Raw genomic sequence first — 54,033 nt, 5'->3', positions numbered from 1 at the left:
AGGAAATCATCCTGGAGGTCCTGGAGCCAAGCTCCCTGGAGGAGAGAAGGGAAATGCAAATAAAGACAAGATTTAGGGGGGGAATCACCCTCAGGGAGCTCATCCACACCTGGGCATTGGGAAGGGATTCCTCCCTTGAGGGGGTAAAACACTGGCACAGGTTTTAAAAGCTTTATCCAAAAAAAACCACCCCCAAAATTGCCAAGACTTTGCCCAAATTTCTGAAAAATTTCATCTAACTAGAAACTTCCAAGGGATCCTCTCTAATTCCCAAATTTTTTTTTTTCAGGAAAACGGCTTACAAACAGTAGAAGACAAAAACAAAACCAAGAAAAAAACAAACACCAAAAAATTCCAACCCCCCCCCCCAAAAAAACCCCATTGACAAATATTTACAGGAGTGCCATCCTTCTGTCAGAAATATTTACCAAAACCCACAAATCGCTGTCAATTTAATTGCAATTACTGGCAGCAACTTAAGAGATAATGACAAAACCAGGGAAGAAACTAAACCTGGAGTATCCAGATGGCATTTTCCAGGCTACAACCAGTTCTAATTGTGATTTTACCCCTTTCAAATGTACTTTTACCCCTTCTATTGTGTTTTCACCCCTCCTATTGTGTTTTTACTTCTCTAATTGTACTTTTACCCCTCCTCTTGTGTTTTTACCCCTTCTAATTGTACTTTTACCCCTCCTATTGTGTTTTTACCCCTTCTAATTGTACTTTTACCCCTTCTATTGTGTTTTTACTTCTCTAATTGTGCTTTTACCCCTCCTATTGTGTTTTTACCCCTTCTAATTGTGCTTTTACTCCTCTAATTGTGCTTTTACCCCTTCTAATTGTGCTTTTACCCCTCCTATTGTGTTTTTACCCCTTCTAATTGTGCTTTTACCCCTCCTATTGTGTTTTTACCCCTTCTAATTGTGCTTTTACCCCTCCTATTGTGTTTTTACCCCTTCTAATTGTGCTTTTACCCCTCCTATTGTGTTTTTACCCCTTCTAATTGTGCTTTTACCCCTTCTAATTGTGCTTTTACCCCTTCTAATTGTGCTTTTACCCCTTCTAATTGTGCTTTTACCCCTCCTATTGTGCTTTATCCCAACACCCAGCGTGACTCTCCTGCAGACTCATCCCAATGCTGTGACACCAATTTTTAAGAGTCCATTTGATTTGCAAAGTCCCTTTGCCCCAACTTCCTTCTCACTCCGGGGGTTTGGAGAAGAAAATCCCCAATTCCCAAGGTGTCCGTGGTGCTTTGGGCACCCCTGAGCCCCGTGGCACAGGGCAGTGTCCCCCAGAGGGTGGCACTGCCACAGCTCAGGGTGAAACCCTGGGCACAGCCTTGGCTGCTCCCCCAGGGCAGTGGGAAGGGTGAGAATTCCCAAGGAACACAAATCCCAGCCCCAGGGACTGAGGGATTGAGGGTCCTCACCTGGGCACAGGCCAGCTGGGCAAAGCTGAGGCTGCACGGGGACCTTCGGCCTCGGGCCACCTCCAGCAGCTGCTCCTGGCTGGCACTGGGGGGACAGGGACAGCACAGGGATGTGGGAATCAGGAAACTGGGAATGAGGAACTGGGAATGGGAATGGGAATCTGGGACAGCACAGGGACGTGGGAATGGGGACTGGGAATGGGAAACTGGGATGGGAATGGGGAACTGGGAATGGGAGAACTGGGACAGCACAGGGATGTGGGAATGGGGACTGGGAATGGGGAACTGGGAATGGGGAACTGGGAATGGGAGAACTGGGAATGGGAGAACTGGGACAGTACAGGGACGTGGGAATGGGGACTGGGAATGAGGAACTGGGAATGGGAATGGGAGAACTGGGACAGCACAGGGACGTGGGAATGGGGACTGGGAATGGGAATCAGGAAACTGGGAATGAGGAACTGGGAATGGGAATGGGAGAACTGGGACAGCACTGGGAATGGGGAACTGGGAATGGGAGAACTGGGACAGCACAGGGATGTGGGAATGGGGACTGGGAATGGGGAACTGGGAATGGGAATCAGGAAACTGGGAATGAGGAACTGGGATGGGAATGAGGGAACTGGGACAGCACTGGGAATGAGGCACTGGGAATGGGGAACTGGGATGGGAATGGGAAACTGGGACAGCACTGGGAATGGGGCACTGGGAATGGGGAACTGGAATGGGAATGGGAAACTGGGACAGCACTGGGATGTGGGAATGGGGACTGGGAATGGGAATCAGGAAACTGGGAATGAGGAACTGGGACAGGATGGACTGGGAATGTGGAAACTGGGAGAGGAGGGGATGGGAATGGGAGAAACTGATGGGAACTGGGAGAGGATGGGCTGGGAACAACTGGGTGGGGACAGAACTGGTGAGGCACTGGGCAGAACTGGGTGGGGAGATGAGAGCAGGAGTGGCTGGGGACAGACCCAGATGTGAGGTGTCACCCCTCAGCAGCCCAGAGCACAGCTGGGCACAGCACCCAAAGTGCCCTGAGCAGGGTTTGGCTCCTGGCTGTGCCCCCAGCAAGGATCCAGCCCTCCCAAACGAGCAGGAGCAGAGCTCAGGCACACAGGGACACAGGGACAGGGCAGGACGAGGCTGCTGGCACAGGGACAGGCAGGGGTGCACTGCTGACCCTCAGCCACCATGCAGGTTGAGTGAGCTCAGAGTGGGGCTGGTTGAGCCCCACTGGAGCCAAGATAAGCTCAGCACCAGTGCCAAGGCCCTTGGCTGCTCCCCAGAGCCCGGCCCTGCCTTTCTTTGTCTTCCCAGCCACAAACCCCAGCAGGGCACCTTCCCTTCACTGTTTGAACAAGTGCAACCAGAGCCCTCCCTGCCCACAGGCAACCCTGGGGAAAATCCCAAAATCTGGGCTCACAGGGATGTGGTCACCCCAAGAAAAGCAGAATCCCTCCCAAGGAAGTGCCCCAGCCCCTGGGGATGGCTCACCTACCTCTGCACCGAGGCACACACGGCTGATTCTGAGCCCAGGACAAAAAAAGAGAGACAAAGGTAAGGAATTGTAGGAGGGTTTGGCACACAGAGCCCTCTCTGAGTTTTGTGATAAATATTTGGAAAGGAACTCACCATTGATGGGGGAGCTGGAGCACTGCACCAGGAGGAGGAGGAGAAAAGAGACAGGGTTAAAATGCAGCTCTGACATTGTTTGGGATCACTGCACACAGACTGGGGGAGCCCTTTGGAATGGGATGGGACCTGAGCACACTGAAACCCCAAACCCCGAGCACACTGAAACCCCAAAACCCCAAACCCTGAGCACACTGAAACCCCAAACCCCGAGCACACTGAAACCCCAAAACCCCAAACCCTGAGCACACTCACTGAAACCCCAAACCCTGAGCACACTCACTGAAACCCCAAACCCTGAGCCCACTGAAACCCCAAACCCTGAGCACACTCACTGAAACCCCAAACCCCGAGCACACTCACTCAAATCCCAAATTCTGAGCACACTCACTCAAATCCCCAAACCCAAACCCTGAGCACACTGAAACCCCAAATCCTGAGCACACTCAAACCCCAAATCCTGAGCAAACTCACTGAAACCCCAAACCCCGAGCCCCAGGACAGTTCCTGGCTCTGCACCTCAATCCGTTGGGCACTTCCATCCCATCCCACCCCACAAGGGGAGGGAAAGTTCCCCTGGTGGTTCCAGTGGGGTCCCAGAGGAAGGGGGGCTGCCATGGCTGCCCCCTCAGCCCAAACCACCCAGGAATGTTTTCACCACACAAATTTCAACTTTTGGGTTGAATCTGCCTTACCAGTTCTGTCCCAGCAGCAGCAGCAGCTCCCTGGCACCCTGCAAGACAAGGGGATTTGGGAGCAGAGCCAGCACAGAGCTCCTGCCCAGCCCAGCCCAGCCCAGCTCCCTGAAGGATTTCAGAGCTCATTTTCTGCTGGATTCTGGTTTTTTCTAACTCAGAGGTGTTTTAAAAATTTTATTCTATTTTTAGTCTCATGTGAAGGGTGAGATAATACAAGGATTATAATTTAGGTTATTATAGAATATATTATATTAATATATATTAATATATATAATGCAATGTAATGTAATATAGAATATACTATATTTAATATTAGTATATATTAATCTAGTATATATTATAATAGTACATAATATATCAATACATTATATAATATAGAAATATATTATTGATATATATCAGTACATTAATATATTATATACTATATTATATATAGTATAATAATAACATATAATGATATAATATAGTATAAATATATTACGTAATTTATAAATATATTATAATATACTTATATATTATATTATATTTTATACCAGTGGGATGAGGGCAGGGACAGGGAGGGGACACAGAGAGGGCCCTGCAGCTCTCAGGTCTGATGGAGGAGTGACTTCCCTGCTGTGGATGAGTTCACAATCCCAAAAACTGCATAAGGAAGGGGGTCCTAAAGCAGCTTGGATGAGCACTTGATTAGCACAACATCTTCATTGCCTTCTTCACTTCATTAGCACAACACCTTCCTTAATTACCTCATTTTTAATCATTTAATTAATGCAGAACTCTCACTAATTAACAGCCTAAGTAACCTTCCCCTAATGGGGTGCAGGATTTGGACCAGGGCCCAGGGAATGGCTGGGTGGGATATTGGGAATATGGGAATTGGGAATATGGGAATTGGGAATGTGCCCTCCGACCCCGAGGGCAGGGCTGGGTGGGATGTTGGGAATTGGGAATTGTTCCCTGGCAGGCAGGGCAGGCCCTGGAATGGATTTCCCATCCCTGGAAATGTCCCTGCACAGGGCTTGGAGCAGCCTGGGATGGTGGGAGGGGTCCCTGCCCATGGAGTGGAGGGGATTTAAGGTCCCTCCCAACCCAAACTGTGCTGGGATTTATAATTCAATGAATAGAGAGGTAATCAATTTAATTATGATTATTCCTTAAGTGCTTTCCCCAGCAGAGGAACAGGGAGCACACAGACAGGGGGAGAATCAGCCCCAGTGGGACCTTCCACCCTAAAAACTGAAATATTTCACTCACAAATCCAACAACGAACAGGACAATGAAAGGCTGGGGAGTTAGAGCAACCACCAAAGTCACATTCAGTGCTCTGGCAGCACAATTTCCCCTTTGAGGGCGATCCCAGGTATGGAAAACCCTCCTGGGCCAGCCCACAGCAGAACTCACCCAGCAGCAGCAGGAGGAACCCCAGCCCTGGCAGCAGAGGAGACATTTCTGGACAGCTCTTCAGGAACCACCTCAGCTCTGCCAGGAAAAACCAAACAGGAATAAATAAATAAAAACCAAAGCAACACGGGTCTTCAGGAGAGCCACAGGAATCAGTTCAGAAAGGAAAAACCAAAGAGGAATAAATAAATAAAAACCAAAGCAGCACAGGTCTTCAGGAGAGCCACAGGAACCAGTTCAGAAAGGAAAAACCAAAGAGGAATAAATAAATAAAAACCAAAGCAGCACAGGTCTTCAGGAGAGCCACAGGAACCAGTTCAGAAAGGAAAAACCAAAGAGAAATAAATGAATACCAACCTCAAACCCAGAGGAGGAAAGGTAAAGGTCAGGTGGAAATCTGGACACCCCAACACCCTTCACAAACCCCAAAATTAGCCCCAAAAAATGGGGACAACTCCTGGGGTGGGGGGTCCAGGAAAACACAGGGAGAATTTGGAGTTAATGAAGGCACCACGCCCTCAGCTGGGTCTGGGGTGGCAGAGAAAGAGGAAATGACCCAGGGGGGCGGCAGAGGGACAGGAGGTGGCAGAGAAAGGGGAAATGACCCAGGGGGGCGGCAGAGGGACAGGAGGTGGCAGAGAAAGGGGAAATGACCCAGGGGGGCGGCAGAGGGACAGGAGGTGGCAGAGAAAGGGGAAATGACCCAGGGGGTGGCCCAGGGCCAGGGGGTGGCCGTGCCCGCCCAGAGGGGCCCCTGTGGCGCTCACCTGTGCCCGTGCCGGTCCCTGGCACGCCCGGGCACCGCGGGCTCCTTTTGACGGGCGAGCCGGGGCGTGGCCCGGGCTGCTGCATCCCGGGATGGAGCGGGACACGCCCTGGGGCTGGAACGGGCCCGGGCACTCCCTGAGCTCCGGGAGCACCGAGGGGCTGGAACGGGGACCGGGCACTCCCTGAGCTCCGGGAGCACCGAGGGGATGGAGCGGGGACCGGGCACTCCCTGAGCTCCGGGAGCACCGAGGGGATGGAGCGGGAGCCGGGCACTCCCTGGGGATGGAGCTGGAGCCGGGCACTCCCCGGGCATGGAGCGGGAGCCGGGCATTCCTGAGCTCCGGGAGCACCGAGAGCATGGAGCGGGGACCGGGCATTCCTGGGCTCCGGGAGCACCGAGGGGATGGTGCGGGAGCCGGGCACTCCCTGGGGATGGAGCTGGAGCCGGGCACTCCCCGGGCATGGAGCGGGAGCCGGGCATTCCTGGGCTCCGGGAGCACCGAGGGGATGGAGCGGGGACCGGGAACTCCCCGGGCACGGAGAAGGGACCGGGCACTCCCTGGGGATGGAGCCGGGCACTCTCGGGCTCCGAGAGCTCACAGGGGATGGAGCCGGGCATGGTGCGGGAACCGGGCAATCCTGGGCTCCGGGAGCACCGAGGGGAGAGAGAGGGAACCGGGCATTCCCTGGGCATGGAGCGGGAGCCGGGCACTCCTGGGTTCCGGGACCACAAAGGGGATGGAACGGGGACCGGGCACTCCCTGGGCATGGAGCGGGAACCGGGCACTCTCCGGCTCCAGAAGCACAGAGGGGATGGAGAGGGAGCCGGGCACTCCCGGGGGATGGAGCAGGAGCCGGGCACTCCCTGAGCTCCGGGAGCACAGAGGGGATGGAGAGGGAGCCGGGCACTCCCGGGGGATGGAGCAGGAGCCGGGCACTGCCGGGCTCCAGGAGCACAGAGGGGATGGAACCGGGCACTGCCGGGCTCCAGGAGCACAGAGGGGATGGAACCGGGCACTGCCTGGGTCCAGGAGCACAGAGGGGATGGAGCCGGGCACTCCCTGGCTCCAGGAGCACAGAGGGGATGGAGCCGGGCACTGCCGGGCTCCAGGAGCACAGAGGGGATGGAGCCGGGCACTGCCGGGCTCCAGGAGCACAGAGGGGATGGAGCCGGGCACTGCCGGGCTCCAGGAGCACAGAGGGGATGGAACCGGGCACTGCCGGGCTCCAGGAGCACAGAGGGGATGGAACCGGGCACTGCCTGGCTCCAGGAGCACAGAGGGGCTGCGGGACAAAGCCGGGGCTCTTGGGCAGGGCCGGGACCCGCCGCCAGCCGGGTCTGTCCGTCCCTGCCCGGATTGACCCAGCCCGGCTGGGCAGCGCTCCCCGCAAGCCCCGGGAGGGTTCGGCACCAGGGATGGATCAGGGATGGATCCGTTCTGTGCCCGGAGCTGCCGGGAAATGTCTGGGTGTGCCCGGCAGCCCCAGCTGGGAGAGGTTTGGGCAGGCAGGATGGGCATGGAGCTGTGCCAGGATGGGTTTGGGGAAAGGTTCATCCCCAGGGGGGGCTGGCAGCGAACAGAGCTCCAGGAGAGTTTGGACAGCGCTCCAGGGATGGGATTTATTGGGATACAGCCCCTGTGAGCCCTCCCCACCCAGGATATTCCATGGTTCCATGTGGATGTCAGGCTGGGAGCTCGGTGCCTTTGGGTTCATCTCCGGGTAATTTTGCATCCTCAGATTTGGGGGAAAAAAAAACAAACCACAAAACAAAAAACCACTAAAACAAAACAAAAACCACCAAAAAACAAAAGAAAAAACCAACAAAAACAACAACAACAAAAAAAACCAAGACAAACCCCCCCACAAAAAAAAACAACCAAAAAAACCCCAAGACAAACAAAAAAAAAAACCCACCAAAAAATAAAACCCCAACAAAACAAAAAAACGAACAAAAAAACCCACAAAAACAAAACAAAAAAACACCAAAACAAAACAACCCAAAAAACCAAAGAAAAAAACAACAAAAAAACCAAAAAAACAAAACAAACCCCCCCCCAAAAAAAAACCCAACCAAAAAAAAAACCAACCAAAAAACCCCAAGACAAACAAAAAAAAAAACCACCAAAAAATAAAACCCCAACAAAACAAAAAAACCAAACATAAAAAAAACCAACCAAAAACCACCAAAACCAAACAAACAAAAACACCAAAAAAAACCCCCAACCCACCAACCAACAAAGAAAAAAAAACCACCAAGAAAACCCCAAACAAAACCAAAAAAAACCAACCAAATTTTAAAAATCGTTATTTGTGACTTTCTCGGCGCTTCTCCAGACAGGTTTTTTGCCAAGCCCAGCTCCAGGCCGGGCCTGGGCTTGCCCGTTCCCAGCCATCAATAATTGGCGTCGCTGTCCCCTCCCAGTGCCACCACACCCCCGCCGTTCCCGGCCCTCTCCAGGTCCTTGTCCCCCCTCGGGAATTCCTGGAGTCACGAACAAACCCGGCTGCTCTGACTCAGAGGCTCCCCCGGGCCCCATCCCAAAGCACCAACCCCGCAGGGGTCACCAGCACACGGGAATTAGCGCAATTAGTCATAGTCATTAATTAGTCACAGGGCTGGAGCTCAAGGCGAGAGGGCTCTGGGGACCCTCCGGCCGGGTTTCAGAGACCAAAGCTCTGGGGTTTGGTGTTTTGGGGATTTTTGGCATTTTTTGGGGATTTTTTGGCATTTTAGGGGGATTTTTTGGCATTTTTAGGGGGATTTTTTTGGCATTTTTGGGGGGATTTTTTGGCATTTTTGGGGGGGATTTTTTGGCACTTTTGGGGGGGATTTTTTGGCATTTTTGGGGAGATTTTTGGCACTTTTTGGGGGGGATTTTTTGGCACTTTTGGGGGGGATTTTTTTGGCACTTTTGGGGGGGGATTTTTTTGGCACTTTTGGGGGGGGATTTTTTTGGCACTTTTGGGGGGGGATTTTTTTGGCACTTTTGGGGGGGGATTTTTTTGGCACTTTTGGGGGGGATTTTTTTGCATTTTGGGGGGGATTTTTTGGCACTTTTGGGGGGATTTTTTGGCACTTTTTGGGGGGATTTCGGGGCTCAGCTGGAATAAAAGAAAAATCCCCTTTAATTCACCCCATGACACACCAGCCCTGCAGAGCCTGTGAGGGGCATTTAGAGCTCACCTGGTATAAAAAAATCCCCTTAATTCACCCCATAATCCTGCAGGGGCTGTGAGGGTCTCACCTGGAATAAAAAAAAATCCCCTTTAACTCTACCTCATGACACAGCACCCCTAAAGGGCTCTGTGAAGGGCTTTTGGGGCTCACCTGGAATAAAAAATCCCCTTTAATTCATACCATGACCCTGCAGGGTCTGTGAGGAGCATTTGGAGCTGGAATAAAAAAATCCCCTTTAATTCACTCACCCCATGACCTTGCAGGGTCTGTGAGAGGGATTTGGGGCTCACCTGGAATAAAGAATCCCCTTTAATTCACTCACCCCATGACACACCAGCCCTGCCTCTGCCTCCAAGATGCTTTTTCCCCAAAAATCTTCTCCCAGTTCTGCACCAGGGCCCCCCTGGCTGGGAGGAGAAGGGTGGGACACCCCAAAATGGGGGGAACAGCCCCAAATGAGCCCGAGCCTGCCCAGGTGGGCCGGGCTGGGCTCAGCCAGGTGTGACAGGGACAATAAACCCTGCCCAGCCGGGACAATGGGGCTTTGTGCTGGCCCAGCTAAGCCGGGGCTGGCTAAGCCTGTCTCAGGGTGAGCAACGAGGCTCAATTTCAACTTTTTAAAGGCTGAGTAAGAGATAAAATCCAGCAAACTGCCAAAAGCACAGCAATAGCTATAACAAATTTCCTTATGTATTGTTTGATTGCACTATTTAAGGGCATATTCATAGACATTTTCTATTATATATTCATATATTATAAATATATTATGTAGAAATTATAATTTATAATATTATGATTTTTATATAATTATATAAAACATATAATTTTATATATTTTATATAAAATATATATTTATATATTTTTATATATTTATAATTTTACAGAAAAATATATAAATATAAATATTTTATATTTATATATTTTCTGTAAAAGATACAATTATATTCCAATTTATATTATATAATTAAAGATATTTTATTATATAAACATAATTATAATATATATTAGATATTATCATATATATTTATATCATATATTATATATATTATTTATATTATATAGATATATATTTGAGTATTTATATATATGTGTGTTATATATAATATATTACATATTATTTCTATTATATATAGAAATATTTGAGGGTTTTCTTTAATATATCCTGGCAATTCTTTAGCTTTGTTTCACCTCTGACTCCTTTGATTTTTGGGACTTGTGGATGCCATTTCCTCACCAAGTGGATGCTGATTTTTCACACCAACAATCAGTTCATTCTGGGAGTTCCCTGCATTTCACATTCCAACACCTCATCCTGGGTTTTCCTCCTGAAAAAACTGGATTTTTTCTCCTCGGAGGGGAGAGCTGCAGCAGGGCTGGGGGACAGGGCTGGGGGACAGGGATGGGGGACAGGGGCGTCCCCAGGGCTGCTCCAGTGCCACCCTTGTGCAGGAGCTTTCATGGCAGCTTTTTGAGAAGAACATCCACGTGGAAAGAATTTCCTACCAAGGTCATTGACAGAGAAACCAAGAAAGAAAGAAAGGAGAAATAAGAAAAACCTGGGGCTCACTTGGAATAAAATTCTCTATTCCAACAAATCTGCAATTCCCTATTGCAATGAACACTTTGTTTGTCTTTTCTGACCAATGAATAAAGTTAAATTTATGAGTTTTATAAGAATGTATAAAAAGCATGCATGCTGCAATAGGTTAAACAGCTTAAACCCAGTTTAAACCTCTGGAAATGGAGTTTGTTCCTTTGCATTTTCTCTGTTTTAGCCACAAAAATTTCCAGTGCCAAACCTGGCATGGAGCTGAGGGGAGGATGAGGAGGATGAGGAGGAGGAAGGAAGAGGAGCTCACCCCAGCCCGTGCCCCCAGGGTGACACAGCCTCCGCAAATGTCACCAGCAGGGAGATCCCAGTGCCACAAACAGGACAATATTTGCCTCCCCAAGGAGTTTGTGTCACTCTGTTTGCTCAGGGCTGCAGTTCCCAGCGGGGAATTCAAGAACAGAAACAAATTTTGGCTCCAAGGAGCTGCAGAGCCCACGCCCAGAAATGCCAGAGGGGTCAGCCCGGGGTGGGGGTTTGGGTGTCACAGCTCAGGCACCCCGGGAGCAGGGACAGGACAGCAGGAAATGGCCTCCAGGTGCACCAGGGGAGGTTTAATTTGGAGATTAATAAAGAATTTCCTCCCCCAGAGGGGGGAGCAGCCCTGGCACAGCTGCCCAGGGCGGTGCTGGGGTCATTGCAGGGATTTCAGAGCTGGGGACAGGTTCTAGGGGTGGCCCTGGCAGTGCTGGGGTTTTAAAGGTCTTTTGAAACCCCAGTGATTCTGTGATCCCATCCTCAGCCCCTCACCTGAGGGGGATTTTCAGCAACAAAGAAGGAGAGAGGGAAGGCAGGGGTGTCAGAGATGTTTTCCTACCACCAAACCCTCTAATCCTGATTTATCCCCTGCCCTGGGACCCACAGAACAAAAATACAAACACTGCCACCCCTCTAACCCAAATCCTGACTCATCCCCTGCTCTGGGAACTGCAGAAAAATCCCACAAACACTCCAGACCCCCTAAAGCCAGCCCTGATTTAACCCCTGCTCTGGGAACTGCAAAACAAACTCACAAACACCCTGAAATCAATTCTAATTTTTCCCCTGCCCTGGGACCTGCAGGGCAAAAATACAAACACTCCCACCCCTGTAACCCAAATCCTGATTTTCCCCCTGCTCTGGGACCTGCAGAGCAATCCCACAAACATCCCAAATCCCAACTTTTTCCCTGCTCGGGGAATTGCAGACCAATCCCACAGACATCCCAACCCCTCTAAACTCAATCCTGATTGACCCCCTGCTCTGGGAACTGCAGAAAACTTCCACAAACACCCCAAATCCCAATCCTGATTTATCCCCTGCTCTGGGACCTGTAGAAAAAACCCAGAAACACCCCAAGCCCTCTAACCCCAGCCCTGATTGATCCCTTGGATTGATCCCTTGCCCTGGAGCCCTCCTGCAGCCCCTCCTGTGTCCCAGGGGCAATGGGGACACCCCCAGAAGGCCCAGCAGCACCCACCATCCCTTTGTAGCTGGAATCCAACCCCACTGCTCCTCCCTGCAGGTTTGCACAAGAGCTTTCCTTGGCTCTGTGCTGTTTGCATTGCACAAGGCCCAAACCACGCTCAGGGAAGGCTCCGAGCCCTGCAGAGCAAACAAAGGAGAGGGGAAAAGGGAAAAGGGACTGCTGGGACATGTGCTGTGCCTCTGTGCCACGTTTGGGGAGCAGCAGAAATGGGCCCAGCAGTGCCCCAGCCCCTCCTGCTCAGGATCCCATGGATCCCATCCCATCCCATGGGCCTTGGGGACACTCTGGGGACACTCCTGGCACAGCAGAGAGAGGTGTGACGGGTTTTAGGGTCACTGGGAAAGTGGCTTGCAGCAGGAGGAAGCTCAGGGGTGACCAAGGCTGCCCAGGAGCCCCATGGATCCTATTCCATGGATATCACCCCATGGATCCCACCCTATCCTATTCCATCCCATCCCATGGATCCCACTCCATCCCATCCTATTCAATTCCATCCCATGGATCCCATCCCATCCTATTCCATCCCATCCCATGGATCCTACCCCATCCCATCCTATTCAATTCCATCCCATGGATCCCATCCCATCCTATTCCATCCCATGGATCCCTTCCCATCCTACTCCATTGCATCCCATGGATCCCATTCCATGGAACCCACCCCATCCCCATCTCATGGATCCCATCCCATCCTATTCCATCCCATGGATCCCATCCCATCCTACTCCATTCCATCCCATGGATCCCTTCCCATCCTACTCCATTCCATCCCATGGATCAGATTCCATAGAACCAACCCCATCCCCATCTCATGGATCCCATCCCATCCCACCCCATGGATCTCCTGCCAGGCTCCCCAGAGCCCCCAGCCCAGCAGTTGGGATTTGTCCCCACAGGGAGAGGTGCTGGGAGCACCCCAAATGCTGCAGCTCCTGCTGGGGACCCTCTTTTGGCTGGAATTGCCTCATTCCTCACTCCCAGCACAAGGAAATCCAGGAAAAGGAGCGCGGGGTGTGCCCAGCTTGGGAGGGCAAAGCTGGCACCTGGGGGTGGGCAGGGCAGCTTAACCTGCTGGGGGAGAAATAGAAATAGAGAGGGAAATGTAAATAAATATCAATATAAACATGAAATATATGAATAGAAACTTAAAATATAAACATAGCTATATGCATAAATATAAAAAGATATAAATATAAAAAGTGTGTGCACAGAGTCACCTGCAGTGGGTGCCAGGTCCTGCACAGCCCAGTCCCAAAGATCAGAACAAACCTCAGCTACTCCCTGCCTCCCACTCTGCCAAAACCCCAAATGTTCCCCACCCTAAATGTGCTCCTTAAGCACCCTCTGAGCACCTGGCTGGGCCCAGCAGCTGCAGGGAATTCCCCTCATTTTGTACCTTTTTTTTTTTTTTTTAATTTAATTTTCAGATCCCCTTGAGGCAGGAGATTCTCAACACCCCCCAGCGCCTGAAAGAAGAGGAATTACACCAAATTTTCCTAGCGCTGACACTTTTTTATTTGCTTATAACGCCAAAAGACCTTTTACAGTATCAGTTTATTCCAAAAAGTTGATATTTACAGAGCAAAAATAAAAAACATATTGTGATTGCGAGCGCTTTTACAACAGTGAGTGCCGCTGTTCACTTTGCAGCGGTGTGGCAGTCCCGTGTCACGATGTGGCTGCTCGCTTGGCGGCGGTGCTGTAGTCCTGTGTCACGACACGCGGTTTGCCTTGTGACGGTGCTGTAGTCCCGTGTCATGACACGCAGCTTGCCTTGCAGTGGTGCTGTAGTCCCGTGTCACGACATGCGGCTCGCTTTGCGCCAGTGTGGCCATCCCTTGTCACGACACGTGGCTTGCTTTGCACTGGTGCTGTAGTCCCATGTCACAACACACAGCTCGCTTTGCGGCGGTGCTGTAGTCCCACGTCACGACACACGGCTCGGTTGGCGGCGGTGCTGTAGTCCCGTGTCACAACACACAGCTCGCCTTGCAGTGGTGCTGTAGTCCCATGTCACGACACACAGCTCGCTTTCCGGCGGTGCTGTAGTCCCGTGTCACGACACACGGCTCGCTTTCTGGCCGTGCTGTAGTCCCATGTCACGACACACGGGTCGCTTTCCGGCCGTGCTGTAGTCCCGTGTCACGACACACAGGTCGCTTTCCGGCAGTGTGGCAGTCCCGTGTCACGACACACAGCTCGCTTTCCAGCGGTGCTGCAGTCCCGTGTCACGACACACGCCTCGCTTTCCGGCGGTGCTGTAGTCCCGTGTCACGACACACAGCTTGCTTTCTGGCGGTGTGGCAGTCCCGTGTCACGACACACGGCTCGCTTTCCGGCGGTGCTGTAGTCCCGTGTCACGACACACGGCTCGCTTTCCGGCGGTGTGGCAGTCCCGTGTCACGACACACGGCTCGCTTTCCGGCGGTGTGGCAGTCCCGTGTCACGACACACGGCTCGCTTTGCGGCAGCCATGGCGGCGCGCTTCAGCGGGGTGCTGCAGCTGACGGATCTGGACGATTTCATCGCCCCCTCGCAGGTGACAGCGCCGGGGACCCGCGGGGACTCCCGGGGTGGGCCCTGAGGGGAGGCGGCGGTGCCACCTCAGCCTCTGCCCCTCGGTGTCGCCGCACGGGGCCGTGCCCGGCCATCAAACCCCTCCCGCTGCTGGGCGGAAATGAGGGCTGGGAGTTGATCCAGCCACAGGGCCGGGGCAGGGCTCGGGGACACCGCGGGGACACTGTGGGACACCGTGGGGTCACTGGGACACTGGGAGTCACTGTGGGGTCACACCCGAGATGTCAGTCCTGGATTTGTATCCAGATTCTTACCCAGGATTTGTATCCAAATTCACATCCAGGATTCATATCCAGATTTATATCCAGAATTCGTACCCAGGATTTATATCCAGGATTCATATCCAGGATTTCTATCCTGGATTCATATCCAGATTATGTCCAGGATTCATACCCAGGATTTAGATCCAGATTCATACCCAGGATCCATACCCAGATTCATATCCAGATTCATATCCAGGATTTATATCCAGGTTATATCCAGATTCATATCCAGGATTTATATCCAGATTTCTGTCCTGTGTTTGCTGAGAAGCACGGCTGAAGAACCGAGCTGGGACTATGGGCAGGGCAATAGCAAACCCCAAAACGGTGAATTTTCCCTGGGTTTGGGTTTGTAAGGGAATTCCTCCGGGAAAAACCAGCCCTGCCTTTGTTCTGAGTGAAGGATCTGAGTGAGGGGTTCCTGCCGGGGGATTCGTTTAGGGGAGCCTCAAAGGAGAAGCAGGACACGGAGTCAGGGGTAAATCAGGATAAAATCAGGATAAAATCAGGATAAAATCCAGAAACCCCCTGGGACTCGTGCTGGGGCACCAGGGCAGGGTGGCACTGAGCCCTTTCTGTCCCCAAAGGCAGCTGGGCTGGGCACGGGCACCTCCCTGCAGCTGAGCTGGGACCTGGGCAGCAGCAGGAGGAGGAGGAGGAGGAGGAGGAGGAGGAAGGGGTGGCTGTTCCTGCCACAGCTCCAGAGCTGCTGAGGAGCAGCAGAGCTGGGCTGGGCTGGGATGATGCTGGAGAATTGTTCCTCCTGTTCCCAGGGGGTGAGCAGGACACAGCCTCTGCCCCACATCCCTCTGGCAGGGCTGAGAGAAACTCGGGGAAATTCCAGCCTGGATTGAGGGGCAGGATCCAGAGCTACTCTTTGATCCCTTGAGTTCTTTATTTTTTATTCAATCCCCTAGATTTATTTTTCATTGAATCCCCTATTTTTTTAATTTAATTCCCAATTTTTTTAATCCCCTCTATTTATTTTTTATCCAATCTCCTATATTTATTTTTTTATTGAATCCCCTATTTTTTAAAATTTAACTCCTAATATTTATTTTTTATTGAATCCCCTATATTTTTATTCAATCCCTATATTTATTTTTTATTCAATCCCTATATTTATTTTTATTCAATCCCCTATATTTATTTTTATTCCGTCCCCAATATTTTTTTATCCAATCCCCAATATTGATTTTTATTGAATCCCCTATATTTATTTATCAATCCCCAATATTTATTTTTTATCCAATCCCCTATATTTATTTTTTATCCAATCCCCAATATTTATTTTTTATCCAATCCCCTATATTTATTTTTTTATCCAATTCCCTAATATTTATTTTTTATTCAATCCCCCATATTTAGTTTTCATCCAATCCTCAATGTTGATTTTTTATCAATCCCCTCTGCCTTGCTCAGCTCCTCACCTCCAGGTTCTGCTGCTCTTTCAGGAATGCATCAAGCCTGTCAAAGTGGACAAAAAGCCTGGAAAAGCAGCAGCCAAGATCAGAATTGAAGCTGATGGAAGCTATTTCCAGGTCAATCAGGTACGTGGGGTCTTTGTTCACTGGAAAAAACCCAGAAAAATCAGTGTACTTTAAGTAATTTAATTATCTACATCCATTTAATGCCTCAAAGAGGTGCTGTCAGCATTCCTGTTTTTTTTTTCTTTTTAATTTGTAATCAATAATTCCAATTTTGTGCCACTTTTATGCTCTGAAACGCTGGCATTAATTACTGATTATTAATATAAGAGCAGATAAGCTGAGATTGTATTAAACTTCAATTTATCAGCATTTTAATTTATAAATTATTTTCTAAGCAGTCATTTTATAATCAGTAATTCCAATTTATTCCAGTTTTTTATACTCAGAAACACTGCTATTAATTGCTATTAATTGGTGATGGTTTTCATAAGAGAACAGATAAGATGAAAAGTTTATTTATTTTATCAATATTTAAGGATTGGCAGTTCCAGGTTGGTTGTAACAATGTCCTTGTGCTCACTCAGAGATTTAATCAAGATATTTTTAATAAATTGTATTTGATTTTAAAAAAAAATTTCAAATTATTTCTTTAAAAGCTTGAGGCATTCAGAAGCTTCCAGAATTCAGGCTGAATTTTTCCTATTTTCACCAAAAGAAGTTGGCACTTCTCAGTTAACCAGGCTGGGAATCCCTCTGGGAATGGAACTTGGAACTTGAGGCAGATTTTGATTTAAAAAAAGGAGGGCACAGCACTTCCAAAGGAGCCTGGTTCCTTATTTTAAAATGTTAATAGTGCCTCATTTCCTGGTCTATTCCTGGCTTTACTGAGGAGTGATGATTAGAGGAGAATCTCTTGGGAAATTCAAATTATTCAGGGCAGATAGAAGGGAAATATTTCCTTCCAGAGTCTGGGATGAAATCCCCTTTGCTGTGCCAAATAATCTCATTAAAAGCAGCCAAATTCAGGTGGCTTTGTCCTCATCTCATTAAAATAAAGATGTAAAAATCAAAAGAACAACATCTTCATTATTTGTAACAAAGTGGGGAAGCTCCTCCTTAATTTCTGGGGTCAGAACTCAGCCTGCTCTGGGTTTTTTGGTTTTTTGTTGTTTTTTTTTGTAGGATGGGGAAGCCCAAAAGCTGGAGAAGGCCAAGATCACCCTGAATGATTGCCTGGCCTGCAGTGGCTGCATCACCTCAGCTGAGAGTGTCCTGGTGAGCCAGCAGAGCCACGGGGAGCTCTGCAAGGTGCTGGCCCTCAACAAGGTGGGTCCCACTCACCCTGCAGGAAAAGGGGGAAAATCCACAGGAAAAGGGAATTCCTGAGCCCTCAGACCCCACTGCACTCCTGGGGCTGCTTCTCATTTTTAAAGTTGTGAAGGTGAGCCTGAGGAGCTCTGTGGTGCTGCCAGCTCTGCCACTTTGGGGTTGTTTCTCATATTTCAAGGGTTTGGTGCAGGTTCCTGCCTCAGGGTGAGCTCTGTGGTGCTGCCAGCTCTGCCTGTGCCACACTTTGGGGTTGTTTCTCATTTTTCAAGGATTTAGTGCAGGTTCCTGCCTCAGGGTGAGCTCTGTGGTGCTGCCAGCTCTGCCAGCTCTGCCACTTTGGGGTTTTTTCTCATTTTTCAAGGGTTTGGTGTCAATTCCTGCCTCAGGGTGAGCCTGAGGAGCTCTGTGGTGCTGCCAGCTCTGCCACTTTGGGGTTTATTCTCATTTTTCAAGGATTTTGTGCAGGTTCCTGCCTCAGGGTGAGCCTGGGGAGCTCTGTGGTGCTGCCAGCTCTGCCACTTTGGGGTTTATTCTCATATTTCAAGGGTTTGGTGCAGGTTCCTGCCTCAGGGTGAGCTCTGTTGTGCTGCCAGCTCTGCCACTTTGGGGTTGTTTGCTGTTTTCCAGGCTGCTGCTGCCCACGAGCAGAAGCTGGTGGTGGTTTCTGTGTCCCCCCAGTCCAGAGCCTCCCTGGCTGCAAGGTGCAAACTGGGGCTGCTGGAGACAGCCCAGAAGCTGACCACCTTCCTCAAGGGCTTAGGCAAGTGTGGGCTTTGCTGCTCTCTGGGCTGAGCACAGGTTAAAGGGATTTAACCCCCACAGGGATTCCAGGCTGGCCAAAATTTCAGTCCCACGATGAGCTTGGAGAGAGGGGAGGAAAGCTTGGGAAAAGGAGGGGCAGGGATTTTTTTGTAAGGGTAGGAGGGCAAGGGAAGGGATTTAAACTGCCAGAGGGCAGGGACAGATGCCATGTTGGGAAGGAATTCCTGGCTGGAAGGGTGGGCAGGCCCTGGCACAGATTCCCAGAGAAGCTGAGGCTGCTCCTGGATCCCTGGAAGTGTCCAGGGCCAGCTTGGATCACCCTGGGATAGTGGGAGATGCCCCTGCCTGTGGAACTGGCTGAGCCTTGAGGCTCTTTCCACCCCAAACCATTCCACAGTCCATAAAACCTATAAAGAACCACTGAAAACAATTTAACATTTTACATTTCCACCTCTCCTGTCACCTTTCCTCCTCTTCCCCTGCTGAAAAATGTCCCCTGCCAACTGCAGGGCCCTGCATCTGAGCTTGCCCCTGGTTGAAGTGGGAGGTTTTTTGCTGTATTTTGCTGTATGCTGAGGTTTTTAACCCAGCTGCTGTCCTGCCCAGGTGTGCACCACGTGTTTGACACAACCTTCTCCAGGAACTTCAGCCTCCTGGAGAGCCAGCAGGAGTTTGTGAGGCGCTTCCAGAGACAAGCAGAGGACAAAAAGGCCCTGCCCATGCTGGCCTCTGCCTGCCCAGGTATGCCTGCAGCTCCAGCTGCAATCCCCAATCCAGCAGCTGCTCAGAAAGCTGCAGATGGATGTTCTTACCTGCAGCATGATTCTCCTCACAGCACAGATTTTGGTGCTAAAGCAGTGGTGAGACACCTTAAGATCAATCTGGGCTGACACTTGCTTTGCTTTCTGTGCTGAGCTGAGGCTGAGAATGGCACTAAACCCGGGGTTTGGGGAGAATGGGCAGAGTGAAGGCCTGTTCTTGTTTTTTAATTGTATTTCTGGGTGATGTTCCTTGCAGGCTGGATCTGCTATGCAGAGAAAACCCACGGCAGCTTCATCATCCCCCACATCAGCACCACCAAATCCCCCCAGCAGGTCATGGGCTCCCTGGTCAAGGGCTACTTTGCAGAGCAGCAGGTACAGCTCTAAAAATGCTCTTCTCACTGCAGAACTCCTCCAATTCAACACTTCAGGCTGATTATTTATAAATTTGCTGTGTAATGCACATTTAAGGGTCAGTATTGCCTTGCAGAAGGCACAAATCTTCCTCACTTCTGCCTTAGCTAATGAGTAGTAATTAGGGTAGAACACTGAGCATGGGCTAATTAAATTAAAGCCTCTGAATTATTTGGGAGAGCTGAGGAACCTTATTTTCAGTGTCTTTGTGCCATTGTTGTTTAAATTTGGTGAATAATTTCAAAGAAGTGACCCAAGCCAAGGCTGCAGTGGGGGCTTAGGTGCAGATCCAAAATGATCCCTCATTCCCAGCCTCATGTTCTGCTGCTGTCCTCAGCCTGGAACCCCTGGAATCTTCCCAGGTGGGAGCTGGAGATCCCCACAGCCAGCAAGGGGCTGCAGCACCCCCTGGGATTTCTTGAGGGGATTACTGCCTGGGACACTTGCATGAGGCAGCTGCAGATTTGGGACAAAATTTGGCAATTTCTGGGAATGTTTGGCACAAGAGACTGAAAGAATGGCCCAGGGTCAGTGACCTGATTGCTCAGCCTGTGTTCATTGCTTGGATGATCCTAAGGTTCTGTGGGATTCCAGATCAAGCCCCCAGGGGCTGAGCTTTGGGAGCAGGGAGGAAGTTTATTCCCTAATGCCTTAATTAGGGATTATTGGCTTCTCTGCCTGACCTTGGATCATTGCACCAGAGTGAGGGAAACTTCCAGCAGCTGAAGGGAGCCTCAGGAGGGATGGAAAGAGATTATTCCCAAAGGCCTGGGCTGCCAGGACACGGGGTTGGATGGTGTTGGGAAGGAATTCCTGCCTGGGAGGGTGGGGAAGGGCTGGGATGGAATTCCCAGAGCAGCTGGGGCTGCCCCTGGATCCCTGGAATGTCCAAGGCCAGGCTGGGCAGGGCCTGGAGCAGCCTGGGACAGTGGGAGGTGTTGGGGTTTAAGGTCCTTCCCAACCCAAACCATTCCAGGATTCCCTGAAACCTCTGAAGGTCCCTGACTGCTGACACTGCCTGCAGCTAAAATTGGCTTTAGGAGAGAAATCATTTCATTGACTCACAAATATTTAAATATTTAAACACACAAATACTCATTCATAGTAGGCACAGTGGCATCATTTCCCCCACTCCTTTGCTCCTGGAATGCACTCCCTGGGGCCAGGGGGATTTGGGCTGCCCCAGCCTTGTCTCCCTTGCAGCACCTGCCCCCTGACAGGATCTACCACGTCACTGTCATGCCCTGCTATGACAAAAAGCTGGAGGCCTCCAGGCCAGACTTCTTCAACCAGGAATACCAGACCAGGGATGTGGATTGTGTCATCACCACAGGTAAGAGAGCCACAGGAGATTCCCAATTCCAGCAAATCTGGGAGCCTTGCAGTGTTCCCTGGCTTCACTAACCCTTTGTCTGTGACAGAGGTTGGGTATTGATCTATATTTACATTTATGGTAAAATGCAGGTGCAGTTTAGGGACTACTCTGTGGGGTTTGTTTGCCAAAAATAAGAACTCTTTGTGCCTGGTTCTGCCCTAGGGGAAGTGCTGAAGCTGCTGGAGCAAGAAGGAGTGTCCCTGTCAGATGTAGATCCTTCTCCCCTGGACACCATGTAAGAGCAAAATCCCATTTCAATCGTGTTCTCTTTCCTCCAGGATTTAGGGAGTTCAGAATTCCCCTTTTTGTGTTCCTTTTCCTCCAGGATTTAGGGAGTTCAGAATTCTCTTTCCTCCTGGATTCAGAGAGTTCAGAATTCCCTTTCCTCCAGGATTCAGAGAGTTCAGAATTCCCCTTTTCCTGCTGTTTTACACAAGGGTGTTTGCCCTTGATTTGGTTTCTTGTGTCACTTGAACCAGAACAATTGGGAGTTAAAACATTTTTTGTACAGAATATGGTGAATTTCCACTGGACAATCACTCCAGCTCCTTTCATCCCACAAAAAGCTGCTGCAGGCTTTGGGAAGGACAAGAATCTGTCCCAGTGCTAAAAATTTCCTGAAGCAGAAGCTGTTGCTCCTCCTTAGCAGAGCCACTGCAAAGATCCCAGAATGAAAGCAGAAATAACAAATATTTAGGTCACCCAGTTAATCTGCAGGAGGCTGTTGGTGAAAAATGACATTTAGGACGTGTCAGATGGGACTGGGGTGGTTGAGCTGAGGAGGAACTTCTGCTCCAGGGCCAGCTGCACATTTTGGGGTCTGGGGTGACAGCAGGGCTGGCTCTGCACTGAGCACCCAGAGCTGCCTGTGCTCAGGGCAAGGGAATATCCCAGAGCTCCTGGCACTGGAACACCAGAGAGGTTCAGCAGCAGCCCCTCCCTGAGTTACCCATCAGTTAATGAGGATTAATTAATTAGAGGATCCTGGAATGGCTTGGGTGGGAAGGACTTGAAAACCATCAAACCCCAACCCCTTCTGTAAGAAAACCAAATTACCAAAACACCCAGTGCAAACAACAACCTTCCACTGTCCCAGGCTGCTCCAGGCTGCTCCTCCCTGAGTTATCCATCCATTAATGATGATTATTTAGAGAATATGGAATGGTTTGGGTGGGAAGGACTTGGAAACCATCCAACCCCAACCCCTTCTGTAAGAAAACCAAATTACCAAAACACCCAGTGCAAACAACAACCTTCCACTGTCCCAGGCTGCTCCTCCCTGAGTTATCCATCCATTAATGATGATTATTTAGAGAATATGGAATGGCTTGAGTGGGAAGGATTTGAAAACCATCCAACCCCAACCCCAACCCCTTCCACCATCCCAGCCTGCTCCAGGCCGCTCCTCCCTGAGTTATCCATCCATTAATGAGGATTAATTCGAGAATCCTGGAATCCTGGAATGGTTTGGGTGGGAAGGACTTGAACACCATCCAACCCCAACCCCTTCCACCATCCCAGGCTGCTCCCAGCCCTGTCCTGCCTGTCCTGTGACACTTGCAGGGCTCCAGGAGCAGCCACATCCCTGGCACACCCCATGGCACCATTCATTGCCCGGAGCAGGGCAGAGGCTGGAGCTCGGGGGCAGCTGCAGTTTGGCTCCCTGGGGCCCCCTGGGGCTGTGTGTGTGCCCCCAGGCTCTGAGGTGCTGCTGCTGCTGTGCCCCCAGGCTCGGCAGGGCTGCAGAGGAGCTGAGCTCACACCGCGGCGGGGGCTCAGGGGGGTTCCTGGAGCACATCTTCACCCACGCTGCCCGCCAGCTCTTCGGCATCCACGGGGCCTCCATCCACTACAGACCTCTCAAGTAAGGAGCTGCAATCCCACTGAGAACTCTGGGTTTTTCTCAACAGTTCTCTCCTTGTTGATGGGCTGAGTTTTTGGGGTTTTTTTTTTCCGATGGTAAAGTTCGCGTCCAGGCTGAGATCGGCTGCTCAGCAATAATCAGCCAATGTTAAATAAATCAGCCAATTCCAGGGAGAATGCCAGCCCCTTCTCCAGCCACACCCTGGAGTTTGGCCTGGTGGATTCTCCCACTGATAACTTTTAGAATAATTATAAAGTTTTAGAGTAATTGAAAAGGCAGAGCTGTCGTGGAGCTGGGATCCCTCACCTTGGATCAGGCCAATCAGGAACATTGGTCACTGATTATTGATCCCAAAAAACCTTGTGGGAGGGCTTTGGGGCTCTGTTTAACTGTAGTGAAACACAGAATTAATCACTGAGTTTGAGCATTGAGGCTCATCCACCTGAGATTCCTTCTGGCTTCCCAGTTCTAATTTAATGTGTCCTTTGGATTTAATTATATCCATCATGAGCAATTTTTTTGTAGGATTCCCTGGTTTAAGAAGCAGAAAAAACGGTCTCAAAAACTTGATAAAAATCAAATTACTTACTTTGTTATCAGGACCAGGTATTCCCACTAACCTGAGAAATCTGGAATCCTCAGTCAGGGTTTGTTCCCATGTTTTATGATCCAGAGAAGTCAAAAATCCCCAGTTGATGTTGGCTGAAGGATCTCAGGTCTGTCAGGGAGGGGCTCCCTGTGCTGAGCTTTTCAGGCTTCATCCAGCACAGGTGTCCTCCAGCAAACTCTGCTCAGGTGGCTCCAGCAATCCTGGAAGGCTCTGGAAGGAATTCCTTCCTGTTTTCCTTGGATGGCCCAGAACTGGGACAGCCCTTCAGTGAGACTCACAAAGAATTTGGGTTTTGCCCCTTGAAGATTAAAATAGAAACTGATTTGGAGAAGCCACTTGCTGTGCTCTGCTCCCTCAGGAACAAGGACTTCCAGGAGGTGACCCTGGAGAGGGATGGGCAGGTCCTGCTCCACTTTGCTCTGGCCTATGGGTTCAGGAACATCCAGAACCTGGTGCAGAAGCTCAAGAGAGGGAAGTGCCCCTATCACTACGTGGAGGTCATGGCCTGTCCCTCAGGTGAGGCTGCCCCAACTCCAGCCTGGGGGAGCTCCAGGGCATTCCAGACAGGAGAAAAGGGAGAATCCTCACCCCCTTGGGCTGTGACAGCCACACCAGCACAGCTTGGGGAGGGGGGGATATATCCCAATAATTCCTCAGGATTTAAAGAATTGCAGTTGAATTCCAGCACACAACATTTTCATAATTAATTAATTAACTGCTTTTAAGGAGAATTTCCTGAGCTCTGGTACCTGAGGGGATTTTCCCCCTGAAATTGCCCCAACCTGCCATCACACTTACAGAAAATGCTGCTGTGGCTGGTGGAGGAATATTCAATATTTGCTTCCCTTTTCCTTGTGCTGCTGCTGGCTCCCTTGGGAGCAGGGCCAGCCTGAGCCCCCTGAGGGGCCCCTCCCTGCTGCCTCTGGGAGCTGCTCCTTCCCAAGGGCCCTCCCAGCCCCCAGAACTCATCCCAGGCACTTCTCCCTTTCCTGCAGCTCAGCCTGCAAGGCTGGGCTCACCTGGGCTGGGCTCAGGCTCCCTCCTGGGGCAGCAGATAAGAGATAAGAGCAGGCAGAGCCCCAGCTGGAGCCAGCCCCCATCTCCCTGCCCTGTGGCCCTGCTGCTGGCAGATAACTGGGAGGGCACCTCCATCTCTGGGTGTTTTCATCCCTGCAGCTGTTTGCAGGAGCAGGATAAATGACCTGGAATTTCTGAGGATGTTTTCCCAGCTGAAGTTCTTCATTTCTGGTTTTTCTTTTCCCCCCAGGCTGTCTGAATGGAGGAGGGCAGATCAAACTGGAGGGGGAATCCAGCAAGGAGGAGCTGCAGCAGGTGGAGAGGTTGTATGAATCCCTGAGGGCAGAGGTGCCAGAGGAAAACCAGGCTGTGAGGGAGCTCTATGAGCACTGGCTGGGGGGCTGGGGCTCAGAGAGGGCCCTGCAGGTGCTGCACACGCAGTACCACGCTGTGGAGAGAGCCAGCTCTGCCCTCAGCATCAAATGGTGAGAGCTGCCCTGCCAGGGGAGCCTCAGTGCCTTCTGAACTGACCCTCCAGGGACTCTGGGCAGCTCCTGCCTCTGGCAAAGTGCCTGGCACTGCTCATTCCTCCAGCTGGAGGGGATGGGATGGGAATAAACCCCAAATCTGCCTCTGGGAAAGGCACTGTGCTCATTCCTCCAGCTGGAGGGGATGGGAATAAGCCCCAAATCTGAGGTGATGGAATAAGCCCCAAATCTGAGGTGATGGAATAAGCCCCAAATCTGAGGTGATGGAATAAGCCCCAGAGTGTGACAGGGACACAGCAAGAGAGGCAGAAACACGTCCCAGGCTGGTGGAACAGCCCCGGTGCTGCCAGAGCTGAGGAGCTCAAGGATTGAGAGCTCAGCTCCAGGCTGAGCTTTGTGTCTCAGCCCAGTATTCCTCCCCCAGGCCTTGCTGGGTTGTCACAGCACTCAGGCCCGTGCCTGCCCCTGCTGGAACAGCCTCATCCCATTGGAAAAGGTCCCCTGAGGCCTGGAGCTCTCCCTCTCACTGCCCTGCAGTGCCCTCAGAGAGGGGATCCAAGCCTGGGATCATCCCTGGGGCTGCAGAGGGACTGGAGTGAATGCTGAACAAAACCCCTGTGATTCCTTTTCCTTAAATTATAATAATTTCTACCAAGGGCAGTTCCTTCTCTGTGTTTTCTTCCTAAGAAGCACTCAGCAGGGAGTGACAGAATTGTCACATTTACCCACCCTCAGCAGCCACTTCCTGAGGGATAATATCCCTAAATCCAGACAAAACAGGCACTTACAGCTGGATAACATCCTGAAATTACCACAGAATAATCCCTGGCCTTGGGCTGCCAGGAACCAGAGCCTCCTCTGCACTTTGTTCCAATGAATCCACAGAGCAAATGGTGAATTTTCATGTTTTTAATTAAAAGCTTTCCATTTTTCAGCTGTTGCTGATCATTCATGACCTCACAGTGTTCTAAGGCATCAATGTCCCCCTGCTGCCCCCTCCCTTCCTTCCTGAGGAGCAAAGTGGTGCTTCCAGAGAATTCCCTGTGCCATGCAGGGATTTGGCTGAAGCAGGGAATGGCCAGGGAGGGGCTCCAGGCTGGACTCAGCACATCCAGCCCAGAAATGCACAAAATGCAGTGAGGCTGAATGAGCTGAGGAATGAAATGCCCAGGGATCTGCCCTTGGGGTCACTTGCCCAGTTCCCAGGTCACCAACACACCCAGAGGGGCACCCTGGGCTCCCTGGCTGGCACCAGAGGAGCTGGGATCTGCCCCAGCTTTGGTTCACACCCACAGGGGCATCCCTGCTCCCAGGGGAAACAGAATCCCAAAGGGGACATCCACAATCCAGCATTTCATGGGAACTGGGGAATGCAGGCCCTGGTACCAAGGGAGCTTTTGCAGCTGGATAAATCCTTCCCCTTCCATGCCAAGTAAATACAAACTATAACTTAATAAAAGGAAAAAAAAAAACAAAAAACCAAAATACAACTTGGTTTGTAGCACAGGAAAAAGCCCCAAACCAGACTCCAGTGGCAACAAAGAAAGTCACAGTCCACACATGAAAATCCCTGAAATCAGCTCTGTCCCAGTGCTGGGAGCTGCCATCAAACACTCATTTTCTTCACAAAAAAAAAAAAAAAAATGGAATGACTTCAGTGGTGTGAAGTGCTTCCCCACAGCTGCAAATAAAACTCTGCTCCTTTCTCAGACAAAAATAAATAAAACACAGCCCTGATTTTGCACAAAGTGGAGGCTGTGGAGCCCCAGCTGCTCCCTGGCTCTTGACAAGGCAAAGTCCATGGAGTTGGCACCGAGTGTTTCCCAGTTTTTGTCTTGGAAAAAGCAAAAAGCAGAAAGGGATGCCTGGCAGCACTTTGGTCTTGGCTGCCTGAACTCTGCCCCCCTTGGGAAATCCCTGCTGGGTCTGACCCTGCTCCACCTGGACACCCCAAGGGCTCCCCAGGGCAGCCACTGGGCCACAAATCCCTGTGGGACCTACTGGAAAATAGGGAAAAAAGAGAGGGAAAACCCACCCAAACTGCTGTGATGGGGGATTTGTCAGCACAGGGCTGGAGCTGGGTGGGTTCTGGTGACACCAGTGACGTCCCAGTGTCCATCAGGCAGGACACTGGGCCAGAGGGGCTGGAGCAGGACAGGCAGGGCCAGGAGGGGTCCCAGGAGTCCCCAAAGCCACATCACAGCAGCCCTGGATGGGGATGCAGGGCAGGCAGGGGCTCCATGGGCACAGCACCACAGTCCTGAGCAGCCCTGGCTCCTTCCATGGCAGCTCCCCAAAACTGGCACTGCCCCCTGCTCCAAGCCTGACCCTCTGCCAGCACCCCAGCCCCAAGGGGGGGGTCCCACAGCCTGGGATCCCCCCAAAGGGATCCAGGAGCTGCACAGGAACCCCAGGAGCCAGGGGGGAGCAGAGCAGAGCAGAGCAGCCTCACACAAGCAGCTGAAAGAGAAAATCCAGCCCCAAAATCCAGCTGGGAGCCAAGCTGAGCTGGGCCCAGCCAGGAGGGAGCCCTGGCACCTCGGGGCTGTCACTTCTTCTCCAGGAAGGGCCCAAAGAGCCCCCAGTGAAAGGCCAGCATGGCCTGGGGGTTGGGCCTCTCCTTGGGCTTCTTGAAGTTGTCCCTGTGGGAGCGCAGAGCCCTCAGCACCTCCACGGGGTCTGTCCTGCCCGTGAACCTCTGCACGGCCTCCTCCCTGCAGGGGGACAGCCCTGTGAGCCCTGGGGACACCGGGGACACGCCTGGCCTGGCATGGGCAATGGGGCACACGGACAGTGGGCACTGCCACCCTGTGCTGGGATGGACAATGGGGCACATGGACAGTGGGCACTGCCACCCTGTGCTGGGATGGGCAATGGGGCACACGGACAGTGGGCACTGCCACCCTGTGCTAGGATGGACAGTGGGCACATGGACAGTGGGCACTGCCACCCTGTGCTGGGATGGACAATGGGGCACATGGACAGTGGGCACTGCCACCCTGTGCTAGGATGGACAGCAGGACAGTGGGCACTGCCACCCTGTGCTGGGATGGACAGTGGGCACACGGACAGTGGGCACTGCCACCCTGTGCTAGGATGGACACATGGACAGTGGGCACTGCCACCCTGTGCTGGGATGGGCAATGGGACACATGGACACTGGGCACTGCCACCCTGTGCTGGCTCTGCTGGGGCACACGGGGGCTCTGGGGTGACCCCGTGTCCGGGCAGCCTCCCCTGTCCCCGGGCTGGGATTTCCCAGCAGGGTTTTGGGAGGGGATGGTTCAAGGAGGGTTTTGGGAGCAGATTTGAGGCAGGAGGGTTTTGGGAGCAGGGATGGTGCAGGAGGGGAAGGGGAGCAGGTTTGGGGCAGAGCCCGCAGTGCTTACGTGACCCGCAGGAAGGGGTTGTACAGGAACTCCTCCTGCAGCGTGGAGGGCACCGTGGGCAGGTCCTCATCATCCCTCTGCTGCCAGGGGAACAAAGGTGTCCAAAGGTGTCCCACTGCCATCCCACACCCCAGCCCCCCTGGCACAGGGGGCACCGTCACTTACTTTGGCCCACGCCAGCTTCTCCTTCACCACTTCATTCTCTGGCTCCACCTTCAAGGCGAATTTGAGGTTTCTGACGGTGCATTCGTGGCCACAGAAAATTTTCTGCAGGAGGCAGCGGGCATCAGACCTTCTCCAAGGGCAGGTCCCAGCCCCAGATCCCTGCCCCGAGCCCCAGATCCCTGTCCCAGCCCCAGATCCCTGTCCTCAGCCCCAGATCCCTGTCCCAGCCTGGGATCCCTGCCCTGATCCCAGGATCCCTGCCCCAAGCCCCAGATCCATGTCCTGAGCCCAGGATCCCTGTCCTGAGCCCCAGATCCCTGTCCCAGCCCCACATCCCTGCCCTGAGCCCCAGATCCCTGTCCCAGCCCAGATCCCTGCTCTGAGCCCCCTCCCAGCCCCAGGAGCCCCCCCAGGCTGGGAGGGGACACTCACCGTGTCCTTGGGCAGGGTGCCCAGGATCTGGGTGAGGTTGGTGTGCATCTGCTCCGCTGTGCCCTCGAAGAACTGCCCGCAGCCCCCCACGAACAGGGTGTCACCTGTGGGACAGGGGTGGGCACCGAGGGGCCCCAAGGCTGGGAATGGGGGTGCCTGGGTCACCCCAGCAGTGCTGAGTGTGGGGACAGGCAGCACACAGGGAGTGTGTCCCCAAAAGCCACGGGGGGCACGTGGGCAGGGGGGTACCTGAGAACAGAGCGGGAGCATCCGGGGAATTGTCCTCCCACATGAAGTAGCACATGTGGCCCGAGGTGTGGCACGGCGTGAAGAGACACCTCACCCTGATGGTCCCAAACTGGGGGGACAGAGGGTCAGGGTCCTCCTGAGGGGGACAAACAGAGCCCCCAGACCTCCCCACGCCTGCCTGGGGCCCAGCAGGCCCCAGATCTGAGGGGGCTTTGGGTGGGTCCAGCTGTGTCTGCTCTGATGGCATTTGGGACCCAGCCCCAGGAGAGGGTGAGAGCCTGCAGCACAACCCCAAACAGGCTGGGATTGGGATGAGGTTCCTGGAATCTGTGGGGCCACATCTGCACCCACCCCAGGACACCAAGTGCTGAGCATGGCCCAGCAGCACCAACCCCACTGGGGACCACTGGGGACAGTGCAACAACCCCACTGGGGACAGTGTGACCACCCCATTCTCTTCCCCACTGGGGACAGTGTGACCACCCCACTCTGCTCCCCACTGGCCCCCAGCAAGGACCACCCCACCACCCCATGCAGCAGCAGGAGCCGTGTGTGGGTCCATGCCCGGTGTCCCCAGCCCTGCAGGCCCTCACCGAGAGCTCCTGGCCATGGCTGACCCTGTGTGTGAGGGCCCCGATGCGCTCGTCAGCCCCGAACACCTGCAGGCCTGGCAGCAGCTGGGCCAGCTCCTCATTGCCCCTGGCGTGGTCCCTAGGGCAGAGCAGGGACTGGGATTGGGAATGGAAATGGGTTTGGGACTGGGACTGGGCACCGTCCCCATGGGGACACGGCCACCCCGAGCGGGTCACACCTACCAGTGGTGGTGGGTGGTGAGGATGGCCCTGAGCACCACGTCCTCCTTCCTGATGATCTCCAGCAGCTGAAAGGGACCCAGAGCAGCGGTGAGAGGGCAGGGGAGGTGACACACACCCACACCCACACAGTGACCTGTCCCCTGTGCCACCAGGCAGGGCGATCCCCCAAAAGCGCCCCCTGAGGAGCCACCGGCTGAGGGTGGGACAAAGGCGTGACCCTGCCTGGAGCAGGGGCATGGCACCGCGGCCATGGGGGCATTTTCGGCCGGTGCTTTCTTAGGGAAGGCACAGAGGACAGCACAGTGCCACCGCCGCGGCAGGGACACGGCGGCCGTGCCACCCACCCTGGCCGAGGGCACTGCCAGCCCCGCTCGGCAGCCAGGAGGCTCCGATGCCAGCTCAACACCCAGGGCCGGGAGCTGCTCCGGCTCCGGGAGGAAGGAAATGCCCGAGTCAGCACGGAACGCTGAAAACCCGCGACAGCGGAGGGCTGGCACCGGGGACAGCGGGCACAGCGGCACGGGGGGCACGGCGGCCCTGGAAAGGGGGGGTGCCCATAGGGTCACCCTGCCCGGGGCTGGCTCTGGGGGGATCCCGCTCGCTGCGGGCGCGGCACGGCCCGGGGACCCCGCGGAGCCCGGACAGGGCAGGGCAAGGCAGGGCAGGGGTCCCAGCCACAGCCAGGGCACGGGGGCTCTGCCCTGCCCGGGGATGTCCCACGGATACCCGGCCATGGAGCCACCGCCACTCCCCGGACCCGCTCACCCGCTTGGGGACCGCGGCGTCCACGGCCAGGGCGTGCCGGGTGCTCTCCTCGATCACCAGGTACATGTAGTTGTCCTCCAGCACGGAGATCACCTTCACCTTCATGGCCCCGGGAGGCTGCGGGACCCCGGCGCGTCCCCAGCGCCACCCCCGGGGCGGTCCCCGCGTGTGCGGGGCGGGTCACGCAGCGTGGGGCGGGCACAGCCCGCACGGCCCCGCCATGGCCACAGCGGGACACGGGGGACACGGGGACGGCCCCTGTGCCAGCCTGGGCACACCCTGACACCCCCGGCGTGCAGGAAGGAGGGGAACCCTCAGCTCTGTCCCCAAAATCGGCCCCTGCCCGCCCCCCGGGCCCGCGGGGACAAGGGGAGGGATGGGGGGGCTGGCACTGGTGGCACTGGAGGGACGCAGCAGCGGGGACAGAAGGTGCAGAGCGGTGCCGGACACTGGAGCTGCTGCAGGGGGGTCCCGCAGGGTCTCTGCCCCAGGGACAGGGTCCCACCCCGAGTGCGGGAAGCCCCAAAGGCACCGGGAGCAGAGCTGAGCTGAGCTGAGCATCCCCAGGGCTGGGGCAGGGCTGGCCATGGCCCCCACATGGAATTGTTGAGGCTGGTAAAGTCCTCTGAGACAGAATCCAACCATTCCCCCCGAAACCAAAGCCAGCACTGTCCCACGTCCCCAAGTGCCACATGCACAGGGCTGTCAAATCCCCTCAGGGATGGGGACTCCACCCCTGCCCTGGGCAGCTGTGCCAGGGCTGGGCAGCGTTTCCAGGAAGGAATTTTCCCTAAAATCCCACCCTGAGCTGCCCTGGCCCAGCCTGAGGCCGTTCCCTCTGCTCCTGTCCCTGTTCCCTGGAGCAGAGCCCGACCCCCCCGGCTGTGCCCTCCTGGCAGGAGCTGTGCAGAGCCACAAGGGCCCCTGAGCCTCCTTTGCTCCAGCCCCAGCCCCTGCCCGGCTCCCTCAGGGATTCTGCAGCCCCTGCCCAGCTCCCTCAGGGATTCTGCAGCCCCTGCCCAGCTCCCTCAGGGATTCTGCAGCCCCTGCCCGGCTCCCTCAGGGATTCTGCAGCCCCTGCCCAGCTCCCTCAGGGATTCTGCAGCCCCTGCCCAGCTCCCTCAGGGATTCTGCAGCCCCTGCCCAGCTCCCTCAGGGATTCCCCAGCCCCTTCCCCAGCCCCATTCCAGCCCCTCCATGTCCCTCTTGTCCCGAGGGGCCCAAATGCCCCTTGTGAGGAAGGACTGGCACTCACAGGCAGCAAAACCAGAGCTGAACCCTCCCCTGTTCCCCTTCCACAAAAATACAGCTACCACCAAAGCCCCTGGGGTCCCCACAATGTCACCCACTCAGCCCAGGATTAGGGAGAGTGACACTCCCAGCTGGTTGGCTTCAATCTCTAGTCCAAACCCAAGAAATTAAGGAATCTGTGAGTTAACAACCTCTGCTTCCAGCTGTTATTTATTTCCCCTCTGCCCAGCCCTCAGGACAGTCACACTCAGGTGTGGCAGTCACAGCATTCCAGGAGACACCACAGCTTTAGGCAACACTTTTCTCTCTGAACCACATAAAATTCAGCATTTTAAAGCAAATGGAGACCTGGTGCCACCCCCCATCCCTGCTCACCTGGGGACAGGTAACAGCTGCTCAGCTGCCTGTGACTCCCAGGCCTGCTGCGAGGGTGTCACCACCCTCAGGGGGACAGGCACTCACCAGGAGTGGCTGCTCCTGCATTCTGAGGCACCAGCCAAAGCCCTGGCACAGGTCACACACAGGGGACAGCAGGGAGCAGCTTCATGCAACAGCCTGGGACTCTAAGGGTGCAAGCACAGCAATGCCTGGGGACCAGAGAGCAGCTGGATGGCCTCAGAGGCACCCCCAGAGCCAGGGCAGCCCGTGGGGCTCACAAGTGACTCCCTGAAGCAGCACTGGCACAGCAGGTCTGTCCCTGGAACTGGTTTTGGTGGAGCCAGGAGGACACCCAGAATGTTGAAGAAGCAGCATGGAGGAAACATTGGAATCTTCAGCTCCTGAATTTGGTCTCTGCTTCACACAAAGACATCTCAGTCCCACCTTCTGCATCCACAGCAAGGACAGGAGCTTCTTCCTAAACCTCCAGGCTTGATCCTGCCCAGCCTGGAGTCTCACACCAACATTTGCACAATGATCTCTGCAGGTGACACTGACAGCTTGAGAGAGCAAGAGGAGGATAAATATTCTTCATCATAATATAAATATGCTGTAGAACATCTCAACAAGGGCAAAGTGCTTTTTTTTTTCCTTAATTAAAACAAAACAAAACAAACAAACAAAAAAAAAACTAAAGAAAACTTGTCTCAACCACGACAGAAGATTTGACTTCTAAAACATCTTAATGGTCTAAATGACACTTGAAGTGACATTAAAGTGATGAATAAAGTGATGCAGGCAGGGCTCAGTCCTTGGGCACTCTGAAGTTGTCCTTCTCTTTCCTGATGGCCCCCATGACCCGCACAGGGTCGCTCTCCCCAGCGTGCTCCTGGACTGACTTCTCCCTGCCAGGAGGGAAGAGCAGGCTCAGGGCTCAAGGCTGAACTTCAGCACCAAACCCTGGGCTCTGGCACAGCTCTCAGCCTGGTTTGCAGGCTCAGGAGGAAATGGCATTTCTGTACCCCAGCAGCACCTGCTGGATGAAGGAACAGGACACAGCAAAGCCTGTTCTGCCTCCTGAGCCAGGGAATGATGCTCAGCACAAGCCCCAAACCAGGAACCTTCTGCCAGGCCAGCCAGTGAGAGCCTTGGAGGCACCCAGACAGGGACAGCTCCCCCTTCCCAGAGCCCCCCAAGCAGGGGCTCCCTACCTCACTCTCATGAAGGGGTTGTAGGTGAACTCCTCAGCGATGGTGGAGGGGATGGTGGGCTCTCCACTGTCATACTGGGCCTGCAAAGAGGGACACAGGGCTGCTCCACCAGGGATTCTGGGGAGCAGGGAGTGTCCTGGACAGAACAGGAGCTTCCAGGCAGGGAACTTCTCCCCCAGACAGCAAAGTGTGGGCACAGCCAAACCCTGCTCCCCTACAACACAAGAGCCAGGAGCTGCAGGGTGCTCCCTCTGCTCTCCTGCAGCTCCTGAGCAAGGCTCTGTGTGCAGGGAAGGAGCAGCAGCTCACCTTGGCCCAGGCCAGCTTCTCCTGGATGTTGGGGTTCCTGGGTTCCACGTGCCGAGCAAACTTGAGGTTGTTGATGGTGTACTCGTGGCCACAGTAAACCCTCTGGGAAGAGGAGGGGACAGTGACACTGGGCACTGCAAAGGCACCCAGGGGGACTGCCAGGTGCCAGCAGCACAGGAACAGCACACTCCACACCCAACAGCCCCAAAAGGAGACAGGCACACGTGCCAGGACTCAGCAGGCAGGACAAGCTGCCAGCAGAACAGATGAGAGCCCCATGTCCCAGCCCCTGCTCCTTCCCCACAAAGCACAAACACATTTGGGGCAGGCCAATCCTCCCCAGGGCACTGCAGCACCACAGAACTGCTGGAAGCACCCATTCCTTGCACACAGCAGAGTGTCTGTGCACAGCAGCACCCTCAGGGTGTTTGTCTGCTCTGGGTGCTGCTTTGGGCTGCCTCACTCACACAAAAGGACAGGTTTGTACCGTTCGGGGGTCCAGGCTGCCCAAAATCTCAATCAGTGCCTTGTACATCTCTTCTGGGGTGCCCTCGAAGAACTTCCCACAGCCAGCCACGAACAGGGTGTCACCTGCAGGGGTGACATGGCATCAGGCCCACAGCAGGCTGCCCACAGCAGGCTGGGGGCTCAGCCCTGCCACTGCTGCCCCAGCACGGCAGCTGAGCACGGGGACAGCCACACCAACACTGCTGGCAAACGTGGAAGCCTCGGCAGGCACCTCCTGCCAGCACCTCTGAGCTGTGGGCAGCCCCTGTCCCCTGCTGTCCCTCCTACAGGGGACAAGAACACTCGTTCTTTGCTGTGAAACTGAACAAAGATGAGTCGCATCTATTTTCTCCTCAGCGCTCCCTAAAATCTTGTTTAAGGCTCTTTCTCTTCCATGCAGGAGCTTCTGTGAGCTCTGGAGAACACAGGGATGAAGCACAGCCCCAGGGAAGGGGAATCCTTCTCCCCAAAGCAGGATCCAGGCCCTGGCCACCAGCAGTGGAGCACCAGCCCTCTCTGACTCCCTTACTCTCTCCTCTCTCTGCTGTCAGACCTGAGCACAGATATATGGAAAAGCAACAGGGTTTGGGATCAGCCAGTTTGGCCTGAGGCAGGAAACCAACAGCTCTTTACTCCAGGAAAAAAAAAAAAAACTGCTGGATGTAGGACTCATGGTAGGATTCATGGTAGGATTCATGGTAGGACTCATGGTAGGATTCATGGTAGGATTCATGGTAGGACTCATGCAGGGCTCACTCCTGATGCTGCCTGCAGGGTCTGTGGGGCCCTGGCTCACAAATCCAGAGGGGCTTCCCCAGCTCCACCTACAGCTCCTGCTTGGAAAGGGGAGCAAGATGTGGGAGTCAAGCAGCTGCCCTGGCAGGAAGGGAGGGATGCACATCCAGAGCCAGAGGCACCCAGGCAGAGGGGGAGCTTCTGTTTTTTGCAAGGGAACCTCCCAACTCCTCACCTGTAAAAACTGCAGGTGGCTCGGAGCTATTTGGCTTAGTCACATAATAACAGATGTGTCCCGAGGTGTGACACGGCGTACTGAGGCATTTCACACTCAGAGATCCCACCTGGGAAGAAGGCAGAACACTAAAGCTGAAGCTGCAATGGCATGGTTAGAAAAGAATTGCTACTCTCAGTGCTCTAATGGTCCTAAACCTGCCCCAGGCTGGCCAGGAAGCAGCAGCTCTGCTCCTGGGAGGGCCCAGGGAGGGAGGGAGGGCTGGCAGGGAGCTGCTTCCTCCAAGCAGGTGTCCTGACAAAGGGAACTGCCAGATCCTTTCATGTCCATGCACTCAAAGCTTGGTTGGCAGCAGGAGCCAACAGAGAATCCTAAACAAAGCTGATGGAGCGTGAAAAAAGCCCCAAACAGAAACGGAGCTGAAGGGGAGAAGTGGATGAGGAGAAGGCAAGGATTCAACATGGCCTCATGTGCCCACCTTCCTGTGCTCCCTCCTGTGCTGCTGCCCCTCCTGGGGTGCACCCGAGGCCAGCAGTGCCCTTCATGCCTGCTGCACCTGTCCCAGCAGTGCTGTCACCTGCCCCAGCAGTGCTGTCACCTGCCCCAGCAGTGCTGTCACCTGCCAGCTCCCTGCCAACAGGGGACAGCCAGGCTGGCACTGCTGTGCTCAGCCCATCTTCCAGCTGGCATCCCACAGGAACACCTGGATCTGTTCTCCTGGCAGAGCACAATCCCTGTCCTGTCACACTGTCCCTGCCCTGTCCCCCAGATGCACAGGGACACCCAGCATGTCCCAGGTGCCCCAGTGCTGTCCTCACACAAGGCAGAGGGGTCGCAGTTCCCAAGGCTGGACAATGCTGAAAGCTGCATTTCAACCATCCCCCGTGTGCTGAAAGGCACCAGAGCTGCCCAGCCCAGGTGGGAACAGGGCTGTGCCACAAGGAGGGGACGCCCAGAGCCCTGCAGGGCCTCCCTTTACCTTGAGAGCTGTCAGGTGGGACACTCTGTGGGTCAGGGCCCCCACCCTGCTGTCCCCCCCGTACACGTACAGCCCTGGCTCCATCTTCACCAGCTTCTCATTGCCTCCAGCATGGTCCCTGCAAGGGGAAAAAGGGCTTTAGGGAGGGATGAGCACAGGTTTATGCTCACTGGGAGTGCAGTGGTAAGCTCCAGGTGATCATTTCTGATGCAGCCTCTCCCAGGATCCATCACTCCTCCCAGCCAAGGACAGCCCACGACAGCAGGAGTGGAGATCATTTCTGCAGTAATTGGGGCAGTCAGAGGGGGAATCAATCCCTGGCAAGTCCATACCCAGTTGGGAAACAGCAGCCTTAAGGGATCCCAGTAACCTCTGCAGTATCTGGGGCAGGGAGAGAATGGGGTGAGTGGAAAATGTGCAGTCCAGCACCCCACAAAACACCAGGGAGCAGGCACAGGGCTACCCCAGAGCCCAGCACTGCTGTGCTGCTGGTTTGTCCAGCTCAGGGCTGCTTGTTTCACTCTCCAGCCACAGGGGTGGCTCCACTCTGACCCACAGACAGATGACTACAGCAAAACATTCATGTTCCACCCCTAGCAGAGCTGATCTGCACTCTGTGATCCTCCCACAATGCTGACTGCAGGACGCCTCACGGGCCTGTCCTGGCACCTCAGCACCCGTGTGCTCCCTCCCACACCCTGCACTGCACTGGCTGCCTGCAAAAATCAGCATTTTAAAGGTGAAAGGCACTGACACACAGCTCTGCACAAAGCCTCTGCTCAGAGCAAGGCCAAAGGATGAGTTCTGACCCTTCTGCCTCAGAGATCACCTGGAGCCAGGAGAGCAGCAGCCCCTGGCTCTGTGTGTGTGTGAGGGACCAGGACATGGTGGTTACCAGTGGTGGTGGGTGGTCAGGACAGTGGTCAGCTTCACTCCATGCTTTTTGACTGCATCCAAAACCTGCAGGAGGGACACAGGAGGAGAGTCACACCGTGGAACGGGCTGGCAGCACCCCTGGTGGCACCTGGGCACGAGGAGGGAGAGCCCCAGCAGCCCTGCAGGAGCTCATCCCACCCAGGCTGGAGGGAGAGGACAGCAAATGAGCCCTGAGCCAGCCCCACATCCCCTTTCCCTTTTCTGCCCTACATCAAATTAAGGCCAAAATCCCAAACCAGGTCAGTAATGCCTGGGGTGAGGGAGGGACACAGCAATCCCTGAAATGAGGGACACAGCAACCCCTGGGGTGAGGGAGGGACACAGCAATCCCTGAAATGAGGGACACAGCAATCCCTGGGGTGAGTGGGGGACACAGCAGTCCCTGGGATGACACAGAAATCCCTGGGGTGAGTGGGGGACACAGCAGTCCCTGGGGTGACCCCAGCCAGCCCTTCCAGCCTTCCCCCCACACCTGAGGCAGTGTGGGGCTCACTCCCTCCTGGAAGGCCATCCTGGAAGGCCATCCCAGAGCCAGGGGGGTGTTACCTTCTGGGGCTGCACAGGGTCGACGATGGCAGCCTCCCTGGTGTCCTGGTCGATGAGGAGGTACATGTAGTTGTCAGTGAGGGCTGGCAGGATTTCCACCTTCATGTCGGCCTGGCTCACTGCCTTGGGCTCCCTCAGCTCGTGCTCGGTGTGCAGGAATTGAGCTCGCAGCTGTGCTGGACCTGGGCACCCAAAAACAGCCAGAGCTCAGCCCTGGCAGGGGGACAGCAGGGACAGGGCATGGCAGGTGCCCCAGCTCACAGCACAGCCTGATCTGCCTCCTTCTGACAGGAACAGGACAAAACCTGGTGCCCCTCAAGGCTCTGGGTGCTCCAGAGCTGCCCCGAGAAGGACAGGACACTTTGCTTTCCATGCAGGGACAACTCTGCACTTGCATCAGAGAGGAGATTTCAAGGGCCAGGAGAGCAGAATGGAGCTGGTCAAAGGTCAGCCTGGGACAGTGACTTTGCAAAAAAGGCACAAAGGACACGTCAGAGCCAAAAAACAAGAAGGAAGGAGGGTGAAAGAAAGGAGAAATACAGAAATACACTGCTCCAACAGAAATGTCCAGTTTGTATTTCTGGGGGAAATGTCACCCTGCAGTGCACATGGAGAGCAAACAGGCTCTCCAAGGGAGGAAGGCTCCCTACCTGGCCAGGTAACCCAGGGCTCTTGCTCATGCCTGCCCTGATGCAACACCAGAGCCTCCATGTTTGCTTTTGGTTCAATGTTTAATCAGATCCAAGAAGCATATCCCAGATGCAAATAACCTGGGCTCCACTGCTTGACTCTTAAAGAAATAACCAACCCTAAGAGGAGTTACCACACAGACTGAAGGAAGGGAAGCAAAGGCAGCGAGGTCTGGCTTTGCTGGGGCCCTGCAGTTCAGAGCTGAGCTCAAACACTCGCAGGGAAAGAGGTGCCAGGCCCTGCAGGTCAGGAACTGCTGGCTGAGCACCCACGAGGTGTTTGCACAACCCAGAGGTGCCTGTGCTGGCTCAGACGCATTTCATTCTGCACCACTGACTCTCCCAAAGGCTCCTGACTTTCCTGCTTGGCCGCCTCCCTCCGTGCCACCGGGAGGGGTCCCCGTGCTGGTGCTCACCCTGTCCCACTGTCCCCAGCCTGCCCACCCCCGATAAGAGCAGCTCTGCAGGAGCCCCACAGTCCTGCAGATCTGCTCCTGCTGCCAGCCCAGCCTGGGCACAGGGAGCTGTCAGAGCCCTCTGGCACAACCATCCTGCCCAGAGCTTCTTCCCCTTCCACCTCCACCATCCCTGCTCATGAGGGAAGGGGAACCAGTGAAATTTAAAAAAAAACCAACAAACCCAAGGCACAGAACAACAGGCATGCACTGGGTATTTACAGGATTGGGAGAAGTATCCCTACCTGCAGTGCTCCTCTGGAGAAGACTCCTTTCAAAAAAAGAACACAAAAAAAGCCTTTACTGTTCTTTGATGGGGAAAAACAATGCCCAAAAAACAACTGCTCACCAACAGGGAGAACTTTCGGATGCTGTCAGCCACAAGAGTTATCTATACTGGGTGTTTGTTTGCAGGCCAGACACCAACTAGGAAAAAAAAATACAACCAAACAAAAGGAAACAACCCAACCTTAGCTTCAACTCAAAGGAAATATTCACATACTTCAAATGCTTCTTTCTGATGAACCATCCCTAACCTTGGCCTGGATCCCACAGTCTCTTTGCATGTGTAATTTGCAATTCTTACCAAACAAACAAACAAGCTGCACCACATAAGGAAATGTTTCCAAACATGTAATTTCAACAAAGGAATGAGAAAGCATCCACCAAGAATGAAACTCATATGTTGTGAGTTGCCATGTGCAGCTCAGGAGCAGAGCAGGGAGCTCCTCACGCCCTGCTCAGACCTGTCCAGCCCAGAGGAGCTCCCTGGCCATGCTCAGATCCTGTCACACACACAGCTCTGCCCCAGAACTCATTAATTTAAAAAATGCCCAGTGACTCATTCTTGCTCAGCTTTGTCTGGAGCAGAGGGGTGGGACAGCAGTGGGACAGCAGTGGGACAGCAGGCTCGGAATCACCCACCTGGGCTTGTGGAATGGGTCATGGGCACAGCTGGAGGGGAAAGGCTCTGCAGCTGGAGGTGTTAATGTCGGCAGGCAGGTTCCCTCAGAACCCAGCTGCTTCGTGCACTTCCTCCAGAACGTTTGGGGTTACTCTATTACATAAAAGAGTGGAAAATTCCCGTTCCAAGCGGGGCTGTCACTCAGAAATGACTGCACGCCCAGCTGCTGTGCTGCCTCACAAGAACCACGCTCACTCTTTACACTCTGTGGGGATTTTTGGGATACCCAGCGAGTTTATGGCTCCAGGAAACGTGTCCGAAGCCAGGGCAGCTCCCAGTCCCGGCAGGGGAAGGTGCAGAGCCCACCCTACGATCCCGGGACCTCGGGGCTGCTCGGTCTGGCACTGCCACACGGCAGCTCCGGCAGCGTCCCTGCCACAGAACCCCGGCCAATCTCGCTCATCACAGCCACGTCTCAAAACCCCAGCGATGCAAAACCACCTGCGCAGACTTCCCAGAGAGCCCAGGACAGCCTTTGAGGATTTAGGCCCGAAATGCAAGCGCAAGCTCGGACAGTTTGGGGTCGGTTCCATCACCGGTACAAGCTGTCACCCGCCGAACGCAGCCCGGCCCCCCATCCTCCTCCTCCTCCTCCTCCTCCCTGAGCACTGACCGGCGGCCCGAGGCTCCGCAGGGCCTCCGCGATGGGCTCAGCACGGCCCGGCGGCGGCTGCAAGCCCAGAGCTCCCGGCCTGCTCGGGCCGTGAGTCAGCCCCAGGGCCGGGCACGCCCGGGGCCGCGAGGCACGGCCCGAGAGGAACCGCCGCACGTACCGGCTCGGAGAACGGCCCCGAGGACGGCCCCGGCTGCCAGGGCGGTGCCGAGCCCCCGCCAGCCCCCGCGGAGCATCGTGCACCCCGCCCGGCCCGGTTACCTTGGCTGTCCGCCCCAGGAGGCGGCGGCAGCGCCGGCACGGCCCGGCCCGGCCCGGCCCGGCGTGCGGGGGGCGGCGCTGCGCCCGGCCAGCCCCGGGCCCGGCCCCCGGCCCGCCCGCTCGGCCCGCGGAGGAGGAGCGGGAGGAGCGGCGGCGCCGTGCGGGGACCGGCAAGGACGCGGCAAGGGCGGCCATGGCCGGCTCCAAGCCGCTGTCCCGCTTCTGGGAGTGGGGCAGGAACATCGTGTGCGTGGGGCGCAACTACGCCGAGCACGCCAAGGAGATGGGCAGCGCCCTGCCCGCAGAGCCGCTCTTCTTCCTCAAGCCCTCCTCGGCCTACGTGCGGGAAGGGTCCCCGATCGTGCGGCCCTACTACTGCCGGAACCTGCACCACGAGGTGGAGCTGGGGGTGCTCATCGGCCGCAGGGCGCAGGCCGTGCCGCAGGACGCGGCCATGGAGCACGTGGCGGGCTATGCCCTGTGCCTGGACATGACCGCCCGCGACACCCAGGAGCAGTGCAAGAAGAAGGGGCTGCCCTGGACCTTGGCCAAAGGGTTCGGCTCCTCCTGCCCCGTCAGTGAGTTCGTGCCCAAGGAGAAGATCCCAGACCCGCACAAGCTGCAGATCTGGCTGAAGGTGAACGGGAAGCTGAGGCAGGAGGGGGACACCTCGTCCATGATCTTCTCCATCCCTTACCTGATCAGCTACATCAGCCACATATTCACCTTGGAAGAAGGGGACTTGATTCTCACGGGGTCTCCCAAAGGAGTGGGGTCGGTGGAGGCCAACGATGAGATCGAGGCGGGGATCAGGGACGTGGTGTCCATGAGGTTCAAGGTGGTACAGGGCACGGAACCCCGGAGCCCAAAAGGTGTTTGACTGCCACAGCCCCGTTTCCATGGAGGCTTCAACACACCTGGAGTGCGGCCCAGCCTGGAGCAGGTGGAGCCCAGAAGCTCCAGATTCCAAAGTTTAATTCCAAAACCGTACCTGGGAACTGGAGACGGAGACATTGGAGAGGGGATGGGCCTGGCTGTCCTTCTGCGTGTGCTTCTCTTCTGCTGATGCTTTGAGTATTGCCTTAAAATAAAAATTACTGATCAAAACAATTCAAACGATGATGTAGGAGCTAAGGCTTAGCCATGCTGTGGAAAATCAAAGGTTTATGTGAAGATGTTCGGCCCTAAATCAAGAGTTGCAGCTTTGCAAAGAGTTTCCTCTACAAGATAAAGATGTTTGATTTTTTGGATTAGGTTTGTGATTCCTCTCTGCTTTTTTCAAGCATACAAATTAAAGAAGGATGGCTTTTCCTCCCACTCCAGGGGGTGAAGGCAGCAGGAAGTGTGCCAGATGTTTGGCAGATTGTTTTTTTCCTAAACTGAGATTTAAAAATGTTCTAAAAGTGAAATAATGTAAAAAGATCAAGAATAAAGAAGCATATGGATAAAGATCACCACCAAACTTTTCTTTTGAGTGTTTTCAATGTATTTTTTGGTAAAACTGTAACTGCAGCAGTTGCTGTTACCCAGTGCAGTGCGGTAGTGGGAGTTTTAAATGTTTCCAGCTGCTGAAAGCCAGGCTGGGTAACTTTCCCCAGTTCCCAGCTCCAGCTGTTCCAGCACTCCCCACCGGTTTGCATGACAGCGAGTTCTCTTTCAATTCAACAGCAAGTTGTAAAATATAATTTAAAAAATCCTCCCCATGCAAACATCAAAACCTAGATTTTCAAAGGTTGCACAGAACTGGCTCACTTCTAATAAAAACAGATGGATGCTTTTGTTTTTACATAAATGCAAACCAGCAAAGTTAAACACTTTCATTTATCAGAGCCAGATCTTAATAACTGCTAGGAAATGCTTTGGTTTTAAAAGTGGGGAGTTCTACAGAGAAAAATCCTGTCTCCCAAAGAGAAGCAGCTCTGTGAGAGCAGCACAGTCCAGAAGAAATTGAAGAATTCCTTTAGAATTTCTTCAGAATTAAAATAGCCATTCGGGTGAACAGTTCTGGAAGAGGAAGGATGGAATTAAAGTGTCTGTACTGTTTGCATTTCCCATCTCTGGCAACAGCAGCAGGGCATTGTTTGCAGTTTGGTCTGCAGCCCTGGGTATTGACAGAGTTGGGATTAAGTTATTGGAAACATTCCCTTCAGAATGGGAATTGTTATGGCTGGGAAATGTTAAATCATTCTTGCTACAAGAGGGATGCCATGACCCAATGCTGGCAGCATTTTTGGGGTCTTTATTGCCACCCACGAGTCAGGGGTGCAGCCTGGGATTGCTTGTCAGTATTTCCTGTTTCTGGGGGGGTTTCTCTGTGCCACGTTGCTTTAAGGGGTAGGGAGGGATCAGAGTTCCCTGGGATGTCCTGGCCTAAAACCCTTTGGCAGAGCAGGGCTGGGGGATCTCCCTCTGTTGGAAACAGGCTGAGTCCCAGCGTGCTCAGGAGTGAGGATGTGACAAATACACCAGCAGGAGGGGAAGCTATGGACTGTTTATGAACTATGGAAGCTAGAAATATATTAAAAATAGGGGAAAAATACATGGAGGAAGGCACAATGTACATACCTGGGTTCTTGAATTCCAGCTTTGGTGAACAGAGTCCTGCTTACAGCCTCAGCTTGATTTTTGCTTGCCAGAGGTCACTGCTAATTGATTACTCTGCTCTAATTAGACCTAGTCTGCCCAAAGAGACTCAGCCCTGCTGTTGCCCACAGCTCCATGTTTGGCCTCAGCAAGGTGCAGCACAAACCCAGGCAGTGTTTCAAGGGGGCTCTTTATTTCTTTAACACAAAAGCAGCAAAGCAGTTAAAACCACACAAGTTCAACAGATCTCTTTAAACCTATTTGTCATTTCTGATTTTTTCAAAGATCTCAGCTGAGTGAGGAAATTTCCAGCCCCCTTGAAAGGGGTTGAATTTGGTAGAAGTAACATTTAAGCTGAGGCCCAAGTACACTTTTTAAAGTACAATCACCCAAAAATATGAACTCAAAGGCCCACTTAGAGGCTTGTGACGTGCACTTCTTTACCATCAGAACAGACCTGGCAAAACCCAACAACAGCAGAATTCCATCTCTAACAACAGAGTGAAGGAAGCCTTTCCTAGCATTTATAAATAATTCCAGTCTCTTCCCAACAAGCTCTGACTGGCCTCTATGGGATCTGCCAGTTTGCAGGAAAGAAGATTCACTTTTAATCCAGTTCTCCAATTGGGTGATGAAGTAACCTGGAAAAATAATTAAGGATCTTTGTTATCACAGCACCTTGACAGAGATTATTTTCAGATGTTTGACAGCATGTTTGACAGATTTATTTACATTATTTCCTGTGTGAGTACACAGTTTTGCCATCTGCCTGTCACTGCTGAAGTCAAACACTTTCATTTTGTCCTGGAAATAGAGACAGAGAAAGGGGAGATGGGAGAGTAAAAAGAGTTTTTCCCAAAAGGACAAGTTTAAACGTGAAAACCAGCTACTGTTTTGAATTAAACATTAAATACTAACTTTGAAGTAAATCTTGCTTCGTTCCAAGAGGAGTTGCCATTTCAGTGCAGTCTTCTGCTCTTCTTCCAGCATGAGGAATTCAGGGACCTGTTAACAGGACACCACAGAGCAGTTCAGCAGGTGGTTAAAACATCTCCACAACAGAATGATGATGAAAAGAACATCTTACATATTTTTATATATTTCTAAGCTGTATTTTTGTATTTTAATGTAATGCTAGGTATGAGATGTGTACCAGGACAGTCACATTAACCAGATAAACTGCAGGGTGTTTGAAAATCAGAGTTAGGGATTTCCAGCCACATTCTCAGAAAAGCAGTGTTCTGAATTGGGTTCAGTCTTACACTGGACACAATTCCTGTGGGCATCTGCTGATTTCCAGCTTCTGCCAAGCTCTGCGTGTCCGTCCATCCATCCATCCATTTTTGTAACTCTTGCACACACGCACACAGAACATTTCAGATGTTTGTAATTCTCCTCAGGCTCCCTAGCTGAGCCCAATCCCCCTTACTGTGCAGCCCAGGGTGTCCTCAGCCACACAGTCAGCCAGGTAGCAGGAGTGCAGGGTGCCTGTGTGGTCTGTCACATCCACCAGGATGTCAAAGCTGGCAAAGGTGGACTTGGCCTCTGGAGAGACGTCAGTGCAGAAGGTGCAGGTGTTTGACTCCTCACTCACGATGAACCTGCACACTGAACTGAGACACAGGAGAGAATTCATGCACATGTGCAATTTGTTCTTCCTGAAACATTTCTCTAGACTGAGATTTCCCAAGAGACTTTGTCTTTAAAAAAATTCTTCCTCTCCTAAACTCTGGAGTCTGTCTGAGACAAAGTGACCTCTTTCTTTTTCACTCTAGGACCACAAAGAGCCCTCAACAAAACCCCACCCCAGAAACCCACGTGTCATGCTCCAGAGGAGTTTGATTTCTTCTCTGGGATGGGACTAAAGCATTGCTCCATGTCATGTGGCTCTGGGGAGGAGGGACAAGCAGTTTAGCACACACTCCAGGCAGGCAGTCGCTCACCATCTGTTGCGCAGGACTCTGGACACGCTCTCGTCGATGTCCAGGGTGGAAATGTAGCCATAAATAATTCCATGGACAGGCTCCAGCTTCCCATCACTCTGGAGAGCTTTTTCTTTCAGCTGTTCCACTGTGTACACATCCACTACAGCCTCCACTACAAGTTTAAAAGGCAAGTTAAGTGTGTCTGAGCCAGAAATTATTCAAAGAGCAATGGCAAAAGTGGATCTTCAGGCAATCAAAAGGAGATTTAAAGCGGCAGTAAAGCCCCCTCAAAAAAAAGAAAAAAAAAAGTAAAACAAAAGAGACTCAGATCAGGAATATATCTATTATTTAATCTTTGTATCCTCCAAAAGGAGTTTTTGACAAAAGCTTTCCCCCTCACTTCTCCAAACTGGTTGCACACAGAAAGAACACAGCAGACAGGCTGCAGCTGAAGATAGGTAAAGATTAAATAAGGGACAGCCCCAAGAAACCACCCAGACTTTACCTACTCAGCCAGGCTGGACCTGAGCTTTGTTTCTGTGAACACACAGAGCAGGAGCTCTTTCAGCTGCACTATGAAATGACACTGTGGAGGTAAATAAAATCAAATGCTTACAGTTGATGGTTTCATTTGGCAGCTCCTTCATGGGGCTGGGCAGAGCTCCTGCCTGGGCATTCTCTCTGATGAAGCTGAAGAGAACATTTGCTTCTGCTGTTTCTGAAAATGCATTTTTAAAAGTTACCAGTATATGTTGCATGTAAACGTCACAGCATTTTTGTATTTTACAAGTTTTTGTTCTGGTAGCACAAACACATTGGAATTAGCCAAGATTTGCTTTTCTCTTTTTTATTTTAACTGTTAATCCTGCATGGAATAAACATATGAAGGTTGCAAAGAAAAATATAAATATAAATATAAATATAAATATATAAATATATAAATATATAAGTAAATATAAAATATAAGTAGAAGCCAAAGGAACTGGTCATCACAGAGCAGACAAAAAGCAGGGAGCTTTGTGAGAAGCAGGCAGAAGAAATCACAGTTCCAATAGATTAATTAATGCATTCTAGCCTAGAATAATTATTAAAAACAAAGAAATACTTGAGCAGCTCTTACCTGGGTTAGTTGTAATGATAGTTTTGGATATCACCGTTGCAGTCATGCAGTTCCTAAATTTGTCAAAATTGATTCTCACATCTGATGCAAATATAACTGCAGAAAAACACCCCCATGTTACTGGAGAGTAAATGTCACATAAAGAACTTCAATAAAACCATAAAGCAGACTGGTTTACCTGTTTCTTGGGGGATCCAACTCTGTGCCAGCTGGATGGATTCATTATCCCAACTAAATTAAACAAAAGTGGATATATCAAAACATTTTTGAAACAGCACTCCAAGTGTTTGGTACTAAATTACTCAATAATGTAGTTGTAATAAAATTGGCCAAAGAGGACACAACTCCTTTGTGACACACGTGGCACTGAAATTCCATGTGCCATGAAATTCCTGCTTTATCTCCAACAGGATAAAATTAAGATGGGTCTAAATGCACAAGTACCAGGGGAAATGCTATGTTTCAGCTTTTATCCAAGTCATTTCTAGCTAAAGCAAATCCCAGTTCAAGGAGCTGTGTGTGCAGGGCCAGGCTGATTGCTCAGATCCCCAGGCCAGATGTTCAGCACTTCCAACACTGGGATCTTTGTGCCTGGGGATGATGAGACTGGAGTGAGGTCACAAACATCCCTCAAAAATGGTAATTTCATGGTCTCTTGATAAAATCTCATTCAGCTCCTCCTAAATTTGGCTGGCAAGAGCACAGCCAAAGCACGGATTTGTTCTGGTGGGTTTTCTCCTTAATCCTTGGGAAAAGATTGAAGATATTTCCTTTTCATCTGATATTGCCCAGGCACTTCTTCACTGCTGGGCTCTGGAATCCCCTGACAGTGCCCAAGTGCCAGCACTGAGAGAGCTGCTGGAGGAGGTCATTTCCAAATTAACCCTGGGCTGCAAGGATTCACCCCAGAGCTGCTGCTGCTCTTGGTTTTGTGGCTATGAATTGTGTTAAACATCCCTGGTGGTCACACAGATCCCAGCCCACAGTGCAGGCTGCCTGCCTGCTTCCCCTGAGGGAACAGAGGTCCCTAAATCACTTTTGAACCACCAAGCAGCAATCCCAGGGCAAGGGGACACCCACACCCCCACATGCCCCTGCACTTGGAAAAGCCACCAGTTTATTGAACAAACTCTGGGCAAAATGCAAAGGTTCCTCTGTGAACAAGGCACTGTTCAGGGATGGGCTGGGGGGAGCTGTGTTTGTAAACAGGACAAAGTTTGAAACCACAGCCAAAGTCACTTCAAAATGTTTCTGCATTATTTTAAGTATTTTAAAACTATTTCAACCTATTTCCACTCCACTTGCAATAGTGCTTGGCTTTAAAAATGGATCATGCTCTTCATTTTCCTGCCCTCCTGCTTGTGGAAGAGACACAACAGCCTTTGCAGCTGGTTGTAAAAGTCATTTCCTGAATTAGCTCAAATGTCCACATTAAAAAAAAAAAGGAATTATTTGGAACTGAGCTTCATTTTGCTGTCCATGAGCCAGCAGGCTGTCAGCAAGCCATAGAACTACACAAGATATATAAGACCACTCTAATGAATCTCTTCTTTAAGTCTCTTTTCAGTGTACATTGTTGCCTCATCTCAGTTGCCTCCTAAATAACAATATATTTAAATTAAAAGACGGGTTTATAGTTAATTAGTGTGTGTTATAGCTAATTTCTTTACCCGTGCTTGCATTATATTTTTAGTGAATTAAAGAACATTTAGTGAATTAAAGAACATCTTACCATACTATTGGGAAAGACCTCTCTGTTTCATCAAACAGCTTTACTTCACACCTCTGGCCTTTCCTTTTGTCTGAAGTCATGAAATACTTTGGCTCCCCAACCTTGAAGAAGAAAGAGAAGAAGTCACTTGTCCTCTATTGAGTGTTTAGGGGAATAAAACTCATAACCTAGAAAAGGGAAGAAAGACTCTAGACTACTAAAAATGAGATCACTTCATTTTCCCTTCATTTTGTTGATAAAAGTCTCATCAAAGGGTGTGTGTGGTTATTGTCACTCAGCTGCCAAGCTGAATAAATGGAGTCCTGGCCACTGTGAGGCTCAAAATCCACATTTACACAGATTTACAATGAAGTTACTCGTGGCAGAGCACAGAAATGCTCCTCACTCACTGCCATCACAGCCCAAAATCCACATTTATACAGATTTATAATGAAGTTACTCGTGGCAGAGCACAGAAATGCTCCTCACTCACTGCCATCACAGCCCAAAATCCACATTCACACAGATTTACAATGAAGTTACTCGTGGCAGAGCACAGAAATGCTCCTCACTCACTGCCATCACAGCCCAAAATCCACATTTCCACAGATTTACAATGAAGTTACTCGTGGAAAAGCACAGAAGTGCTCCTCACTCACTGCCATCACAGCCCAAAATCCACATTCACACAGATTTACAATGAAGTTACTCGTGGTAGAGCACAGAAATGCTCCTCACTCACTGCCATCACAGCTGCCAGCACGTTGAGGACTCTCCCATGGAGGCTTTGTCCATTTGCCACGATGTCCCCCAGGGAATAATAATCCTGAGGGTCCTTGACAGGCAGGTGCAGCAGGGCCAGGAGCCTGGTGTCTGTGTCGTAGCAGGACGAGGTTTTAACCACAGAGTGATTTTCACTGAGCAATAATTTGTAGCCACTAGAACAGAACAGATCCCATGGATCAGCACTGCACTCACTGAGGTATCAACAGTGTAAAATGTTCATTCATGTGGAAAACCAACTTTATTCCATTTTAGGTTTTCCTAAAGGTACAAAAAATTCTTGTCAATTTTACTCAAAGAACGAAATTTACTCTGTTTAGCAAAGAACATTATTGCTTTATGACCTTCTGGTTATTAAATATATCCTCCCTTGAGATTTGACAAGACACTGTTGAGCACAGGAGGAAGGTACAGCCACACCAAAAAGAAAACACCAAAATTTTCTACCAATTTCATGTGGCTGGAAATTAAAGCAAGTCTTGACTTTGATCTTTCTAGAAAGAACCACCACTCCATGCTTTAAATTTACCTAGGAGTTACAGGGTTGAATTTTTCTTCTCTTTCTGCTTCCTTTGACTGAATTAATGGATTTTCAATTGTAACTAAAATAAAACATTGATAAGTAATGTTAGAAATTGATTCTAGGTACAATTATAGACATTTTTGTGTGTGCACTCTGTAAGCTCACAAGTTTCACCCAAACAACCACAGGCAGCAAAATCTTTCAATGAACTTGAAAAGATAAAAGTGCATCCTGTAAATAAATACAGGATTTTTATTGTGGTTTTATCAGCAATCATAGTCATATCTATAACTGAGGGAAGACAAACAGCAAACTGCTTTACAGCTTATTTTTCATCATGTTTAAGACCTCAATATAATGTGAGCTTTGACATTGATTAACTGCAGGCCAGCTCTGAGCTGCTGCACTCAGTGGGTTTCTTTTGTTGACATATTTACTGGGCTTCAGTTGAAATCCTTGGAATCTTGTTCCTTTCCTCTTTCTCTTGAACAGAACTGAACAATTTGTTTCCAATTAGGCTGTTTGTGAGTCCTCAGAGCAAAACACAGCAAAGCCACCAGCACAACCCTGATTGCCATGCAAACAGAAACGTGGTAGGAATAAATAAAATAAAATAAAATAAAATAAAATAAAATAAAAATAAAATAAAAATAAAATAAAATAAAAATAAAATAAAAAATAAAATAAAAATAAAATAAAAAAATAAAATAAAATAAAATAAATAAATAAATAAATAAAAAATAAAAAAACAAACTCACCACAGTCACCAACCCTGAAGCTTTCTGAGAGGGATCTGATGTACTCTCCTCTGCCCCAGGACTGGACATTAATGAAATAAGTTGGGGAATCACGAATGGTAAAATTGAAGGTGTATCTCTCAGTGCCAATGTCTGCAAAAATAAACAGGGCTGCAGCAATTCCTCAGCACAGCTTGATTCCTAACTAGAATATGTGTATAAAAACTACTATTTTGGGGGTTTTCTGGATTTTAGCAGGAATTTTCTCCCGCTGGAGGCCAGCAGGTGGTGCAGGAGCACGGCGGTGGTTGGGAATGGGCTCCATTCCTGCTGTGGCTGTAGCTGTGAGGGTGTAAAGCTCAGCTCAAAGAGGGAGAGGTGCGGGAGCTGTGGGAGGTGACAGCCGGGGCTGTTTGCACACACAGCCCCAGGTCTGTGCGAGCCGGGCTGGCTGACGGCCCAGGCTGCAGGGACACTGCCAGGGGGGCAATTCAATAAAGCAAAGTGTTTGCAATGCTATGGAAAATTCAGGATGTTGGTGTCTGCATCCCTGCCCTGTCTCATACAGGTAACTAGCAAAGCTTTCCAGGATCACAGCATGATGCAATAGATCACCAAATTCTCCAGGAAAACTCAGGTGATCCCCCAGAGTGCCTTGAGTGCAGGCCCATGGAGCACACACACCACCACCCCTCTGTGGACTCTGCACTAGGCTGGCCCCAGTTTTGGGTGACAACAATGACAACAATGACCTTCCCCCAAAACCTCACCCCTCCAGCAGCTCAGCAGGAGCCAGTGGCTGCAGAATAACTGAGCCCTTCTCCTGCAGCTGGAATGGCTCTCCAGGGCTGGAGGTGCTCCCTGACAGTGTCTGCACCAACCCTGACTGTAAATTTGTTGTTTCAATTTCCAATTAACATTATTAACAACATACAATTCCCATTTTGTCCCAGATGAAGCTGTTGCTACTCAGGCCAGAAATTACTTGTGTTGCTCCATAAGACATGTCCTCAACATTTCTGTTTTAAGAGAGAGCAAACATGAAGGCACCAGCCCCATTCCAGCAGTATTTATGGAAGAGTGGGTTCATATTGGTTCCATCTTCAGAGCATGAAACACTCCCATGACAGAGATTTTCCAATTTCTAATTGATATGGCTTAGCCAAACCAATGCTGCTCTTTCATCTTGGTTCTCAAACAGACACCATTTTTTTTTGGGTGCATTTTTATTCTATCCATTTTACACTGAGAAATCTGTTTATCATTTAAACCTTGATTTCAGTCATCTCTGCCAAATTACACAATTGAAGAAAATGAAGTAAAAAGAGTTTAAAGGGACTGTACTTTTTCGGTCTGGAAAGCTTCTGACATCTGTTTTCCCAATAACCACCCCGATTACATTCTGAAAAATAAAAAGATTATAGAGTACAAGTATTAAACCCAGATGTAGATGATGAATTAGATTTCATGGAATTATACTCTGCTGATGATAATAAACATATTTCTGGCTGGTAATCATTTTAATCTATTTACCCTACAGTACCGTATGAGCTAAAGAGTAAAACATAAACACACAAGTTTACTTTAGGAAAAAATTGTGACTAATAAAAATATTAAAAGAAATGCATCTGTTTCTGTTTGCGAAGAAAATGAGAGGACAAAAGTTCACCCCAACCCTTCACAATTCTGGCTGTTCTACAGCAATCTCTCCTCAGGTAGGCAGCAGTGCTGTTGTTTCATGCTCTCTGCACAGGTCTCAGATATCCTCAAATGCTCCATGGAAAGTCTGGACAGGATTTATTTTACTCTAAAGTGTCCAAGGCTTTCCTGGCTCTCAGCACCACGAGCCACACGTGTGCACCTACAGGAGCTTGTCCTGGCCTCAGCCAAGCAGCCTAAATTTCTACAGGTGCCTTTCTCTTGCTATCTTTCAACTGACTCCAAGGGAGCTGAGGCAAGGAGCTTTTCTGTTGATTCAGACCAAAATCAATCTTATTCTGCTTTGCTAAACCCGTGTCTGTTATGTAAAAACATCCTGTTCTCAATTGTCAAACACAACTACTGGGAGCAAACACACACATGTAGATATAGACACATTATCTGTCTATCTATAATATAACATAACAGCTGTGTAGTGGGTTCTTGTTGTTTTTCAGGTGGTCCTTGGTGTCAGAGAAGGGCTTTGAGGTGCTCCTTTGGGATTTAAAAGGTCAGCAAGGAAAGTCAGAGTGGGATAAGGGCTGGAAGAACAGACTGAGAGTGCAATACTGCCAGGATCCTTCAAAACATGAAGCATCCTGCCTCAATCCCACATCACAGAATCCTGGAATGGTTTGGGTTGGAGGAACCTTAAAGCCCATCCAGTGCCACCCCTGCCATGGCAGGGACACCTCCCACTGTCCCAGGGGGCTCCAAGCCCTGTCCAGGGACACTGCCAGGGATGTGGCAGCCCCAGCTCCTTCACACGAGCCCTTCTGGCAGCCCTGAGTGTCCCATTCCAGCAGAATTCCAGAGCCAGCAGGGAAGGGCAGGGCTGCAGTTCAATCACCCAGCCAGGATTCATTTGGTACCTGTTCCCAAAGCAGCGGGACCTGCCTGACTTCACTGCAACCATATCGACACGTGCTCAAAAATCAGCTCTCCGGCTTCCTTGGGATCACTAGAGGGAGCACGGGAACTGCCTTATCCTGCCCGGAGGGACACGCTCCGGAAGAGGCCACTTGTGTTCAGCACTGTAATATCCCCCTTCCAGACTGAACGCTTTATATCCACTGCATGCAGTGATTCTGATTAGGATTTTGGTTTTCTATTTTGGGTTTTGTTTCTTAATTAAAAAAAAAAAAATCTATCAAATTATAGCGCAACATTCCCTGTATCTCACCACCAAATGTCAAAAGAACTGACATTTAGGATGAGTGCCTGCAGAAATTAGGCTGATTGTGCCTAATTTCTGGTGTAAATATCCAATTTCACAAAGAAATCTGCCCTGGCCCTGCTGTAAATGTGTTCACCTCTGTGTCTCCAACCCCGGGCTTGCATGGGGAACTGGCAGAAGGAATTGACCTGGCTGGAAACTGTTTTGGACTGAGAAAGGGAGAAAAACTTCCAGAGATCATTTCCTTGATCAGCTCATTGTGCAACTGCCCAAGCACTCATTTTCCCAAAAGAGGAGGGGAACACCCCCCCCATGGTGCCTGTTTTGGCAGAGCACTGCTTGAGGCTGCTCAACCAACTCCTGAGCACTGCAAGTGTTTACACTTGAATCTCTTTCACTTTTTAAAATAAACAGCAAACTCATAAACCATGCCATTTGGATACTTCAAACTGTGTGTTCAGCTGTTTTAGCAGCCTAGCACAACACACACTGATCATTCTATCATAAATTATTATTTTATAAAAATACTTTCATTTGTTGCTAACTGCAATACTCGAGATAAGTTTTATTTGTAAAAGAAAAGCTGTTAACTGGGTTAGTGGATCATTATTTGGGAGGAACTGTGAATGACAGGTTAGATTAGCATTGCTGAACACCAGTTTGGATCAGTATGGCTCTAAGGAGATAGAAAACTTCTCTTAGATCATTCCTGTTCTGTGATTCCTCTTTCATTTGTTTAAAGTAAATGAGAAAATAAATTGTGCCATCCCAAATAAAAAGTGGTGGGAATGGGAAACCTCCCTCTTT

General features: G+C 51.6%; 5 protein-coding genes and 2 long non-coding RNA genes across 16 annotated transcripts; 2 read left to right on the top strand and 5 right to left on the bottom strand.

The window, feature by feature from the left end:
- Nucleotides 1–3,073: 3,073 nt before the first annotated feature.
- On the bottom strand, nt 3,074–5,237 carry LOC143695384 (uncharacterized). Its single transcript, XR_013184519.1, has 3 exons — nt 5,173–5,237; nt 3,769–3,806; nt 3,074–3,095 (listed from the first exon to the last, which is right to left on the bottom strand). It is a non-coding gene; the product is annotated as an uncharacterized LOC143695384 (long non-coding RNA).
- Nucleotides 5,238–13,686: 8,449 nt separating this feature from the next.
- LOC143695333 (uncharacterized) lies at nt 13,687–18,426 on the bottom strand. The gene is made up of 2 exons (XR_013184434.1): nt 18,222–18,426; nt 13,687–18,120 (listed from the first exon to the last, which is right to left on the bottom strand). It is a non-coding gene; the product is annotated as an uncharacterized LOC143695333 (long non-coding RNA).
- On the top strand, nt 14,580–26,019 carry CIAO3 (cytosolic iron-sulfur assembly component 3). The gene is made up of 11 exons (XM_054643386.2): nt 14,580–14,734; nt 16,490–16,585; nt 17,648–17,791; nt 18,422–18,554; nt 19,163–19,297; nt 19,574–19,692; nt 20,935–21,064; nt 21,269–21,341; nt 22,836–22,970; nt 23,939–24,096; nt 24,848–26,019. Exons 1-11 carry the CDS (start codon nt 14,669–14,671, stop codon nt 25,084–25,086), a joined length of 1,428 nt encoding a protein of 475 aa, XP_054499361.1. The 5' UTR covers nt 14,580–14,668; the 3' UTR covers nt 25,087–26,019.
- On the bottom strand, nt 25,980–31,660 carry HAGHL (hydroxyacylglutathione hydrolase like). Of its 6 annotated transcripts, none has more exons than XM_077186687.1 (8): nt 30,901–31,080; nt 30,136–30,200; nt 29,914–30,031; nt 29,321–29,456; nt 29,072–29,211; nt 28,640–28,741; nt 28,475–28,554; nt 25,980–27,799 (listed from the first exon to the last, which is right to left on the bottom strand). In XM_077186687.1, exons 1-8 carry the CDS (start codon nt 31,003–31,005, stop codon nt 27,634–27,636), a joined length of 912 nt encoding a protein of 303 aa, XP_077042802.1. In that variant the 5' UTR covers nt 31,006–31,080; the 3' UTR covers nt 25,980–27,633. The 6 variants fall into 6 exon arrangements, with proteins under 6 accessions (XP_077042802.1, XP_054499357.2, XP_054499358.2 ...); XM_054643382.2 differs by having other exon boundaries at nt 29,321–29,429; nt 30,901–31,078; XM_054643383.2 differs by having other exon boundaries at nt 29,072–29,175; nt 29,321–29,429; nt 30,901–31,076.
- Nucleotides 31,661–32,343: 683 nt separating this feature from the next.
- HAGH (hydroxyacylglutathione hydrolase) lies at nt 32,344–41,097 on the bottom strand. Of its 5 annotated transcripts, none has more exons than XM_077186691.1 (10): nt 40,970–41,074; nt 39,377–39,402; nt 37,988–38,169; nt 37,401–37,465; nt 36,506–36,623; nt 35,527–35,635; nt 34,537–34,640; nt 34,050–34,151; nt 33,741–33,820; nt 32,344–33,434 (listed from the first exon to the last, which is right to left on the bottom strand). In XM_077186691.1, exons 3-10 carry the CDS (start codon nt 38,090–38,092, stop codon nt 33,335–33,337), a joined length of 783 nt encoding a protein of 260 aa, XP_077042806.1. In that variant the 5' UTR covers nt 38,093–38,169; nt 39,377–39,402; nt 40,970–41,074; the 3' UTR covers nt 32,344–33,334. The 5 variants fall into 5 exon arrangements, with proteins under 5 accessions (XP_077042806.1, XP_054499353.1, XP_054499350.1 ...); XM_054643378.2 differs by lacking the exon at nt 40,970–41,074 and adding an exon at nt 40,869–40,888; XM_054643375.2 differs by lacking the exon at nt 39,377–39,402 and having other exon boundaries at nt 40,970–41,097.
- A 65-nt stretch (nt 41,098–41,162) lies between these two features.
- Nucleotides 41,163–42,431, top strand: FAHD1 (fumarylacetoacetate hydrolase domain containing 1). The gene has a single exon (XM_054643390.2). It carries the CDS (start codon nt 41,163–41,165, stop codon nt 41,847–41,849), a length of 687 nt encoding a protein of 228 aa, XP_054499365.1. The 3' UTR covers nt 41,850–42,431.
- Nucleotides 42,432–43,792: 1,361 nt separating this feature from the next.
- On the bottom strand, nt 43,793–52,965 carry MEIOB (meiosis specific with OB-fold). The gene is made up of 13 exons (XM_077187033.1): nt 52,922–52,965; nt 51,895–51,902; nt 50,373–50,504; nt 49,621–49,693; nt 49,051–49,246; nt 48,330–48,430; nt 46,776–46,828; nt 46,598–46,693; nt 46,094–46,195; nt 45,496–45,649; nt 44,982–45,165; nt 44,471–44,557; nt 43,793–44,193 (listed from the first exon to the last, which is right to left on the bottom strand). The coding sequence occupies exons 1-13, from the start codon at nt 52,963–52,965 to the stop codon at nt 44,077–44,079; spliced, it is 1,347 nt and encodes a 448-aa protein (XP_077043148.1). The 3' UTR covers nt 43,793–44,076.
- Between the last annotated feature and the right edge of the window lie 1,068 nt (nt 52,966–54,033).

Source organism: Agelaius phoeniceus, chromosome 16 (assembly GCF_051311805.1).
Source record: "Agelaius phoeniceus isolate bAgePho1 chromosome 16, bAgePho1.hap1, whole genome shotgun sequence".
Lineage (NCBI taxonomy): Eukaryota > Metazoa > Chordata > Aves > Passeriformes > Icteridae > Agelaius > Agelaius phoeniceus.
The sequence above is the reverse complement of the archived record's forward strand: the minus strand, read 5'-3'. Positions and strand labels throughout refer to the sequence as shown.

Coding starts and splice junctions, on each gene's coding strand:
- HAGHL (XM_054643379.2), bottom strand. CDS start 31,594: ATGTGGCACTTGGGGACGTGGGACAGTGCTGGCTTTGGTTTCGGGGGG. Junction 29,212..29,320: donor TGCTCCCGCTCTGTTCTCAG/GTACCCCCCTGC, acceptor CCCCATTCCCAG/CCTTGGGGCCCCTCGGTGCC. Junction 27,800..28,474: donor AACCCCTTCCTGCGGGTCAC/GTAAGCACTGCG, acceptor GTCCCCCTGCAG/GGAGGAGGCCGTGCAGAGGT.
- HAGH (XM_054643376.2), bottom strand. CDS start 40,944: ATGCTCCGCGGGGGCTGGCGGGGGCTCGGCACCGCCCTGGCAGCCGGG. Junction 38,170..40,868: donor CGGGGCCGTTCTCCGAGCCG/GTACGTGCGGCG, acceptor TTGGGTGCCCAG/GTCCAGCACAGCTGCGAGCT. Junction 35,636..36,505: donor CCCACCTGACAGCTCTCAAG/GTAAAGGGAGGC, acceptor CCTTCTTCCCAG/GTGGGATCTCTGAGTGTGAA.
- MEIOB (XM_077187033.1), bottom strand. CDS start 52,965: ATGGTTGCAGTGAAGTCAGGCAGGTCCCGCTGCTTTGGGAACAG. Junction 49,694..50,372: donor CTTCAGGGTTGGTGACTGTG/GTGAGTTTGTTT, acceptor GTTTTATTTTAG/TTACAATTGAAAATCCATTA. Junction 45,166..45,495: donor AGAGTCCTGCGCAACAGATG/GTGAGCGACTGC, acceptor CCTGTGTCTCAG/TTCAGTGTGCAGGTTCATCG.
- CIAO3 (XM_054643386.2), top strand. CDS start 14,669: ATGGCGGCGCGCTTCAGCGGGGTGCTGCAGCTGACGGATCTGGACGAT. Junction 17,792..18,421: donor AGGTGCTGGCCCTCAACAAG/GTGGGTCCCACT, acceptor GCTGTTTTCCAG/GCTGCTGCTGCCCACGAGCA. Junction 22,971..23,938: donor ATCCACTACAGACCTCTCAA/GTAAGGAGCTGC, acceptor CTGCTCCCTCAG/GAACAAGGACTTCCAGGAGG.
- FAHD1 (XM_054643390.2), top strand. CDS start 41,163: ATGGCCGGCTCCAAGCCGCTGTCCCGCTTCTGGGAGTGGGGCAGGAAC.